The sequence below is a fragment of the Elaeis guineensis genome, chromosome 8, assembly GCF_000442705.2.
Source record: "Elaeis guineensis isolate ETL-2024a chromosome 8, EG11, whole genome shotgun sequence".
NCBI classification, from domain to species: Eukaryota; Viridiplantae; Streptophyta; class Magnoliopsida; order Arecales; family Arecaceae; genus Elaeis; species Elaeis guineensis.
The window spans coordinates 79522774-79594862 of NC_026000.2; the positions used below are offsets into that span (position 1 = coordinate 79522774).

At 42.8% G+C, this 72089-nt stretch overlaps 1 non-coding gene across 1 annotated transcript; it reads left to right on the plus strand.

Moving 5' to 3' along the window:
* The first annotated feature begins 30130 nt into the window (after positions 1–30130).
* On the plus strand, positions 30131–30236 carry LOC140851306 (small nucleolar RNA R71). Its single transcript, XR_012134058.1, has one exon. It is a non-coding gene; the product is annotated as a small nucleolar RNA R71 (small nucleolar RNA).
* The last annotated feature ends 41853 nt before the right edge of the window (positions 30237–72089 follow it).

Here is a 72089-nt window from a genome sequence, read left to right on the forward strand (position 1 = left end):
TGATTAGGTAGGCTTAATTAAGATTAAACCACCATTTGAATTTGAATCCCTATGCCACTTCATATCTCTACGCCCATTTGAATTCACGAGAAGGAACTTCTCGTGAATTTTCTCTCACGCAAATCCCTTCCCACACCCCACATTTGTGTGCCACATAGGTGGATAAGGATCGTTGGTTGGCCATTCAAATTCAAAATAAAGTTTGAATTTGAATGAGCAACCAATCCATGCACCATGTTCTTATCTTCTTTAGCATCACATTTCTTACACGAGAAAGAGTTTCTCGTGAAACCTTTCCACGCACAAAGCAGCCACGCACCTTCTCTTCTCACACCCAAGTGGATAGGGATGAGTTGGTTTGCATTTGAATTCAAATTTGATTTGAATTCAAATGTGCAACCACTTATCTTTATCCTCTCACGCGGATAAGACACGTTTTGAACTATTTTAAAAGAGATAGAGAGGTGGGGCATGTGTAGAAATTTTTTGAGAGAGAAAGTGGGATGTGAGGAACCCTTGTGCATGAGTAGGAAGTCTAAAACTTTTGAGAGAAAAAGAAAGAAAAAAAAGAAAATTGGGCGCAGGGTTTTCAGTGTGTTCCCTAGGGTTTCAGCCTGGGGTTCGGGAAGTGAGAAGGTGAGCTACGAGTGTTGTGAGCCCACCAAATTTTAGAGAGAGATTCATCAACCTCTCAAGCATACTTGCTAATGATCTGGAGGACCCGAAGAGTTAGCAGATATCGATCGAAGGAGTTCGATCAGCATCAGCCGTCGAAAGGGCTCTACAACGAGCTAGCACTCGTGAGGAGCTGATTAGATCGAGAGCTTCGTGTGGATAATCCACAGAGGCCAGACATATTGTGTGACTATGTTGTAATGATCAGATCTTCTCGACGATGATCAGATTACGGAGATCGACTATCCACATAAAGGTATTGTGTTCTGAACACAGAACAGTAAATTATTTACTGTTCGAATTTAGATTTCAAATTTAAATGCATGCATGCTATATGTCATATTTAGATCTTAGTGTAGGGTAAATATATGTTAATTAATTAGATTAATTAATTATTTCTACTGTAAAATAATGATTTTGAAAAAGTTTTAAAATTTCTATTTTACCCGTGCACTTAAATTTCACATTAAATGGTATTAAAGCAGGTTCTAAGATATGATATATGAATTTGCATGTGTAGATTAAGTTGTAATCTAAAAGTTTAAATTTAAAATTTAAAATTTAAAATTTGAATTTTGAATTTTGAAAGTTGTTCAAAATTCAAAATTCAAACATTTGAAATTCAAAATTTAAAATTTAAATTTTAAAATTTGAAATTTAAAATTCAAAATTCAAAAATTTGAAATTTAAAATTTGAAATTTAAAATTTGAAATTTAAAATTTGAAATTTGGTTGAAGTTTCAAATTTGAAATTCAAAATTTAAAATTTAAAATTCAAAATTCAAAAATTTAAAATTCAAAATTTGAAATATTTTTCAAATTTGAAATTTAAAATTTAAAATTTAAAATTTAAAATTTAAATTTTGAAATTGGTATATTTAGATATACTTGATCCAAGTAGCATGTAATCTAATTGGGTTGGTTGTCATGGCCGTCCGGTCATAGGTGAAAAGTAGGGTTTAAAGGCCCTCTCCTCCCATTCGATGGGGTCTCCTATGGCGGTAGGGGTGCCGCTGCAATTATATCCCATGTAGACAAAGTAACGAAAGGACTTAATTGTAAAGGTTCAATTATAAAATTTATCATGAATGTGTTAGATTAGATCTAAAGGAATATTTATGATTTATTTTGATTGAGTTATTTTCTGTTATGTAATTAGCAATAGGATTGCTATTTATGAAATGTGCTGATCTATTTGTGAAATGAGTCAACATATTTGGTGAACAGAAAATAAAACTTTTCAAATTTAAAAATTATTTTCGAAATATCAAATCCTGACCCATCAGCCCAAATACTTAATTAAAAGAATTAAGTGTTGTCAAGTTGGTCTAGAATTATGAATTAAGACCTAAGACAATTGCATAAACTTGTGGGTCAATGGGTTAGATGGATTAGGTCCATAATTGGGTTAGACCTAAGGTTAGCTTAAAAAAATAGACTAAATTAGAGTAATTGGTCAAATCTAATCAAAAGTTGAATTAGATTAGGTCAAAGACACTCTAGACTCAACTCTAATAGTTGTAGTTGAATGGGTCCATGTCTTTAACTAGACCAAGATGGACTTAATTCATGGCTACGCGGTGGAACCCTATTTACTAAGTTGATCAAATTAAAACTAATGAACCGGTTGGTGTCTAAGGTAAGTTCGGCAGTTTGACCAGTGGTTCTTAAGTGGGAGCTACTCGCATTGATTCGATCTCTGACGAGTTAATGGCATATCCCCACCACTGATCTCACTTATCTGGCCAACCTGGTGAGTTAGATTTTGATTAGATCACTTGGTGATTAGGGCTCACCCATGTCATTAGGTAAATCAGTGTGACTGATTTAGGTGCTCCTAATGCCGGCTTTAATTAAATCCTTTTTAATCTGACTTGACGAAGTCAGTGGAAGGATTGAAATTGGCTGGATAATTTCTTCTCTTCCTTCACTTAATAAAATTCTTAAAATTATTTGGTCCCTAAAATGATTAAGTTATAGTGATAACTAAGTCATAGCCTCCTATTAAGTGAGTGATAATGAGTCCATTAGTTTAATAATCATTGGAGGCCCAAAGGCCTAGTGCTTATTGACTAATGAAATTATCATTCATAGTATGATAATTTGGTTTGAGTCTTTCTGATGGTGGTCAGGTTGGCCGGCCAAAGTCGGGCCTGATCATTTATTGGTCTAATTCACCAAATCAAGTTATGTTAATGGTTGGACCTAACCAAATCTTTTCAGTGGAGGCCAAAGCCTACTGATTAAGTTCTGGGGCAAAATTGATTACTAGAAGTTGTTTAGAGAAGCAACTGGTTATGAACCTATCCATAGATGCACATGGGTTGACCAACCAAAGTTGGGCTCGTGTGTAGTCTATGTGGATTCTAGTACCCACTAAGGAATTAAAGTAATTCTTCGAATTGGAGGTTGAGGCTACTAGTTCATAAAAATATTGAGAGAAATTTTAGACTAAAGTCCAAGTCTTTAGTATTAATAATTTATGTACTAATAGAGGTCTGATTTTTCTTTATGCAGCTATGGCCACTACCCTGTCGCTCCGATCATTATTAGATAATGACAAGCTCATGGGATCTAATTTCAATAGCTGGTATCAAAAATTAAAAATCATCCTTGAGCATGAGCGGATCCTTTATGTTGTAACGGATCCGGCACCTGAGGAGCCAGCTCCAAACGCTAGAGGGATGGTCTGAGACACTTACCAGAAGTGGCTCAACGACCGGACCACCATTCGATGCATAATGCTGGCGGCAATGAATGATGAGTTCAGCCACAGGTTTGAGAACGCCCAACCGCAGGAGATGCTTCAAATGTTGAACGACTCCTTTGGCACGCCTGACGATGTTGAAAGGCACAAAACTAGTTGTGCCATTTTTAATGCTCGGATGAAGGATAGGGCCTCAGTCACCGATCATGTATTGTACATGATTGAAATGATTAAGTGCCTAAGTAAATTGGGCTTTCCCTTGCATGAGCAGCTCGGTAAGGATGCGATCCTTAATTCTTTGCCCAAGTCCTTCCTCCCCTTCCTTACTCATTTTCGGATGACAAAGCCTGCAGTGAACTACCATGACTTGTTGGGGTTACTGCAGAACTTTGAGAAGGATCACCAACTCCATAAGGAGTCGGTGAATATTGTGGGAGGGTCTTCTTTTGCTCGTCGACCCTTTAAGAAAGGGAAGAAGAACAAGAAGAAGAAGAATAAGAAGGTGCAGCTGCATGCTGGGACGTCTGCACAGAGTCAGACCAAGAAGCGCAAGCCCGACCAGAGCCAAACGGAGTGCTTCTTTTGTAAGAAGCAGGGGCACTAGAAGAGGAACTGTCCTCTATACATTGCCTCGCTGGACCTGAATAGGCCGAAGAAGAAGCAAGGTAATTATATGATAACACCTTGCAATTTTTCCATTTGTGATACTACTGCCTGGGTATTGGATACCGGAAGCCCTTATCATATTTGCAATTCGATGCAGGATCTGTAGGTCAGTAGGAGATTTGATGACGGCGAGAGTTTCCTGAATGTTGGAGATGGAAGCAAAGTTCCAGTTCTAGCTTTAGGAATCATGAACCCTGTAATCAATTCTCGTAATGTAATTCTAAATGAATGTCACTATTGTCCAAGCTTTTTATTAAATATTATTTCTGTATGCCTTTTGGCCATGTACGGTTATCAACTTTTAATAAAAAGAAATATTTGCAATATCATTTTGAATGATGTTACAATATTTGTTGGATAACTAAATAATAGAATTTACTTACTATCATAGCCTGTTAATGTGGTTCAAACCTCCGATAAATGCCCTAGAATAGATAATGTGTCAGATGTCTACCTTTGGCACTGTAGGCTAGGTCATATCAATAAGAACAGAATAAACAGGTTGGCTCAAGAAGAAATTCTTGAAGTTGGTGATTGTGAATCACTTCCAACCTGTGAGTTCTGTCTTCTTGGAAAGATGACTAAGTCACCTTTTATTGGAAAAGATGAGCGAGCTAGTGAATTCTTGGGTCTGGTATATTTTGATGTATGTGGACTCATGAGTTCAAGTGCAAGAGGTGGATATTTCTACTTCATAACCTTCACAGATGACCTATCGAGGTATGGATATGTCTATTTAATGAAGCATAAGTCGGAGTCATTTGAAATATTCAAACTATTTCAAAATGAGGTAGAAAAATAAACTGAAAAGTATATTAAAACTCTTCGATCTGATCAAGGAGGTGAATACCTTTCCAATAAGTTTTTGACATATTTAGGGGAGAATGAGATTCTCTCTCAGTGGACTCCTCCTGGAACACCACAGCATAATGATGTGTCTGAAAGGAAGAATCGGACCTTGTTAGACATGGTCCTATCCATGATGGGGTTTGCTGGTCTGCCGATCTCCCTCTGGAGATATGCACTTGAATCGGCTTGTTACCTTCTAAATAGGGTTCCGAGTAAGTCTGTAACCAAAATGCCATATGAGTTATGGATAGGATGTAAGCCAGTACTCTCGCACCTTAGGGTTTGGGGGTGTTTGACTTATGTTAAACGTTTAATTACGGACGAGCTTGGACCTAGGTCTGACAAGTGTAATTTCATAAGGTACCCAAAAGAGATCAAAGGGTATTATTTCTATCTAGCTGATGAGCAAAAGGTGTTTGTCAGCCTTAAGGCAATCTTTTTAGAAAAGGAGTTTCTTGGTGAAGGGACTGTTGCCTCTAAGGTCGAACTTGAGGAAGTTTGATAGGTGAAAAAATCGATACAAGTAGCTGAACCTGAATCGGATTTGATTAGATCAGATCCGGGGCCCATTATTCCTACACCCTTAAGGCGATCTGGTAGAGTACCACGTCAATCGGACAGATACTATGGTTTCTTGGTTCGAGATGGAGATCCTATCAAACTTGATGAAAATGATGAGGATCCGATCACCTATATGGATGCAATGCAGAGATCTGACTCTGAGAAATGGCTAGAGGTCATGAAATCCGAAATGGAGTCCATGAAGATCAACGATGTGTGGACATTGGTTGACCCACCCGAAGGAGTAAAACCCATAGGGTGTAAGTGGGTCTTCAAGAGGAAGAGGGGCACAGATGAAAAGGTGGAAACCTATAAAGCCCGTCTGGTTGCCAAGAGATATCATCAACGTTATGGTATAGACTATAACGAGACTTTTCTCCTGTGGCAATGCTCAAATCCATTCGGATTATGCTTGCGATAGCTGCCCATCTGGACTATAAAATTTGGCAGATGGATGTGAAAATAGCTTTCCTAAATGGAGAGCTAGATGAAGAGGTGTATATGATACAACCTGAAGGGTTCACATCCACAGATGTATCTAAGGTGTACAGACTACAGAGGTCCATTTATGGACTTAAGCAGGCATCTCGGAGTTGGAACATACGTTTTGATAGAACAATCAAGATGTATGGCTTCGTTAAGAACGGAGAAGAGCCCTGCATTTATAAGTGGTCTAATGGTCCAGTAGTGATATTTCTTGTATTGTATGTGGATGACATTCTCTTAATCGAGAATGTTGTCCTTGCATTACTGGGAATAAAGATTTGGCTGTCATCACAGTTTTCCATGAAGGATCTGGGAGAAGCTTCTAACATCCTAGGGATGAGGATCTATAGGGATAGATCTAAAAGGCTGCATGGCTTATCCCAGTCCACGTACATTGATATTATGCTGAAAAGGTTTAGCATGGAGAATTCCAAGAAAGGCTATCTACCGATAGGCCATGGAATTTTCTCTCGAAGAGAGATTGTCCGACAACACCTCAAGAGAGAGAGCGTATGGATAGAATTCCATTTGCTTCGGCAGTGGGATCTATTATGTACGCCATGACATGTACACGACCAGATGTGGCATACTCACTAGGGGTAGTGAGTAGATACCAATCTGATCCATGGGAGAATCACTGGAAGGTTGTTAAAACCATCCTGAAGTATTTAAGAAATACTAAGGACCAGTGGCTTGTTTATGATGAATCAGACTTGAGACTTATAGGGTTTACAAACTCTAGTTTCCAATCTGATTACGATGACAGCAAGAGTGTGTCGGGATTTATTTTTACCCTTAACGGTGGGGCTGTCTGCTGGAAGAGTTCCAAGCAGCACACAGTGGCTGATTCAGTTTGCGAGGTGGAGTATGTCGCTGCATCAAATGCTGCCAAAGAAACGGTGTGGCTGAGAAAATTATCATCGAGCTCGGAGTAGCACCCTCCCTTGTTGGTCCAGTTTTGCTCTACTGTGACAGCTCTAGAGCCATTGCTCAGGCGAAGGAACCAAAGGCACACTAGTGGATGAAGCATATTTTGCACCACTACCATCTCATCTGAGAAATTATGGATCGAGGTGATGTCGACCTTCAGAAGATTGACGGAAAGGAGAACCTGACCAACCCATTCACTAAAGCCATTGCAGTGAAGGAGTTCGACGACTTCAAGTCAAAGATGGGTATAGATACTGCACCGATTGGCTTTAGGCTAAGTGGGAGATTATTGGGAATAGTGTCTCAAAGCCAATCGTCAGCCTGTTGATGGTTGTGCTCTTTATTGTATTAGTACATAAATCATAAATAAATAAAAATTATTTTGATATTTTTCATCACAAATTGTCATCTTCTAATGAACTCCTGTGTTGTGGTAAAGTCCTTAGGACTATTTAGACTCGACAAAGGAGGATTTATCATTTAGTCCTTAAACCTGTTCGCGATCAAATGATACGTTGTTACCAAGGACAATAATGTTTATCGAGCATAGGTCGTTGTGTGCCATATAGCTTGGTTGTCCTCTTAACCAAGGAGTATGGAGACACTGATATGGCATACAGGTGAGATGTAAGGGTACATCTGCACTGAACGTGACCGACTCCGGAGCTATCTCTACTGTCAAGATTTGCTTCGATAGGATATGGGTATAAATATCCCTCCGACTTGAGACCGCCACGGTGACTTGCAAGCAACTCACTGCACTTAGGCACTGGACTACATAAATTTCTAATTCAGTGACGGAAGGCTGCTGGGTATAGTTAAGTACTTGACTTGTCGGTGCATGGGTCAAGATGTGATTGACCACTCCAGTTCAGGAGCTGTGTATAGTCATATTTCAATTTAACAAAATCTTGACCAGGGTAGTCCTAGTGAGGAGTCACATGACTGTTTGAGTTGGGCACGATTCGAATGATCTACTCAGGGTTGACAGTTTAACCCTGAGTCATCCTAAACACAGGGGTCAAAAGGGATGAATTATACAGTAACCATATTCATGTAGGTTCTGAGTGTTGCAATTGCGACTATTCGACCTATCCAGATGTCGGGTACCATTGCTAGATGATCACTTCGATTAGTACAGGAATTAGTTCCTGTGCTACCGGCTTAGGTTCGAACCTGCGGGGTCACACACATTAGAGTTCCTATCTGATCTGATGGCTGACTTCTAATATTTGTGGACTATGAGTCCTATGTATCTGGGACTCTATGATCGAGAATCAGGATTCTCTGATCATGAGTCCCACACATTTTGGGTATCGGGGTCAAGAGTCCCACTGGTTTGGGACTTTCCGATCAAAATTTGATATCGATGAATTCTGATGCCCGATTGCCCATCGAATTTGGACTCAATATTTATAAGAGATTTAATTAGTAATTTGTTCACTAATTAACTTAATTTGATTGAGTAATTATTTTTGGATCAAGTCCAATTGAATTGGATTCAGTTGGATTTGACCCAATTAGGTTAAGAGTTGACCTAATTGTCGAGATGGTTTGGTCCCTGATTTGATTAGGGGTTGGGCTTTGTCAATTTCTGATTTGATTAGTATTTTATTGAGTTTAATTAAGTCTAATTAGGTTGGGTCTAATTTAGTCTAATTGTGCTTAACCTATTTTGATTAGGTTGGCTTAATTAAGATTAAACCACCATTTGAATTTGAATCCCTGCACCACTTCATATCTCTGCACCCATTTGAATTCACGAGAAGGAACTTCTCATAAATTTTCTCTCACGTAAAGCCCTTCCCATGCCCCACATTTGTGCACTACATAGGTGGATAAGGATGGTTGGTTGGCCATTCAAATTCAAAACAAAGTTTGAATTTGAATGAGCAACCAATCCATGCGCCATGTTCTTATCTTCTTTAGTGCCACATTTCTTACATGAGAAAGAGTTTCTCATGAAACCTTTCCACGCACAAAGCATCCACACACCTTCTCTTCTCACACCCAAGTGGATAGGGATGAGTTGGTTTGCATTTGAATTCAAATTTGATTTGAATTCAAATGTGCAACCACTTATCTTTATCCTCTCATGCGGATAAGACACGTTTTGAACTATTTTAAAAGAGATAGGGAGATGCGACATGCGTAGAAATTTTTTGAGAGATAAAGTGGGGCGTGAGGAACCTTTGTGCGTGAGTAGGAAGTCTAAAACTTTCGAGAGAAAAAGAAAGAAAAGAAAGAAAATTGGGCGTAGGGTTTTCAGTGTGTTCTATAGGGTTTCAGCCTGGGGTTCGGGAAGTGAGAAGGTGAGCTACGAGTGTTGTGAGCCCACCAAATTTTAGAGAGAGATTCATCAACCTCTCAAGCATACTTGCTGATGATCTGGAGTATCCAAGGAGTCAACAGACATCGATCGAAGGAGTTCAATCAGCATCGACCGTCGAAAGGGCTCTACAATGAGCTAGTACTCGTGAGGAGCTGATCAGACAGGAGCTTCGTGTGGACGATCTGCAGAGGCCAGACATACTGTGTGACTATGTTGCAATGATCAGATCTTTCTGACGGTGATCAAATTATGGAGATCGACTACCCGCATAAAGGTATTATGTTCTGAACATAGAACAGTAAATTCTTTACTGTTCGAATTTGAATTTCAAATTTAAATGCATGCATGCTATATATCATATTTAGATCTTAATGTAGGGTAAATATATGTTAATTAATTAGATTAATTAATTATTTTCACTGTAAAATAGTAATTTTGAAAAAGTTTTACAATTATCATTTTACCCCTACACTCAAATTTCGCTTCAGTGAGTGTCACAAGCAGATATCAGTCGAATCCAGACGAAGAGCACTGGACTTTTGTGAAATATATCCTTAAGTACTTGAGAAGGATTAATGATATGTTTCTAGTCTTTGAGAATGGAGAACTCCAGATTCAGGGCTATACAGACTCAGACTTTATGTCTGATATAGATGATCGAAAGTCGACATCTGGAAGTCTGTTCATTTGCAATGGTGGTGCAGTTAGTTGGAAGAGTTTTAAGTAGACGGTAATTGCTGATTCCAATATGGAGGTAGAGTATATTGCTGCATCGGAAGCTGCGAAGGAGATATTTTGGTACAAGAACTTTGCCACGGAGCTTGGAGTGATGTCATCGGATGCCATCCCTCTTTACTGCAACAATAATGGCACCATAGCCCTAGCTAAGGAGCCAAGGTCTCACCAGAAGTCCAAGCACATCGAGTGGCGATTCTATTTGATCCGTGATTATCTTAAAAAGGGTTATGTCGAGGTCAAGAGAGTCGACTCCACAGATAATATGACAGACCCACTGACTTAGCCATTGGGCCAGCAAAAGATCGAAGTCCACCTTGAGAAGATGGGACTTAGATATGTAGCCAATTGGCATTAGGTCAAGTGGAAGTTTGTTAGGTGTGTACCCTAGATGCCAGATTGGCTGACAAATTCCTGTACAAATCTAAGGGCAAATTTATAATTTTGACTATAAATCAATAAAAGGGTTATTCTTCTATCACATTGTGTACATTATGTCTGTGATACATCCTTTGAGTTAGTAGGAATGTCAATTCATATTTTCAGGAGTTGAAAATTTAAGGCATAAATTTACATAACTAACTCATAAATAGCTCCTGACCATAGGATCATCACGAGGATGGTGATCGATCTAGAAGGTTGGTATACGATCGCTTCCTTAGGATAGATATGTCTTGAGTCTACGGTGTGGAGACACCGGAGCGAGAGTACAGATATTCATTGAGAAGGAGAGTACTGAGCATGACCATATTGAGCAGTCATAAGGAAGTCTACCTTCTCATCGATGACTAGCTCGATGCTGTAGTTGTGTGTCTAGTTCTTTGACTTGAGGTGCATCGACAGTTCACCTTGAGTGTGTTATAGTTTGACTATACTATAACTCGGTCTCCTAGCCATTCAGAACCCTGAGGTGTATATTGGTTGTAGCATATTCATTATAGGAACTAGGTCACACCAAGATGGGATCTATCAATCTCGGTAGATGAGAGGAGTAGTCCTATGATGATCGAATGATTGAGTCCTTAAGCCCATGGCCATGGTAGAGTGAAATAATGAAAAAAAGTTTTCCATTGGGGTTTTACATTGGACTCAGATCGATCGATTGATTCATATGACTGATGTTGGGTTTGACGAGTTCACCTTCACCCTAATTCAGTCGGGACTCATGATAGAGGAACTCAATCACACAGGTAGCTACATCGAGAGTTCATCTTCAGTTTTGATGGATTGCCACCACATACTGCTAGTTGTCACTGGTGGATTTTAAGAGCAATTAGAATGATATTGATGATCGATCATTCTAATTGTCTGAATCAGAAGAGTTCTGGTCCATTGAAAGGAGTTTCGATGATGTCGATGATGAGATCATGACATATCTCATTACCATACAAAATTGAACCTAACTAGATCACACAAACAAGGGTTAGGGTCTGGATGTCATCAATTGGGCTAACCCAATTGATTTGGATAAGATCCAATTAGGTTCAAGGAAATCATGCTAGCACACGATTGAGCCTAACTTTCTCCTTGTGTAATTTTTTCTGTCTCTACTGAGCCAAATATGATTTGACTCATCCAGAGAACCTTGAGAAGATTTTTCTCAATCTAAATAAAGCTTGCCCAGCTCAGAAAAAGCTTGTCTTAATTTATGAGATGAATTTTAGACAAGCACCTGCTAATTCCTGTCACCTGCCAATTTTATTTTAGGACATTTGTCAAAAGTTGACATATGGGTCTTAAATTGAAGGCCACTTGGCAAAAGCTTATTGAAAGATTTTTGTTGAGCCAAACCACATCAAATTGGATGCCATAATCAAATTATGGTGTGAGCCTAATTGGATTAAGTGGGTGCCCCAAGTTGATAAGGTTGGAGAGTCTTGATAAGATTGGACTCTTTGGCGCCAACCTCTCTTTGTCCTTATCCAGTGTTGGTGCCAACTTTGAGATAGAGGCTTGGGTTCTTATCTGATGTGATCAGATGATATCAAGCAACCAATCAAAATTTTTTCAAAATTTATTAGAATTTTTTGATTGGTTGAATGATGTGGCACTGCGCAGCATACAGGGTCTATATAAACCCTTCTGTGCCTAGGGTTTTAAAAAAAGTTATTTTATGCACCAAACCCAATAGCTACTGCCTCCTCCCTTCTTCTCCATGTCCTCCCTACTCTCCTATCTTCCCTCTTCACATCCAAGGAGTTGGACATTCATCTGGTGCAAGGAAAAGGCATGGTGATGCCTGGAACAGGAAGACTGCAGGACATCTTCGACAGGCTGTGCTGCTCCAACTTCAGAATGAGTTTTGAAATACTTTCAAATCAGATAGAGATCTAATTTTTAGAACATAAATTTGTAAGGAGAAGATGTTTCAGATCCTACCTGAGTGGGTACCGGTAGAGGCCAGGTGCTTGCGTGGCTACATCAGAACCTCGGGCTGTGCTGAGATCATCTACAGGATAATCAGATTACCCTTGAGGTATGTCTATACTTCTTATACTTTTAGATTTAATTTTAAATTTTAAATATCAGATAATAAAATTAGATCTCACAGACATTAGATTTGAAATAGCGTAGGATAAAATTTTTAAATTATTTTACCCCAGATTTGATGAAATCTGGAAGATCCTACAAAGAAAAAAGGCAGTTTTTTCTTCATATTAATGATAGAGTCTAAGTCTAGTGGGACTCTTCTCTAGAATCTCCATCCACTGGAACTTTTCAGATTAGTCATATGATCAGAGAGAATCTTTTAATGTGTGTGACCCCATAGGTTCGAACCTAAGTCAGTAGCACAGAAACTAATTACTGTACCAATCAAAGTAACCATCTAGCAATGATACCCGATATCCGGATAGATCGAATGTATGCAAAGCAATACTCAAGAACCTATTTGTTCATAGTTACCGTATAATTCATCCCTTTGACCCTTGATGCTAGGATGACTTAGAGTTTAAACTGTCAACTTTTAATAGTATATTCATTATTTATCTCAACCTAATAAATTCTATGACTCCTCACAAGAATTGCCTTGGCCAAGGTCTTACTAAATTAAAACACAAAGCATTCTCTTCAATCTCTTAGAGTGGTCAATTCCATCTTGACTCGTGCACCGACTTCACAAGTACTTGATTGTGCCCAAAAACCATCCGATCCTAAATTAAAAATTTAGATAGTCCAACACCAAAGCATAGTGAGTTGCTTGCAAGTCATAGTGATGATCTTAGGTTAGAGAGACACTTATACCCATATCCCTTCATTGTGACTCTTGATAGCAGGGTGCTCTAGCGTTGGTTATGTTCAGTAAAATATACTCCTACATTTCACCTGCATGTCATACCAGCATCTCCATGCTCCTTGGTTAAGAGAACAACCAACCTATATGGCACACAATGACCTATACTTGATATGCCTATTGTCCTAGTAATAGCATATCATTTGATCGCGAACTCATTTAAGGACTAAATGATAAATCCTCCTTTATTAATTTAAAATAGTCCTAAAGATTTTCATCATAATACAGAAGTTCGATATAGAAGATGTACAAGCTTATGATAAAAATTTTTAAATAAATATTTTATTAATTAATTTATATATAATTATATCAAATAGTGCAACTGTCAATAGACTGACAATTGGCTTTGGGACACATTTCCTAATAGCTAGATGGTTACTCTAATTGGTACAGAAATCAGTTCTTATGCTACTGGCTTAAGTTCAAACCTAAGAGATCATACATATTAGAAGTTTTTTTCTAATCGCATGGTTAATCTAAAGAGTCTCACTGGACGGAGACTCTACTAAAGAGTCCCACTGGATGGGGCTCTGCTGAAGAGTCCCACTAGATAGAGATTCTAGAGAAGAGTCCCACTAGACTTGAATTTTATCATTAATAAAGAATTAATTAGTGGTTATATTACTAATTAGCTCAATTTAATTAATCATTAAAGTCTAGATCAAGTCTGATTGAATTGGATTCAATCAGGTCAGGTCTGATTAGGTTATGAGATGACCTAATCGGTAATAGAGAATGATCCTAATTTGATCGGATCTATGGCTCAATTAATTTATTAATTTAATCAGATTTAATTGAAGTTAAAAGAGCTTAATTAGATTATATTCATCATATTTTATTTAGATCTAATTGGATTGGATTTGAAAAAAATCTAATTAATTAAACCGTAGAGTTCCAAATGAATGGGACTCTTTTCCTTGCAACACCCAAATTATCTCATGCCTTTTCTCACTGCACAAAATTAGTTTGTGCATAAGAAAATCAGAAGATAACCTTTCTTTTATCACCCATTAAGGATAAGAATTGATTGGTTTTAATTTAAATTCAAAATAGTTTGAATTTTAACCTAAAACATTATCCATATCCTTCCACACATTGGCTACTTTTAAAAGAGCCCATTGTCTGCAAGAAAAGGAAGTCTTTCTGATTGTTTTCTATACCTAATTTTTTTTGGTAAGTCTCTCTTTAAGTCAGATAAGGGTGAGAAAAAGTTGGAGTCAAATTGAAATTCAAAATGGTTTGACTTGCAACAAACTCCAGCTCTTATCCTGTCTTACCTGGTTTGTGTGGCAATCATAAAAGGGCCATAATTTTGTGTGCTAGCAAGAGAGAGCTTTTCACCATGAGATATTAGAGAGAAAAATGGGCCAAAATCCTTCATTGGGGTGTGAGGTTTGGGTGGTTTTCTTTCTTCCTTGGCATGAACAAAAAAAGAGACCTTTCTCCTCTCAGGTGGGAGATCTAGAACTATTCTAGATTTTTGGATAAGAGAAAAATCAAAGGAAAGAGAGTCTTCATCAGATTTTTTTTTACCATCTAGTATCTTCTTATGATCCATATTTGACATTGAAAAGGTTCAAGATGATCGAAGAAGGAGATCAAGTCAGATCTTCCATTAGAAGCCGACTACGCGAGCTAGCACTCCCATGGAGGGCTGATCGGTCTGAGGAACTTTATGTGGATCATCCGTAGAGGTCGGATGCTTGTGCGGTTGTGAACAATCATAAAAGACTTTCAGATCTATATTTTTGATCATGAAGCTCGACTATGCATGCTCAGGTGTTGGGTTCGGAACCCTAGAAGTGGTAGATTAGATCTATTAGTAAATGTTATTTTTGGTTCACATGCTTGTCATTTTAAATTCAGATTTTTATACATATAAATTAATACCATAGATCTATTTGTAGGAGTTTTAAGATCAAATATTATGCATATATTTATATATTAAATAGTTTAATCTAATATTCTTCAACTAAAAAATTTTTAAAATGCATGCATGAAACCCCTGCGTATCCCAACAGTGGTACCAGAGCTAGGTTCCGATCTTGGGACCTGTGGGTTATGACATGATATTATATGTATATAGATCTATAATTTAATTTAAATTAGATCTGATATATGATATTTATATCTAAAATTAGCTATAGATCTGATCGCACAAACTGACATAAGATTGTCCTGCTATAAGGTTTACCCCTTACAGTGCAAAGATTGTCCTAGTTTGTACTGATTTTATAAAATCTGATTTTAATTTAAAATATATAAAATTTATTTATAATAATTATTATCTAATTTTAATATGATCAAAATATAATAATCAGATCTGAAATAATTTAGATTAGATCTAAATTATATAGATTAGATGATCTGAGTAGCGAAGTAATCGGATCAGATTTGTCACCAGACCGTCCGGTAATAAGAGGTAACAGAGATTAGATCTCTCTTTTTTATTCAATTGGATCCTCTTATGATGTGTAGGGATGCCATTATGACTATATCCCATGAAGATGAATGCAAAAAGAAAACTTTACTTTTCTCAAAATCCTAAGATTGTGTATATGATACATTGTATGAAAAGTAGTTGCATCAAATCTTTACAAATAAAATCTAGAATCATGAACATGTTTAGAATAGTTCTAAAATAATTTATGATTAATTTTATTACTATTTATAGAGAATTATTTTGATCTAAAATTAATGTAATTGTAGTTCGCCTGTTGAGTCGATTCAATATTATTTGGGTCGACTCAGGATCCTAATTTCTCAGCTTAATTTCTATTGACTGACTCATTTTTATAGACTAAAAATTATGATTAATAATTCATTATCAATAAATCAACTAAGTTTCGAAACTTAGTTGATCCATTGTGATGAATAGGCTCAATCCAAGGGTGAGCCGATTCAAGTTTCAGATCTAAATGATTGTGCATAAAATTAATTATAAAAATATTTTTTAAGATTTAAAATTAGTTTCAAATATCAAACCCCTATCCATATTCTCAAACTTAATTAAAAATTAAGTTAAACTTGTTAAATCTAGAATTATGAATGAAAAATCTAATGTTATTTGCATAAAATATGGGTGATGGGTTTATGGGTTAGCTTGATCAGATCTTCCTAATTGGGTTAGATCTAGGGTTAGAATCAAAGATCAAATGGACTAAGAAGAGAAATTAGATTAAATTAAAATTTTTTTAGAGTTAATACAATAGTTATAGTTGGTCAAATCCATATCTTTGATTAGATCCAAATGGTCTTTGATCTTGAGCTCAACGGTCGAATCCAAATCTATAAGTAGATCCAATTGAAATTGATTAATTAGTTGGTATCTAAGGTAAGTTTGGCAGCTTTGATTGATAGTTTTTAATTGGAAGCTACTCGCACAGATTGAGTCTATGATGAGTTAATGGCATATCCCTCCTATCGATCTCACTTATCTGGCCAACATGTTGAATCAAGTTTTGATCAGATCGCTTAATGATTAGGGTTGACCCATGCTTATTAGGAAATCAGTTTAATTGATTTAGGTGCCTCAAGTTTGACTTGTCTTTATTCTTGATATGACTTGGTGAAGTTAGTAGGAGGATTGATGACTTGTCAGTTGGACCAGCTTGTTTTCTAGTCCATCCTGATCTGACTTGGTGAAGATAGTGGGAGGATTGAGATTAGTTGGTCTATGTATTTAATTCTGTTAAATTATGTTAATCAAATCTTTTAAATTATTAGGTCCATAAAATGAGCTAGTTATGATGATAACTAGATCACAGCCTCCCATTAAGGTGAATGGTCATGGGTCGATTATTTCTGATTGACATTGCAAGCACCATCCGTCTGGTATTTTTCTGAATGATGGAATTATTATTCATCATATGATGACTCTATTGTACTATCTAATTATTGAGTTCTGGCTACATAGTTGAAAGTAATTTTTAAAAATTTAAAATAAGTAAATCAATAACTTTATCAAATAAAACTATCGAGTCGAATCTAAAACCTTAGAATCACTTTGTCGATCATGATCAAAGCAAATTCAAGCATGCAAAGAGATAGAAAATTATACTTTAACCAATATACAAAAGTATCATGTTGGTGATTTCCACAAGACCCCAAGGTAGAAGTCCTCCAAAGGTGATCTACATGAAAGTTGGCCAAAGTCCTTCCTCGGTGCGTTGCCGCAGTCTTGTCTTCTCAAGAACACTGCCAGCTTTGAACTTGCATCATGATCACACAAAAGCTCAGTTACTTTCAACCTTACCATCAGAATGATACTAAGAAGACACTCTTCAGATGTCATATAGCTTAAGATTTAATTTTTGGCTGCAACATATAAAAAAATCAAATCCTAGGGCACTCAAGCAACACTTGCTGAAAATCTCACCACCCTTGTAGCAAATTTTTTCACTCAAAATTCCTTCTTTTTTTTTCTCAAAATTTTTTCAAAATTTTTATTATGTTTAACACATATCTTCTCTTAGTCTCAACCTAAAATAACTACCAGAAGCTATGTGGGGCATCCCCTATAAATAGGGGACTAGGGGACATCACATGGGATAAAGGGGCACCAACCTTTGGTGCTCCAAATTTTGATATGCCAAATAAATTCACCAAGTAAATTTTTTAGTGATCTAGTTACTTAGAGAAAGAGAAATCTTTGTCTTCTATGTGTCATAAAAAATTTAATAAATTTTGGCATCCAACCATAGGATATATGATCGAGAATTTAAGATAATGTGTAGAAAATTAAGAGTCCTCATTAAGAAGGACTCTTCCTTTCACATGCCTAAAATAAAGGAAGCGGCATTTATTTTTATTATGGGTTCTTGTGGGCATAGAAGACTCCTTCTCCACTTAAAACTCTTTCAAGTTAGATAAGGATCCAATTCAAATTGATCCAATCCCATTAGGTCAAAGCCAACTGGTCTAGGTTAGCTCAAATATTTTGATCTAAATCAATTTGGGAACTTGGGTTAATACAATATGCTAGCATATCAAATTAACCCATAAAATTTATACTAAACTCTAATTAGATCAGATCAAGGTGAAATCCTAAAGTGTGTGACCCATTGGGTTTCAAATCTAGCCAGTAGTGGTCCAAGACTTTCGACGTAATCCTAATCTAATAAGATTTGGTCACCCGAAGAGTCCCAATCAACTTGGACTCTTACAAATTGACTCTAGAATTAAACTATTTTAATTTTGATGAATCCATAAGTCAAGATTAACGTCTAGCAATATGTCATGACTATTTGAAAGATTTAAAATTTTGATAAAAAATTATCAAAAAAACCTTTAGTGGTAAGTTTCTGTGTAATTCAATCTTTTAGTCAAACAATATCCCAGATGAGCTATGGATATGAAAATATATCAAACTCAATCACTTATCTTTATGTATCTTGATCTGAAGGTGATGATTCAATTGATGATATACTAAAAATCTTTTTATAATTATCACCCTACTTTGGTCAAAGACTTCTAGAAATCATCATCCTATGAGATCACATTGGATGTTCGCTCCCCTTATTAGGAGTGACTGATCCCTTATTGATCACTCATAACCTCCATGCATACTTCACCATATCCAGAACACCTCACATAATGATCAAAAATCCAAGCTAGGTAGTGAACCAAAATATGAATCCATGTACACAAGGTACCATGGTAACCTTAGGTCTAAAGATCACTTACACAAGTTTCACTAGAGAATCATCAGTTGACATGTAAATAAGACTCTATCTGATATTCTTTCGTAGGTTAATTCAGTGAACTCATCTCTAATGAGCACCCATATCTTTGTATTAGTGTCACCACACAAGTGGTTGTGAGATCAACCACCCTCATTTTTGAGCATATATAGGACATACCAGTCTTACCGATATCATTGATCCCCAACTCAATGTATCAATGACTAAAAATATTTTAGGTTAGGACTATCAAGGATTTAGATTTCACTGGTGTTATCTCATCACCATCCTAAAATCATTATCCGGACCTATGGGGTTCATTATAATCTTAAGAACAATAAGATGCAGCATATAATGAATCAAAAATATCTATTTTATTAAAATAAATATTAATTATATAAATTTGGAAGATAAATTATAAAATACATCCTATCGTATCCCATATGCGATTGGCTTGTAAGATAATTCTTTCAATCTCCCACTTGCACTAAAGCCAATCGCCCCTATACTTGATGCCCATGCTATAAAGATGGTGATCAAACTACTGCATTGATAAGGCCTTAGTGAATGGATCTGCTATATTATTCCTGATGTCAACTCACTCCACGATCACATCACGTCTTTGATAATCTTTCGAATGAGGTAGAACCGTCTTAGGATGTGCTTGGATTTATGATGAAATCTTGATTCTTTGGCTTAAGCAATTGCCCCAGTATTATTACAATAAAGAAGCACTGATTGTTCAATCTCTGAAACCATACCCAACTCTGTGATGAATTTCTTCATCCAGACAGCCTCCTTAGCAGCCTCACTTGCAGCAATATGCTCAACCTCAGTGATCGAGTCAGCAACAGTTTGCTGTTTGAAATTTTTTCAACTTACTGCACCACCATCCAGAGTAAACACATACCCAGATATCGATTTGCTATCATCCGGATCAGATTGAAAACTAGAATCAGTATAACCTTTTAGTTCTAAATTAGATCTATCATATATCAGAAAAATATCTCTAATCCTTCTAAAGTACTTGAGAATGTTTTTCACAGCTTTTCAATGATCCTCTCTAGGATCAGTCTGAAATCTATTTATAATGCCCAAGGCATAAGCTACATCAGACTTGATACATAACATAGCATATATAATTGATCATACTGTCGAAGCATAAGGAATAGAACTCATTCTATTTCTCTCTTCAGGTGTCTTAGGAGACATCTTCTTAGAGAGTTGTATGCCATGACCTATGGGCAAGTAACCTCTTTTACTTTCTTCCATATTGAACCTCTTCAACACAAGATCAATGTACCTCGACTGGGACAAGCCTAACATCCTTTTCGATCTATCCCTATAGATCTTTATGCCAAATATATAGGACACTTCACCCAAGTCATTCATAGAAAACTTTTGTGATAGCCAAGTCTTGATCGATTGCAACATCGAGATATCATTCTCAATGAGTAGTATATCATCTACATACAAGACTAGGAAGACAATAGAACTTTCACTAGTCTTCTCGTATACACAAGATTCATCCATACTTTTGATGAAGCCAAACGATTTGACTGTCTTATCAAAATGGATGTTCCAGCTCCTCGATACTTGCTTTAATCCATAAATAGATCTATTAAACTTGCATACCTGATTTGCTCTCCCAATTGAGATAAATTTCTTTGGCTGAGTCATATAGACTTCTTCTTTAAGGTTTTCATTGAGGAAGACAGTCTTGATGTCCATCTACTAGATCTCATAATCATAGTATGCTGCTATAGCAAGCATTATCCGAATAGACTTGAGCATGGCTACCGATGAAAATTTTTTTTCATAATCAACACCTTATTTTTGTTTGAAATCTTTTGCCACCAGCCTGGCCTTATAGGTCTCTACCTGGCCATCTACGTCAATTTTCTTTTTGAAGACCCATTTGCAGCCTATTGGGGTCACACCCTCAGGTGCATCAACCAAAGTCTATATTTGGTTGACATACATGGAGTTCATTTTGGATTTCATAGTATTGAGCCACTTGTCAGAGTCACTACTCATGACAGCTTTCGAATAGATCATGGGATCATCATTCTCAATGATGTGAGTTGTATTGTCATTCTCAATGATAAACCCATACCTGAGTGGTACATTACTCACTCTACTCGACCTTCAGAGAGGAGGGGTATGTAGTGTTGAAGCAACTTCCTCAAGTTGTGGATATTAGAAAATAGCAAGGATCAGGTTGTGGAGATCCTTAAAGGCCAGCAACTAAGCAAAACAAAAACAGCCTTCTTGATTTCAGCAGCCTTGTAAATCCTGTCAGTAGGATTTCTTTCTATGATTTGAACTCCTTCTCCATCAGATCTAAAATCTACCTTTTGAGATCTGGAAGTACTCTTGATGAAGCCTCCAAAAAATAAAAGATGGGACCTGAAACTCTTCTTGGGGCAGCCAAGAGGGGGCGCTCAAAACAGGGGTGTGCACAAAGGGGGGGCGCTGGTTTCTAGCGCCTCCTTTTTTTCTTTTTTGGGGTGGCAGCCAAGAAACCCTAGGTTTCTTGGTTCTAGAACATGGAGAAGACTAGAGAGAGAGAGGAAGGAAAAGAGAGAAAGTTAGGGAGAAAATAATTTTGTATTCTTTTCGATCCATCGAGTCTAAGTACAATGTATGTTTATATACAAGATCAATGTGACCCAACTCAAAAACTCCCTTGGCTAACTCAATACAAGATTGTGCTCACCCAAGCCCATGTACACCCATGACTTGACCCAATATCATAATCTTACACTCAATCCTAGTCCAAACATAAGTTAGCCCCTCAAAGCCCAAAACTTTGGACCTCAAGACCCGAAAGGCTGACAGCCTTTCATCCTAGGGCCCAAACTAGCCCTCGAAAACCCATGACCAGTTCATGGGCTTTGGACCTTCGCCTTAGCCTTAGTCCCTTGAGCCTTCAGAGCACCACATAAGGCCCAAGAATCTCTACCTTGGTATCCCAAGGTCTCAACCAACTCCATCCTGTTCATCAAGTACATCAGCGTCACACATTTTTGAAAGCTGTCCCGTGGAAGTACCTTCGTCAATGCATCCACTAGATTTTCCTTGGTGTGGACCTTCACTAACTCTACCTCTCCTTCTTCCACAAGCTCTCTAATCCGATGATACATGATATCAATGTGCTTCATCCTAGCATGGTAGACAGAGTTCTGTGTAAGTAACAATGCACTTTGACTGTCGTAGTGCACCCCGATGGCCTCCTGTGTGAGGTCCATCTTCAATGCCAAACCCTTCAGCCATAGGGCTTCTTTTGCTGCCTCCATAACACCAATGTACTCCACCTCAGTTGTAGATAAGGCCATGATGGGCTGCAAGCATGATCTCCATGAAACGGGACCTCCAAACAGGCTAAATACAAAACCTATTGTCGATCGTCGAGTGTCCACATCTCTGCCGAAATCCACATCCACAAACCTTACTATCAGCCCCCGAGTTTCCTTGAATGTGTTGGAGAGTTTCTCAGCACCTTCTCACTATCTGTACTAGATGCTGACTCCAACAGTACCCACCAAGTATCTGAAGATCCCCTTCAGTGCTTGCCAATGCTCCCTGCCAAGCTGTGCCATGAACCTGCTGACCTGGCTCACTGCATGGGCAATATCCAACCTACAATGCATCATAGCATACACAAGGCTTCCAACACTAGAGGCATATGGCACTCTCTCCATCATCTGAGCCTCCACCTCAATCTATGGTGATATCATCTTCGAGAGTCTAAAGTGCTCGGTGAGTGGCAGCTCCATTGGTTTCGCTTCCTTCATCCCGAACCACTCCAAGACCTTCTTGATGTAACCTCCCTGAGATAAATGCAGCACCCTCTTGGATCGATCTTTGAATATTTTCATACCTAAGATCTTCCTCGCAGGCTCCAAATCATTCATCTCAAACTCTCGAGATAAAACTGCCTTCAGTTCCTACACAACCTTCCTACTCTTGCATGCTATAAGCATGTCATCCACATACAAAAATAGAAACACTCTAGACCCATTCTCCAAAGATTTAATATAAATACAAGAGTCATACTTGCACCTGAAAAGCTCAATGCTCCTCACATAAGAATCAAATAGCTTGTACCATTGCCTCGATGACTGCTTCAGCCCGTACAGCGATTTCTGCAATAAACAGACCTTCCCTTCTACTCCTAGCTCTCATAACCCATGTTGCTGCTCCATGTAGATGCTCTCCTCCAAGTGCCCATGGGAGAACACCATCTTGACATCCATCTGCTCCAACTCCAAGTCTTGAGCTGCAACAATGCTCAGCAGCATCTTGATGGAAGTATGCCTGACGATGGAAGAGAAAACCTCATTGAAGTCGATGCCTTTCTTCTGAGAGTATCTCTTAGCCACTAGTCTCACCTTGCACCTAATACCACCATGCTCTGAAGGCCCCTCCTTGCATTGGTAAACCCACTAGCAACCATTAGGTTTCTTCTCTCGTGGCAACTACACCAATCATCATGTCTCATTCTTGTAGAGAGACTACATCTCCTTGGACATTGCTTGGACCCACCTCTTTCTGTCCTAGCTCTCCATAGCCTCTTCATAGGTTTAGGGGTCCCCATTCACTATCACCAGGGCATATGACACTATCTCTTCGAAGCCATATTGTTTTGGTTGCTTGATGTTCCTTTTGGGCTTGTGCAGTGCAACCTCGGTATCCATCCTAGGTCCAGTTTGCTCCTGTCGGACCTCCTGGCTTCTTTCAACCATTTGAGCTCTCTCCACCTATTGAGACACCTTTGGAGAGTGCTCCACCAAAATACCAAGTCCTCCTGATGCACTTGCAAGTGGTAAAATAAAATAGGATGTTAGTTATCCAACGCTACCCTGCTGGACCTCCTGCTGCTCCTCCATGCCATCTCGCCTTTGAAAAATTGAATTTTCATCAAAGATGACATCCTTACTGATGACAACCTTCTTCTCTAAGGGATCCCATAGCCGGTATCACTTAACTCCTCGTGAATATCCCAAGAACACCATCTTCCGTGACCTGACGTCCAATTTGCTCCGCTCACTAGTACCAATGTACAGAAATGCCATGCACCCAAACACCCTTAGATGGATCAGCCCAATCCTCCTTTTAGACTATTTTTTCTCTAAAATATCACCATCTAACTCAGTGTGAGGTGATCGATTCACCAAATAACAGGCTACATCTACTGTATCAACCGAGAATACCTTAGGAAGCCTTGCCTGCAACCTCATGCACTGTGCCTTTTTCTTAAGGGTCTATTCATCCTCTCGGCCACCCTATTTTGCTAAGGAGTCTTTCTCATCGAGAAGTGCCTTTTGATGTCACACTCCTCATAAAATATCTGAAACTTCTTACTGGTGTACTCTCCACCATTGTCGGACCGCAGACACTTCAAGCTCCGCCATATCTTTTTCTCCACCTCAGCTTTCTATACCTTGAATTTGGTGAAGACTTCTAATTTCTCCTTCATGAAGTAGATTCATATCTTCCTTGAGAAATCATCTATAAAGGTCAAGAAGTATCTTTTCCTATTTTTGGTTGAAATCAGGGCCGGTCCCCACACATCAGTGTGAACTAGTTCTAGTGGGGCTGCACTGCGAGCTAAACTATTGGCAAACTACACTCTCCTCTACTTTTTCATTTGGCATGACTCACATACCTCTAAAATACCTTCATCTAGATCTAAAATCAGACCATTCTTGCTCAGCTTCTTCATCCCATGATCTCCCATGTGGCCTAGGCGGTAGTGCCACAACTGGTGAGTCTCCTGCTGATCCTGCGCTGCTACTGCTGCATCAGATTTTTCAGTCACCACAGATCCTTCTATCCTGTAGAGGTTGTTCTCCATCCTCCTACCTCTCATCACTATCATAGCTCCATTTGAGATGTTTAACACCCCACTCCTGGCATGACTGCTAAAGTGATGCGTAGTTGTTGATAGCACCAAAAATAACTCTACTCACTACGTAGGTAGGATGAGTCGAGATCGTATCCTCAGGGACCTTGGGCTAAATTGAGATTACAAAATAAAAAAAAAAATTGTTTTAATTTAGAAAATAAATTAGCTTAAAATTTATATAATTAGAAAATAAAGAGCTCGAAAGTTTTGAATTAATTTTGCACTAGCAGAGTTGTATCTCTTTTTGTTTAATTAACTAGATGCGATTAATCTTAGAAAAAATACCTATCTTTCCTCGACACATCCCGTACCCGTAGATCATGGTGCATCTCCGAAAAGTACTAGGTAGACAACTCTTCTTTCTCAGCACGCCCCGTACCCATAGATCACGGTGCATCTCCAGAAAGTAAAAGTTGTTCCTAATATTAATCTAACAGGAAAGCATAAATAAAAGCATATGAAAGAGAGCAAATAAAGAACTCATGATGATTTAAATAAAAAGCATAATCTTTATTGCATATAAAGAAATACAAGAAAGTTTAGAACAATAAACCATCTCTATGTCGTTAAAAAATTTCTTCTCTACTCCCTAGACTGCTAGCCTAGCTGCTCAAGAAGTAGTCCCTTTTTATTCCTCCATGCAACGCTCTAGAAGAATTTTTGGGCTCCCCCTCCAATGGAAGTATAAAAGCCTTTTTATAGGTGTTAGGAGGGAGGAGTTTTACATGGTTTTCCGATATGGGACTAAAGAAAATGCTAAGGACTAAAAGATAGATGGATGAGATGGAAAGATCACAAATAGATAAAGAAAATACAAATCTTTCCTCTTAAAATATTTTCAAATATTAATTTTTTTTCCTTTAATGAGCATCTGTTCGTCTGTTCGCGTCTGCCAGCAAAAACTCCCTGCAAACCCGCCTGCCGCGCGCCCGCCTGCCGCGCGCCTGCACCTGCATGCCCGCACCCACGTGTCTGCGCATGCCTGCTCGCGATGCCGCATCTGTGCCCGCGCCCACTCACGCGCCCACGCGCTCACGCGCTCACCCGCATGCCTAGGAAGCGTTCTCTTCTCTTTTTTTTTTATTCCAAAAAGAAACTTTTGTTCCTTTAAAATGACACCTATATCCTTTTTTTGGGTTCCTTGCATAGTATCTTCATTTTCTATAATACCGTATGCATCCTTCTTTTATTTAAATTTTATTTTAAGTCTAATTTTCTTCAAACTTGAGTCTTTTTTATCTACGAATCGGACTCTTTGTATCGGCTATCACCTTTCCTGTAAAACATAAAAAGAAGCATCAAATTCTTAACAAATAAATTAAATTAAATATAATTTTTTGCTTTAAATGACTTAAATTAAGTATTTATCACACCCTCCAATTTGAATTTTGCTCGTCCTCGAGTAAAATAGATATATCAGCATTGTGTACCGACTCGATCTTGAATAAAAAGTTAGGTTAGGCATCCCAAAAAGTAGATGATACCTGATCAGACCATTAAAGAAATACTTCATTGGATTATTAATTTGACCCAATTAGTGGCTGAGTATTAACTAAAAAAATTTCAAGAGCTTTTCTTTCACCAACTCCCCACTTTACTCTTTAAATCCTCTAACTTAATGTGAGAGAGGTTTATTATCTTCTTGTAATTTAGTCTCCTTATTATCCACTATTTTTTTTTTAACATTGCCCACCTTTTTATGCGAACCACAATGCTTACTTAGGCGAAAGGGCCCAATTACTCAGTAGAAAATCAAAATTTTATTTTAAAAAAAATAAATTTTAAGGAGAATTTTTGCATACTTCGACCTTTCCACCCAATCTCTCATGAAGCAGATTCTTTATTGAGATCAGTAAGAAGAGGGTTGTAGAATCACTCTTAAAATTTGGTCTAGTCTAAACCCTACCATTCATTGGGTTTTTTTAATAATTTATTCCTCAGTATCTCTAAAATTATCTTGATCGTTAATCATTCATTGATTAGGATGCCTAATTGACTCTTAATCAAAATAAAATTTAGATACACAAAACTAATTATTTCTAACCATACTCGAGGATTTGATTAATTTCCTCCCCCCCCAACTTAATCTACATTGTCTTCAATGGAGTAGGAAAGCAAATAAAAGGAGAGAGTGTACCTAAAATAATTTTGATTCAGAAGTTGAAGATAGCTTCATTGATTAATAGGCTCTTGTTCTAAATTTCTGCAGCTACAGTAAGTAAAAAAATATATATGAAATCATTGGGTTGCCTCCCAACAAGCGCTAAGTTTTATGTCTTCAGCCAGATGTCAAGTTTATTGACAGACTCTTCCATACAGAGCGGTCCTTTATTCTTTAAAAAAAATGAAGATCAGTTAAAATAAAATAAAAAAAAATTGGATTGCCTCCCAAAAAATGCTAAGTTTAACATCTTCAGCCAGACGCAAAAAGAGTGTCTATCCTATTCCTGCTTGAATCTTAACATGAGTGTCGATTCCTCTTTCAGAAATAATATGTCCTAATACAATTCCTTTCCACACCATAAAATGGCTCTTTTCCCAACTTAGGACAAGATTTGTCTCCATACACTGTTTAAGAACTTTGAAAAGATTATGGAGACAATCCTCAAAGGTGGTTTCAAACATAAAAAAATTATCCATAAAAATTTCAAGATATTTGTCCACCATATCCGAAAAAATGGCCAGTATGCACCGTTGAAATGTAGCGGGTGCATTGTAGAACCCGAATGGCATACACCGAAAAGCGAAGGTGCCATAAGGGCAGGTGAAGGTAGTCTTTTCTTGATCAGCAGAAAATACTGGGCTCTGATTATATCCCAAATATCCATCTAGAAAATAGAAGAAACTTTATCCTGCTAGCCGTTCTAAAATTTGATCAATAAAAGGCAAAGAAAAATGATTTTTCCTAGTAACGGCATTCAGCTTTCGGTAGTCCACACATACTCGCCAATCAGTTGTTGCATGAGTAAAAATTAACTCACTCTAATCATTCTCTATTATGGTAATACCTGACTTCTTAGGTACTATTTGGGTTGGACTAACCCACTGGCTATCTGAAATTGGGTAGATAATTCCAGCATCTAGCCATTTCACTACTTCCTTTTTCATAACTTCCCGCATATTCGGATTCAATCTTCATTGCATGTCCCTATGTGGTTTTGCCTCAACCTCGTAGTGAATATGATGCATGCAAACAGAAGGATCTATACCCTTCAAATCGGCAATTGACCACCCTATAGCCTCTTTATGCTTTTTGAGTACCCTGACAAGTTTGTCTTTCTGGTCGTTGGTTAGGTCAGACGCAATGATCACTGGAAGGGTATCATTGGATCCAAGAAATGAATATTTTAGCATGGCAGGAAGAGGCTTTAGCTCTAGAGTAGGTGGTGCTTCTAAGGATGGTACTAGAGGGCCTGATTGAATTGGTAATTGCTCATACTTTACAGTCCAAGGGGGATTGGTGCTAAAATTGGGAGGTTCTAGCAAAGCATGTATTTCTTCAGTGTATCCATCAATATCAAAATTATCCATTCCAAAATGTGTTAGGCATGCCTGTAAAGGATCTGAGTTGAGCAAGGCAGGAGCTTTATCTTCTATAACTTCCTCTAACAAGTTGATCTCATTATGGTCGTACACAGGTGGTCCCAAAGATGCATTGAAAATATTCAATCTTAGCTTCTTATTTTCGAAAGATACATCCATAACTCCGGTCCTACAATTTATACAAGCGTTAGCGGTTGCTAAGAAGGGTCTACCTAGGATGATTGGTATTTGGTTGGGGTTGCTGTCAGATTCCATATCCAGCACAAGAAAGTCAACAGGAAAGTAAAATTCATCTACTTTCACCAATACGTCTTCCAGCATTCCACGGGGTACCTTAATGGATCGGTCTACTAGTTGTAAGGTCACTGTCATGGGTTTTAACTCTCCAAATCCAAATAGGTCATATACAGAGCTCGGGAGAAGGTTGACACTTGCACCCAAATCTAATAATGCCTTCTTAATCGTGAGGTTCCCTATGACACAAGAAATAATTGGGGTACCTGATCTTTCAGTTTGGGTGGGGCAATTTGCTGGAAAACTGAGCTGGCCTGCTCAGTTAGGTAGATTTTTCTTAGTATTTGTGCCTTTGATTTTCGTTTCTGTGTACACAAGTCCTTTAGAAATTTGGCATAGGTCGGAACTTGCTTAATGGCATCGAGAAGAGGTAAGTTTATCTGGACCTATTTAAACAGTTCCAACATTTCATTCATTTTTATACCCTTCTTATCAAGAGGTAGAGAGGATTCTAAAGCACTGGGAAATGGAGCTTTAGGTGTAGGTGCTGGGTTAACAGATTCTTTCCTCTCTTCAAATTTCTTCTTTTCTGTTGTAGCTGAAATTGGTTGCTCTTGTTGTTGGATTGCTTCAGGTTGATTTAAGATTTTTCCGCTTCTAAGGGTCATGATCGATTTGGCATGTTAGAAAAAAGTTTCAAAATCAATGGAGCTTTCAGCCATGTACTGACCTTTTGGGTTATTAATAGGCTGACTGGGTAATTTGCCTTCTTCTCTCCTACTAAAAGCTGTTGCTAGCTGACCTATCTGGGTCTCTAGCTTTGCTATTGATTGCGTATGGGAGTGAAGGAGTTGGGTATTCATTTCTAGTCCTTTAAGTGCTTGCAGTACCTTTTCTTCGAAAGCCAAGCTATGAATACTCGGAGTGGGTTGAGGAGGGTTCTGGTATTGTGGCTAGGATGGATGCCTAAAAGTTACATCCGGGTAACCTGATCTTTGTTGCACCGGAGGAACCACTGGTTGTGATTTCCTTGAGAAATTCGGGTGGTTTCTCCATCCCGGATTGTACGTACTAGAATAGGGGTTGTTCCCTAGTCTATGAGTAGTTTGGGCTTGATGGACTTATTCTTGTACATGTTCAGGAAACTGTGGTGCAACTGGACAATCATTCACACAATGACTGGGGCTCGAACATAATGCACATATATCTTGTATCTGACAGGATGGAGAAGGTGACTGTCCCATACTTAATAATCGATCTAACTTTTGGGACAATTCATCTACCTTATGATGGATATCTATGGCATTTCCTACTTCATATATTCCACCTCTCTTTGGGTTTAACATGGGTTTATCTCTAATAGAGGCAGACATATGATGTAATGAATTTTCACTTAAAATTTCAAATAGTTGCCATGCCTCATCCTCACTTTTCAGCATGAATGTCCCACCGCATAATGCATCGACCATTTGTCGATGTCTTTCAGATAGCCCATCATAAAAATATTGGATTAACTGCCACTTGGGTACAGCATGGTGGGGATATTTTCTAATAAGGTCCTTTAATCTCTCCCATGTTTCATGAAACAGTTCTCCATCTAATTGAGAAAAACTAGTTATGGCTTTCCTTATTTGATTAGTTTTTCCTATGGAAAAATATTTCTTGAGAAACTCTCCTTGCAGCTAGTCCCAGGTTGATATAGTCATGGAACCAAAGTATGTAGCTAGTATTTGGCTTTGTCCTTAAGTGAGAAAGGGAATAATTTTAACCTAAGAGCATCATCAGAGAAGTTGTGAATTTTGACAGTTGAGCATATCTCAAGAAATTCTTCAAGATGTTTATAAGGGTCCTCATTACTTAGTCCATAAAATGAAGGTAACATTTGGATTGTACTGGACTTAATTTTATATTGAGTGGCCTCCACAGGGGGCACTTGAATACAAGAAGAGTAGGTATATGTGGAAGGAGTAAAGTACTCCTTCAATTGTTTGGGTGGATCATTCTCCTGATTTTGATCCATATTTTTACGTTTGTTGGCTCTAAAGGTTCTTTCTATTTCTAGATCAAAAGGTTAGATTTTTGGTCATAACGATCTACGGCCAAGCATACACCTTACAATTATACTTTAGAGCAAACACAGAAAATTTTAGTTTTTATAATAAAATGAGAAAAGAATGAAGAAAATCTAAAGAGAAGAACCTAAGAATTTTAAATCTATGAAAAGGGAGAAATTAGTTAATGTTAAGATGTTAATTACAATCAACTTAAATAAGTATAGACTCTCTATCCTAAGGTTAACTTAGATCTAGACAGCTTCTAACTTTCAAGACCGCCTTTGAGCACTCCAAGCTCAAGACTAACTAACTGACTCGGCCAGGTAAGCGTAAGATGTGGGAGGTTTCCTGCTCGTTGCTTTCTTTAGACACCAACTGAGTTGGCCAGGTCAGTCAACGGAACCAATTGAAAACCACTTTCTTGAACCACTTGCCTTAGACACCGAGCAATTAACCAATCCGCACTCGGTTCAACTCTAGAGCTTTCTTATCCTATTGAGCTCAAAATTCCTAGGGCTGACGTCTAGTTGATTTTAAAATTAAGGCTTGGTTTAATGCAGAATGAAGGTTATGATTTTTAGGCCAAGAAAGGGTGATCAAATCTCCACCTTATCTGATTAATAGGTATTGCCCTTAAGATTAATTATGGAGATGAGATGCAAAGAAACAAGGTGTCCAATCAAGTTAGAAATTTTTATATTTGAGGTTATGCTATTTTAGTTAAGTGTTATGAAATATCAGTGGCTTTTTTTTTTTTTAATTCAACCATGCCAAGGTCTCCAACAACGGCGCCAAAATTTGATGCGTAGTCATTGATAGCACCAAAAATAACTCTACTCACTATGTAGGTAGGATGAGTCGAGATTGTATCCTCAGGGACCTTGGGCTAAGTTGAGATTACAAAATAAAAGAAAAAAATATTATTTTGATTTAAAAATAAATTATCTTAAAATTGATGTAATTAGAAAATAAAGAGTTCAAAAGTTTTGAATTAATTTTGCACTAGCAGAGTTGTATCTCTTATTGTTTAATTAACTAGATGCGATTAATCTTAAGAAAAATACCTATCTTTCCTTGGCACACCCCATACCTGTAAATCATGGCGCATCTTCAAAAAGTACTAGGTAGACAACTCTTCTTTCCTCGGCACGCCCCGTACCCGTAGATCACAGCGTGTCTCCAGAAAGTAAAAGTTGTTCCTAATATTAATCTAACAAGAAAGCATAAATAAAAGCATATAAAAGAGAGCAAATAAAGAACTCATGATGATTTAAATAAAAAATATAATCTTTATTGCATATAAAGAAATACAAGAAAGTTTAGAACAATAAACCATCTCTGTGTCATTACAAAATTTCTTCTCCACTCCCGAGACTGCTAGCCTAGCTGCTCATGAAGTAGTCCCTTTCTATTCCTCTATGCAAGGCTCTAGAAGAATTTCTGGGCTCCCCCTCCAATGGAAGTACAAAAGCCTTTTTATAGGTGTTAGGAGGGAGAAGTTTTACATGATTTTCCAATGTGGAACTAAAGAAAATGCTAAGGACTAAAAGATAGATGAATGAGATGGAAAGATCACAAATAGATAAAGAAAATACAAACTTTCCTCTTAAAATATTTTCAAATATTAATTTTTTTTCCTTTAATGAGCATCTGTTCGTCTGTTCGCATCCACCAGCAAAAACTTCCCGCGAACCTGCCTGCCGCACGCCCGCCTGTCGTGCGCCCGCACCTGCATGCCCTGTTAGGAAATGTGTCCCAAAAAGCCAATCGTCAAGCTGTTGACGGTTAAGCAACCAAGTATTGTAATTGATTTGTTAATAAATAAAATATATTTGGCATCTTTATGATAAGCTTTCATCTTCTAATGAACTCTGTTGTTATAATGAAGTCCTTAGAACTATTTAGATTCGATAAAGAGAGGATTTATCGATTAGTCCTTAAAACAGTTCACGACCAAATGATAGGCTGTTAATAAGGACGACAGCTTCTATCGAGCATAGGTTGCTGTAGGCCATATGGGTTGGTTGTCCTCTTAACCAAGGAGTGTGGAGACACTGATATGGCATACAGGTGAGATGTAAGGATACATCATCATTGAACGTGACCAACTCCAGAGTATTCTGCTGTCGAGAATGTCTCTGATGGGATATAGGTATAAGTGTCCCTTAGACTTGAGATCGCCTCAGTGACTTGCAAGCAACTCACTGTGCTTTGGTACTAGACTAACTAAATTTCTAATTCAGGGATGGAAGGCTTTTGGGCACAGTCAAGTACTTGCAAATATGGCCACTTCCCTATCGCTTCGATCATTGTTGGACAATGATAAGTTGGTGGGACCCAACTTCGGTAGCTGGTATCGAAAGTTGAAGATAGTTTTGGAGCATGAACAGATCCTATATGTGATAATGGATCCTGCACATGAGGAGCCAGCTGTCAATGCACGTGGAACAGTCAGAGACACTTACCAGAAGTGGCTCAGTGATCGAATCACGGTGCGCTGTATCATGCTAACTGCCATGAGCGACGAGTTCAGTCGCAGATTCGAGATGGCTCAGCCAAAGGACATGCTTCAAGTATTGGAGGATGCCTTTGGCACATCCGATGATGTCGAGAGGCACAAGACTAGTTGTGCCATCTTCAACACCAAAATATGGGATGGTGCCTCTATCACTGATCATATATTGTACATGATCGAGCTGATGGAATGATTGAGCAAGCTCGGCTTTCCCTTGCATGAGCAGCTTGGGAAAGATGCAATACTGAATTCGCTGCCCAAGTCTTATCTCCCATTCCTCACTCATTATAGAATGACAAAGCTTGAAGAGAACTACCATGGGTTACTGGGGTTGCTTCAGAACTTTGAGAAGGATCACCAACTTCACAAGGAGTCGGTGAACTTAGTGGGAGGTTCGTCTTCTGGTTCTCGACCCTTTAAGAAAGGGAAGAAGAACAAGAAGAAGAAAGTGAAGAAGGTGCAAGTTCAGGCTGGGACATCAGTGCAGAGCCAGACCAAAAAGATCAAGCCTGATAAGAGTCTATTCTACTGGCAAGCTCCCTAGATTAGAAAGTGTGTCAGATATCTACTTATGGCATTGGAGGCTAGGTCATATAAACAAGAATAGAATAAATAGGTTGACTCAAGAGGAAATTTTCGAAGTCAGTGATTGTGAATCACTTCCAACCTGTGAGTCCTATCTTCTTGGTAAAATGACCAAGTCACCTTTTACTGGAAAAGGTAAGAGAGCTACTGAGCTCTTGAGCCTAGTACATACTGATGTATGCGAGCCCATGAGCACAAGTGCTAGAGGTGGATATTTCTACTTCATAACTTTCACGGATGACCTATCCAGATATGGATATGTCTATCTGATGAAATATAAGTCAGATTCATTTGAAATGTTCAAACGATTCTGAAGTGAAGTAGAAAAATAAACTGGGAAGAGTATTAAAACTCTTCGATCTGATCGAGGAGGAGAATACCTTTCTAGTAAATTTTTCACATATCTAGGAGAGAATGAGATTCTCTCCCAATGGACTCCTTTAGGAACACCACAGCATAATGGTGTGTCTGAAAGGAGGAATCGGACTCTGTTAGACATGGTCTGATCCATGATGGGTTTTGCTAGCTTGCCGATATCCTTCTGGAGATATGCACTCGAATCAGCCTATTATCTGTTAAATAGGGTTCCAAGTAAGTCTGTAATTAAGACTTCATATGAGATATGGACAGGACGTAAGTCAGTACTTTCACACCTTAGGGTCTGGGGGTGCCCGACCTATGTCAAACGATTAGTCACAGACAAACTTGGACCTAGGTCTGACAAATGCTCATTCATAGGGTACCCCAACGAGACAAAAGGATATTTTTTCTACCATGCTGATGAACAAAAGATGTTCGTCAGCCTTAAGGCAATCTTTTTAGAAAAGGAGTTTCTTGGTGAAGGAACCGTTGCCTCTAAGGTTGAACTTGATGAAGTTCAACAGGTAGAAAGACCGACACCAATAGCTGAACCTGAGTTGGATATGATTAGATCAGATCCGGAGCCCAATGTACCTGCACCATTAAGGCGATCCGGTAGAGTACCGCATCAGTCGGACAGATACTACGGTTTCTTGATCCGGGATGGTGATCCCATCGAACTTGATGAGAATAATGAGGATCCGATCACCTATATGGATGCAATGCAGAGACCTGATTCTGAAAAATGGCTTGAAGCCATGAAATCCAAAATGGAGTCCATGAAGGTCAATGATGTATGGACATTGGTTGACCCACCTGAAGGGGTTAAACCCATTGGGTGTAAATGGGTTTTCAAAAAGAAGAGGGGCGCAGACGGAAAGGTGGAGACCTATAAAGCCTGTCTGGTCGCCAAGGGGTATCGTCAACGTTATAGTATTGACTATGACGAGACGTTTTCCCCTATGGCAATGCTCAAATCCATTCGGATAATGCTTGCAATAGCTGCCCATCTGGATTATGAGATCTGGCAGATGGATGTAAAGACAGCATTCCTGAATGGAGAGCTGACCGAAGAGATGTATATGATACAACTTGAGGGGTTTACATCCACAGATGAGTCCAAGGTGTGCAAGCTTCAGAGATCCATTTATGGACTGAAGCAAGCTTCTCGGAGTTGGAACATACATTTTGATAAGGTGATCAAAATGTATGGCTTCATTAAGAATGGAGAAGAGCCCTGCATCTATAAATGGGCAAATGGTCCAGTTGTGGTATTCCTTGTCTTGTACGTAGATGACATTCTCTTAATCGGGAATGACATCCCCGCACTATGGGGAATAAAAGTTTAGTTGTCATCATAGTTCTCCATGAAGGACTTGGGTGAAGCATCCTACATCCTAGGGATGAAGATCTATAGGGATAGATCTAAAAGGATGCTTGGGTTATCCCAGTCCATGTACATAGATACTGTGCTGAAGAGGTTCAGCATGGAGAATCCAAGAAAGGCTATCTACCGATAGGCCAAGGAATTTCTCTCTCTAAGAAGGATTGTCCGACAACTCCTGAAGAGAGAAAGCGTATGAGTAGAGTCCCATATGCTTTAGCCATGAGATCTATCATGTACGCCATGACATGTACAAGACCAGATGTGGCATACTCACTAGGAGTAGTGAGTAGATACCAATCTGATCCTGGAGAAAATCACTGGAAAGTGGTTAAAGCCATCCTTAAGTATTTGAGAAATACTAAGGACCAATGGTTGGTTTATGGCGAGTCAGATCTGAAACTTGTGGGGTTCACAGACTCTAGCTTTCAATCTGACCATGATGACAGCAGGAACGTATCAGGTTATATCTTTACTCTGAATGGTGGAGCCATCTGCTGGAAGAGTTCCAAGCAACATACTGTGGCGGACTCTGTTTGTGAAGCGGAGCACATCGCAGCATCGGATGCTGCGAAGGAAGCTGTGTGGCTGAGGAAATTCATCAATGAGCTCAGAGTAGCACCCTCCCTCGATGGTCCAGTCCTGCTCTACTGCGACAGCACTGGTGCCATAGCTCAAGTGAAGGTACCCAAAGCACATCAGCGGACGAAGCACATCTTGCACCGCTTCCACCTGGTCCGAGAGATCGTGGATCGAGGTGACGTCGATCTTCAGAAGATGACGGAAAGGAGAACCTGGCCGACCCCTTCACTAAAGCCCTGGCGATAAAGGAGTTCGACAACCACAAGTCGAAGATGGGTATTAGATACTGTGCCGAGCGGCTTTAGGACAAATGGGAGTTGTTGGGAAATGTGTCCCAAAAAGCCAATCGTCAAGCTGTTGACGGTTGAGCAACCAAGTATTGTAATTGATTTGTTAATAAATAAAATATATTTGGCATCTCATCATAAGCTTTCATCTTCTAATAAACTCCGTTGTTATGATGAAGTCCTTAGGACTATTTAGATTCGATAAAGAGAGGATTTATCGATTAGTCCTTAAAACAGTTCACGACCAAATGATAGGCTGTTAATAAGGATGACAGCTTCTATCAAGCATAGGTCACTGTAGGCCATATGGGTTGGTTGTCCTTTTAACCAAGGAGTGTGGAGACACTGGTATGGCATACAGGTGAGATATAAAGGTACATCATCATTGAACGTGACCAACTCCAGAGTATTCTGCTGTCGAGAATGTCTCTGATGGGATATAGGTATAAGTGTCCCTTAGACTTGAGATCGCCTCAGTGACTTGCAAGCAACTCACTGTGCTTTGGTACTGGACTAACTGAATTTCTAATTCAGGGATGGAAGGCTTCTGGGCACAGTCAAGTATTTGCGAAGTCAGAGTGTGATCGAGATGGGATTGACCACTCCAAGAGTTGGAGAAGAATGAGTCGCTGTATTTCAATTTAGCAAAACCTTGGCCAGGGTAATCCATCAGATGGATTTGATATTTTGAAATACAATGTGGACAACCTGATTAGAGTTGACAGTTAAACTCTAGGGTGTCCTATGATCATTTTGGTCAAGGGGATGAATTTTATGAAAACTATATCCACATGGGTTCTAAGGATGTTGTTCTATACATTCGACCTATCCGGTCGTCGGGTACCATTGCTAGATGGTCACTTCGATTGGTACAAAAATTTATTTCTGTGCTACCGACTTAGGTTCAGACCTATGAGGTCACACATATTAGAGTTCATGATCCGATCGGATGGTTGATCAACGATTGAGAATCGTTCTAGGGTTAAATGATCAATACGATTGACATTTAACCCAGTGCAAGTGTTGCAGGAGGATCGATTAGCAATTCGATTGCTAATTGGTTTAATTTGATTAAGCCAATGGGCTGAGAGTCTAATTAAATATGATTTAATTAGATTTGGTTTGGGCTTGATTGGATCAAGTCCAATTGGTTTATTGGATAAGCCAAGTGCAAGGAAAAACTAGTCCTAGTTCAACTAGGACTTGGGTCAATCTAATTTCTAATTTGATTAGAAAATTAAATCAGATTTAAATCTAATTTAATCTGATTAAATTAAGTTATTAATTGGGTTAAGATCTATTTTAATTGGGTTGATCTAATTTTGATTTGATTTGATTTGGGAAACCAAATTAAAACAAGTCATGAGATAGAATCCTAGTAAGACTAGGATTCCACCTTGCGCCACATAAGCCTTCCCCACGTCCTCTCTCTTATTCAACACCAATCTCCACTTATTTTGTGCGACAAAAGCCCTCTCCTAGGTCTCTCCCACTTTCACAAAAGGTTTTCTTTCTTCTTTCTTACATGGAGGGTGGTTTGGATCAAATCAAAAAGGAATAAGTTTGGATTTTGAATTCTATGAGATAGAGTTTTAGAAATCTAAAACTCTTTCAATTTTGCACCGAATTTATTCAAATTTATTTTGGAATTTTCATGGATTTTAGGGTATACATTATGCACCCTTTTCTGGTGATCCATGTACAAAAATATGGAGGAGGTGCTCAAGAGTTGGGCGCCCCTTAACTTGCCATGTTTGGATAAGCCTTGAGTAGGTATTTGACCTAGACAAGGACTCTATCATATCTCTCTGTATAAAATGAGTTTTTTCATGAAATTTTTGGAAAAGATAGAGATTTGAGAGACCTTTGTTCCATCCAAAAATTAGAGAGAAAGACCTTTGGGTCGTGGAGATATAAAAGATGCAAGTTAGGGTGTCTAGAGAGAAAAACGTGAAGAAGAAGAGGGTCTTCTTCTAGGGTTTTTTGTTTTCATATCTTTCCTCCCTCCATCTTGAGTTTTCTGAGAGCGTCTCAGATTTAAACTTCTTCTTTTACTTTCCATCTTTGGAAGAGTCCAAATCAAGAAGAAGGAGGCACCTGATCAACCATCAAAGAAGGATCAGCACAGTACTAGCATACTGTGCTGATTTTCTGAAGCAGGACTTCTGATCAAGATTCGTGGGCTCGTGTGGACGACTCCTAGAGGCCGGACGCGTGTGCGGCTTGCAATATCATCCTTAAGCCCGGATCAGCGAGGTTAGAGCATCTAACTTGCAAGGTAATAGATCTGATCTATTGTTTAATACATACATTAGATGTGGTATAGAAACATGTTGATATGATCAACATGTAGTTCATGCTATATTTATATATTTTAATTTTTGATTTAATGCTATGTAATAATCATGTAATAGGATCTTAGATCTAGAGATTCTCTGATTTTAGAAAATAAATTTTGATTTATTTTAATCTTCTGCTGTATGATCTTGAAAAAGTTTCAAGATCTAATCCTGAAACCCTAGATCTGGTTCCTACACGCCCGCACCCGCACATCTGCGCACACCCGCTCGCGATGCCGCGTCTGTGCCCGTGCCCACCTGTGTGCCCACATGCTCACGCACTCGCCCACGCGCCCAGGAAGCGCTCTCTTCTCTTTTTTTTTATTTAAAAAAAAAAACTTTTGTTTCTTTAAAATGACACTTATATCCTTTTTTTGGATTCCTTGCATAGTATCTTCATTTTCTATAATACCGTATGCATCCTTCTTTTATTTAAATTTTATTTTAAGTTCAATTTTCTTCAAACTTGAGTCTTTTTGATCTACGAATCGAACTCTTTGTATCGGCGATCATTTTTCCTGTAAAACATAAAAAAAAGTATCAAATTCTTAATAAATAAACTAAATTATATATAATTTCTGCTTTAAATGATTTAAATTAAGTGTTTATCATAAAGCTGTAGTCGCTTTGCTCCAGATAACCAAGTGACATAAGATTTTTTTTCAGATCTGGGATGTGCTTTACATTAGTGAGAGTTCACACCATCCCATCAAACATCCTCACCCGAACACTCCTGTTGGGTATAAAATACCCGCGGCCAAAATTCCCATCAGAACGGCTCCGCCCGGACTCCTACGGGAGCCGGACTCCACCTCCGACATCAGAAAGGCTCAGCCCGGACTCCTACGGGAGCCGGGCTCCACCAACGGCATCAGCACAGCTCCGCCCGGACTCCTACGGGAGCCGGGCTCCACCGCCATCAGCAAGTGCAGCTCCGCCCGGACTCCTACGGGAGCCGGGCTCCACCGCCATCAGCAAGTGCAGCTCCGCCCGGACTCCTACGGGAGCCGAGCTCCACCACCATCAGCAAAAACAGCTCCGCCCGGACTCCTACGGGAGCCGGGCTCCACCGCCATCAGCAAGCGCTGCTCCACCCGGACTCCTACGGGAGCCGGGCTCCGCCGCCAACATCAAAACAGCTCCGCCCGGACTCCTACGGGAGCCGGGCTCCGCTCTCAATATCAATCGCTGGTAAGCTCGATCCGGACTCCTATCAGAGCCAGACTTCACCCTTGACTTTGTTTGCAGCAGCTCCTCCCGGACTCCTACGGGAGTCGGACTCCACCTCCGACACCAGAACGGCTCCGCCCGGACTCCTACGGGAGCCGGGCTCCACCTCTGACATCAGAACGGCTCCGCTCGGACCCTACGGGAGCCGGGCTCCACCTTCGACATCAGAGCAGCTCCGCCCGGACTCCTACGGGAGCCGGACTCCACCTCCGACACCAGAACGGCTCCGCCCGGACTCCTACGGGAGCTGGGCTCCACCTCCGACATCAGAACGGCTCCGCCCGGACTCCTACGGGAGCCGGGCTCCACCTTCGACATCAGAGCGGCTCCGCCCGGACTCTTACGGGAGCCGGGCTCCACCTTCGACATCAGAGCGGTTCCGCCCGAGCTCCTACGGAGGCCGGACTCCAACCGCGGCCGAACCTCAATCGACAGATCCGCACCCCCTCCGCAGATCGCGATAACAATCATGATCCTGTTCCAGGTCCTACAGCGGATTCTACGTGGCTCCAGCAACGGACCCATTACTCCCTGACAGGTTGTAGCAAATGGCCACGATTCTGTCCCACTCCCTGCGGCAGGTGCTGCACGATCCCACTACTCACTGACAGCTAGCGGCAACGGACGCCGCCCCACTATCCGCAACAGGCCATACGTGGCAGACTATGACAACAGCCACGAGTCTACCCCACCACTCTCCACAATTAATTTCTCTGACCGTGGGCGGCCCACTACCAGACGGTTACACATGTCGCCATCAGTCCGTTGCCTCCCCCGCCTATAAAAAGGGGGGACTCAGATACGTTATTTTTTTAAGCTCATTTCTCTTATCTCAAAACACTGCTAAATTCTCCGTTCGAGCACTCCATTCTTGTTGAGGCAGAGAACTGACTTGAGCGTCGGACGGTCTTGCCGGAGCAACCCCACCTCCGGTTTAGACTTTCCTTGCAGGTCCCGACGGCGACCGCGGCCTCCTCAACTCCAGCTTCTCTGGCGCAGGCGGATTTTTGCACCAACAGGATTGGCGCTAGAGGAAGGGGGCGAATCTTCGCAGCACCCTTGTTCTTAAAGGAGCGCTCAACGGATCCGCTTCCGGCCATCCTTTCCGGCACCCAAGCCTCCTTTCCCTGTCCGATGCCTTCTCGCGGGGTTTCTACACAACTACCTCTGGCTATGACCGCCGATAAAGGGTGGTCGGGCGACCAGTCTCCGCGGGATTCCGTTAATGTCGTCTCGGGGGAATCCCAGCAGGAGGCGATCGGCAAATCAGCTGCACCCCCCAAGTGGCAAAAAGTCGAGGAACCCATAGCCTTCACTGAAGAAGACGCCCAGGAAGTCCAATTCCCTCACAACGACGCGGTCGTAGTTTCCTTGAACATAGCAAATTATGATGTCCATCGCGTTCTCGTCGACAACGGAAGTTCGGCTGACATCTTGTTCTACAACGCCTTTTCAAGAATGACCACTCTTGGCGGTCATCTAAGGCCGATGTGCTCCCCCTTGATAGGGTTTACTGGTGACGCCGTTCCTACGGAAGGAACGATAGCTCTAACTGTGACCGCGGGTCAGCATCCAAAGCAGTCCAGGGCTCTGGTGAATTTCCTGGTGGTAAAGGCGCCATCTGCCTACAATGCAATTCTTGGCCATCCCGGCCTCAATGCCCTCAGAGCCATTGTTTCAACCTATCATTTGAAGTTGAAGTTCCCCACTGACAAGGGGATTGGAGAAGTTCGGGGAGACCAGGCGCTGGCCAGGCACTGCTACAATATTGCCCTGCAAAGAAGCGATCAAGCGGATCTTTGTCCAGTCGACGGGTTGGATGCGCGCGACGACCTCACTGAAGAGAGGGGCGGCCCAATCGAGGACCTGATACCAATTCCTTTGAATGATTGGAACGCGGAGCACGTGGTGTTGATTGGCTCCAACCTGGAGGAGGAGGTGCGGACGCATCTCGTGGACTTTCTCCGAAGAAATGCGGATGTTTTCGCATGGGTCCCGACGGATATGCCGGAGATCGAAACAGAGGTCATGGAACATCATCTGGCGGTCGACCCTAAACATCGGCCAACAAAAGAAAAAATCCGGAGTCATGCCCCAGAGAGGCAGAAGGCGATAGCCGAGGAAGTGGATAAACTTCTCAAGGCCGGATTCATCAAGGAGGTCAATTATCCAGAGTGGATCTCCAATGTTGTCTTGGTCAAGAAAGCAAACGGCAAGTGGAGGATGTGTATCGACTTCAAAAAGCTGAATAAAGCTTGCCCAAAGGACAGCTACCCCCTGCCCAGGATCGACCAACTGGTGGACGCTACCTCGGGCCACGAGCTTCTCACTTTTATGGATGCATTCTCCGGCTATAACCAGATTAGGATGGCATCGGAAGATGAAGAAAAGACTGCTTTTATCACTAGTCGCGGCCTTTACTGCTACAGGGTTATGCCGTTCGGCCTCAAGAACGCAGGCGCAACCTATCAGCGGTTGGTAAACAAAATCTTCAAAGAACAAATCGGCCGAAACATGGAGGTGTACGTGGACGATATGCTCGTGAAAAGTAGATCTTCCGAAAATCATGTTGCCGACCTCGAGGAAGCTTTTGGCGCTCTTCGAAAATACAGAATGAAGCTGAACCCGACCAAATGTGCTTTTGGGGTAACCTCAGGAAAGTTCTTGGGCTTCATGGTGTCGGGGCGTGGGATTGAGGCCAATCCGGAGAAAATTTGCGCCATCCAGGAGATGGCCGCCCCACGGTCGATCAAGGAGGTTCAGTGCCTCACTGGGAGGATCGCAGCTCTTAATCGCTTTGTCGCGAGGTCGGCTGAGCGATGTTTGCCCTTCTTCCAAACCCTCAAACAGCCGAAGAACTTCTGTTGGACCCCTGAATGTCAACAGGCATTCGAGGAATTAAAGAGTTACCTTAGCTCACCTCCACTACTGGCAAAGCCCGAACCTGGGGAGGAGTTATTTTTGTACCTGACAGTCTCTCCCACATCCCTCGCGGCAGTCCTTGTCAAGGAAGAAATAAAAATCCAGCGGCCGGTCTACAACATTAGCCGCGTGCTAAGGGACGCCGAGACCAGGTATACTAAATTAGAGAAACTGACCTACGCTTTGTTGATTGCAGCTCGGAGACTCCGACCTTACTTTCAAGGGCACACGGTGACGTTGCTCACCGACCAACCGATCAAAGCGGTTTTGCACCGAGCTGATATTTCTGGGAGAATGGCGAAATGGGCAATCGAGCTCACAGAATTCGACATCAACTACCAGCCTAGGCCGGCAATATAGGCCCAGGTATTGGCGGATTTCATAGTAGAATGCACCGTCCCTGAGGAGGCCGAACCTGAGCAAAGCAAAATTGACGACCTGAAGACTCAACCGGACTCCTCCGACGAAGAAGCCAGTTCCTTCGATGGCTTTTGGACCCTCCACGTGGACGGATCTTCCAACATGGCCGGCACTGGTGCAGGCCTGATCTTGACCAGCCCGGAGGGAGTCGTCGCGGAGTACGCTCTGCATTTCGGATTCCCCACAACAAACAATGGAGCAGAATATGAAGCTCTAATCGCAGGATTGAGGGTCGCTAAGGAGCTTGGAATAAACCAACTCCGGGTGCACAGTGATTCCCAACTTATAGTGGGACAAGTCAGCGGGAGCTTTGAAGCGCGGGAGGACAGTATGGCCAAATATCTTGAGAAGGTGAAGGAATTCACCCCCGCCTTCAACAATTTCGACATCAAGCAAATTCCAAGATCGGAGAATGCCAGAGCCGATTTTCTCTCCAAGCTAGCAACATCGGCTCCGGCCGAATTACCCAAAGGCGTCCTCTTTGAAGTTTTAAAGCACCCAAGTACGGAAGAACCGCAGCTCGTAATGGATATTGACCACGAGCCCAGCTGGGTCGACCCGCTGATAACCTATCTTAGAGATGGGATTCTCCCCCAAGACGCGAAAGAGGCCCGGAAACTCCGAAATCAGGCATCCCGGTACATCCTCTATGAGGGCAAATTGTACAAGAGATCGTACTCCTTGCCTCTCTTGAGATGTCCCCGACCCTCAGAAGCCGACTACGCTTTATGGGAAGTGCACGAGGGAGTTTGCGGAAGCCATTTGGGTGCCAGATCTCTATCCCACAAACTACTCCGCCAAGGGTACTACTGGCCCACAATGCATCATGATTCAATCGAATATGTCAAAAAATGCGATCGATGCCAAAGGTACGCCAACGTCCAGAGACAACCTGCTACCGAGCTCACACCCCTGAGTGCCCCATGGCCTTTTGCGCAATGGGGGATGGATATTCTTGGCCCCTTTCCCATGGCGTCCGGTCAAAGGAAATTCCTCCTTGTGGCAATCGACTACTTCACCAAATGGGTCGAGGCCGAACCACTAGCCAAAATCACAGAAGCGAAAGTGCAGGATTTCGTCTGGAAATCAATAGTGTGCAGGTTCGGTTTTCCTCGAACACTGATCACTGATAATGGACGGCAATTCGCGAGAGCCAGATTTGCTGAATTCTGTGAAGACCTAAACATCTCCCATAAGTTCACATCAGTGGCCCATCCCCAGGCAAACGGTGAAGCCGAGGTAACGAACAGAACCCTTTTGCAGGGAATCAAGACAAGGCTTGAAAAAGCGAAAGGAACTTGGGCGGACGAGCTTTACCATGTGCTATGGGCGTACCGAACTACCCGGAGGTTGCCTACGGGAGAGACTCCCTTTGCTCTAGCCTTTGGTACAGAAGCCGTCATCCCGATCGAACTTAAACTCCCATCGGCACGAGTCGTGGCGTTCGACGAACCCCAGAATGCACAAGATCTCAGGGCCAACCTCGACCTACTGGAAGAAAGGTGGGAGATCGATCAGGTCCGAGTGGCGGCCTACAGACAGAAGGTTGCCCGATATTATAACGCCCGAGTCAAGAATGGGACATTTAGAGCGGGGGATCTTGTACTCCGACGAGCTGCTGTTTCACAGCCGCAGGCCCAGGGGAAGCTAGCCCCAAATTGGGAAGGACCTTATGAGATCAAAGAAGTAGTCCGACCTGGGACTTATTATCTTAAGGAGCTCGGAGGGGCCGACCTCCCGTGACCATGGAACTCAGAAAACTTACGGATATACTACCAGTGATTTCATCCTAATCGAAAAATATGTGCCCACTTGTCTAGGGACAATTCAAGCAGACGGTATCAAAAACGAGAACGCAATCTTACAAAAGTCGAAGGCCCGGTTCCTTTAGACCGGATGGGGGGAGAGGCCTCACAACGCCCATATGTGCCCCCACAGCCCTGTTAGGGACAGGAGGAGAACCTCGCCCTAACTTGAGCAAAGTCGAAGGCCCGGTTCCTTAGACCGGATGGGGGGAGAGGCCTCACAACGCCCATATGTGCCCCCACAGCCCTGTTAGGGACAGGAGGAGAACCTCGCCCTAACTTGAGCAAAGTTGAAGGCCCGGTTCCTTTAGACCGGATGGGGGGAGAGGCCTCACAACGCCCATATGTGCCCCCACAGCCCTGTTAGGGACAGGAGGAGAACCTCGCCCTAACTTGAGCAAAGTCGAAGGCCCGGTTCCTTTAGACCGGATGGGGGGAGAGGCCTCACAACGCCCATATGTGCCCCCACAGCCCTGTTAGGGACAGGAGGAGAACCTCGCCCTAACTTGAGCAAAGTCGAAGGCCCGGTTCCTTTAGACCGGATGGGGGGAGAGGCCTCACAACGCCCATATGTGCCCCCACAGCCCTGTTAGGGACAGGAGGAGAATCTCGCCCTAACTTGAGCAAAGTCGAAGGCCCGGTTCCTTTAGACCGGATGGGGGGAGAGGCCTCACAACGCCCATATGTGCCCCCACAGCCCTGTTAGGGACAGGAGGAGAACCTCGCCCTAACTTGAGCAAAGTCGAAGGCCCGGTTCCTTTAGACCGGATGGGGGGAGAGGCCTCACAACGCCCATATGTGCCCCCACAGCCCTGTTAGGGACAGGAGGAGAACCTCGCCCTAACTTGAGCAAAGTCGAAGGCCCGGTTCCTTTAGACCAGACGGGGGGAGAGGCCTCGCAGCGCCCATACGTGCCCCCGCAGCCCTGTCAGGAATAGGAGGAGAACCTCGTCCTGACATGAGCGGAGAGTAAGGCCCGGACTCCTACGGAAGCCGGGTTCCGCCACCAAAAGGTTTTGCCCGGACTCCTACGGGAGCCGGGTTCCGCCACCAAAAGGTTTCGCCCGACTCCTACGGGAGCCGGGTTCTGCCACCAAAAGGTTTCGCCCGGACTCCTACGGGAGCAGGGTTCCGTCACCAAAAGGTTTCGCCCGGACTCCTACGGGAGCCGGGCTCCGCCACGAAAAGGCTTCGCCCGGACTCCTACGGGAGCCGGGCTCCACCTTCGACATTAGAGCGGCTCCGCTCGGACTTCTACAAAGCTAGACTTTACTTATGACTTTGATTACAGAAAAACTTTGCCCTACTTCTTATGAAAACTATGCTGCTTCAACTTCCAGGAGCTTCTTCGAACCTAGCCCCAACTCCAGCGGAGAAAGATCCCAGCAAACCCGACAAGTGGACATCTCCCAACAGCAGGAAAAACCGAAAAGAAGCCCGGCGAAAGACGACCCCACATAAACTGAAAAGGTCGCCGACGGTCTTGGAACGGCATGACACAGGCAAAGAGAAGGAAAGAAGTTCGGCAGACAATTATTTGACACGAGAGGTAAACAAGGTACTGAAATCACTATTTTATTTGATAGAAGCACACGTTACAGGACCCGACGGGTCAGGAAAAAGAGAAAAAGAAAATACATGTCTCGCAAAGCACGGTTCAGGCAGGATGAACCGGAGGCCAATCTAAGCTGCAAATTCCTCTTCCCGTCTCTGTTCTTCTCAGTCGCATTCTCCAGTGCGTGTAACATCTCTCGCCCCATCTCTCTTCATTCTGTCCCCAAAGTTTCGACCTTAGCGAGAAAGGGGTGGGATTGATCTCCGAAGGCGACGGGGGTAACAACGGCAGTAACGAAGACCTGTTTCAAGAAGAGCCGTAGCCATGACGGCCGCCACCTGAGACGCTCCGGCAAGGTCGGCATGCGCTACTTCCACCGTCTCCGCAACAAGTTCTACCGCCCCGCCGTCGACCGTCTCTGGTCCCTTGGCCCCGACAGCGTCAAGGATCCCGTCATGACTTGTGACGTCTATTCTGCCCTCTTGACCGGTATTGCCCCGCCTTACTGCTCCAAAATTTGCGGGCAGAATAGCTTCTACAACAGCCCCCGATATTAAACCCCTGTTGTTGAAGGAATTCTTCCTTGGGCCCCCTCTGAGATGACAGAGATTCTCACCGACCGTCGTCCTCCTCCTCACCTTCCTCCAAGCCCTAACAATCCCCTCAAGAACAGCCTCCAGAGTTGAGGACATGGTGTGGAAACCCTACGAGAAGGATTGATGGGCAAAAGGCGGCGAGAATTGGCACGAGGGGAGCAAGACTCTCAGGGGAAAAGAAGAACGCCGGGATGAGACCGTGAATGGATCGAAGGGTTTAAATAGCCGGCGGATCCTGGCGTAGTTATGACGGCGAGAATCCCTGGGCCAGATGGTGTGTGCCGCGTGTCGCGCTTATCCGCTTCGTTGCTATCGAGGGTTGACCGCTCACAGATTCCCACAGGGCGACGCCTGGGATCGCATTTCAACGGGGGTTTCGAAAAGACTTTTCAAGTCGCCTTTGCCAAAAAATGGATTCTGACACGCGCACATTAAGTGGGGGCAGCCGCGCACAGGGATCGAGGAGGCAATTTCGGCTGCGCATCTCTCTCTGTGTACTTCCTTCGCTTGAAATTCAAACTTGGAAGTAGGGGGACTGGTGTTGGGTATAAAATACCCACGGCCGAAATTCCCATCAGAACGGCTCCGCCCGGACTCCTACGGGAGCCGGGCTCCACCTCCGACATCAGAAAGGCTCAGCCCGGACTCCTACGGGAGCCGGGCTCCACCGACGGCATCAGCACAGCTCCGCCCGGACTCCTATGGGAGCCGGGCTCCACCGCCATCAGCAAGTGCAGCTCCGCCCGGACTCCTACGGGAGCCGGGCTCCACCGCCATCAGCAAAAATAGCTCCGCCCGGACTCCTACGGGAGCCGGGCTCCACCGCCATCAGCAAGCGCTGCTCCGCCCGGACTCCTACGGGAGCCGGGCTCCGCCGCCAACATCAAAACAGCTCCGCCCGGACTCCTACGGGAGCCGGGCTCCGCTCTCAATATCAATCGCTGGTAAGCTCGATCCGGACTCCTATCAGAGCCGGACTTCACCCTTGACTTTGTTTGCAGCAGCTCCTCCCGGACTCCTACGGGAGCCGGACTCCACCTCCGACACCAGAACGGCTCCGCCCGGACTCCTACGGGAGCCGGGCTCCACCTCCGACATCAGAACGGCTCCGCCCGGACTCCTATGGGAGCCGGGCTCCACCTTCGATATCAGAGCGGCTCCGCCCGACTCCTACGGGAGCCGGACTCCACCTCCGACACCAGAACGGCTCCGCCCGGACTCCTACGGGAGCCGGGCTCCACCTCCGACATCAGAACGGCTCCGCCCGGACTCCTACGAGAGCCGGGCTCCACCTTCGACATCAGAGCGGCTCCGCCCGGACTCCTACGGGAGCCGGGCTCCACCTTCGACATCAGAGCGGTTCCGCTCGGGCTCCTACGGAGGCCGGACTCCAACCGCGGCCGAACCTCAATCGACAGATCCGCACCCCCTCGACAGATCGCGACAACAATCATGATCCTGTTCCAGGTCCTACAGCGGATTCTACGCGGCTCCAGCAACGGACCCATTACTCCCTGACAGGTTGTAGCAAACGGCCACGATTCTGTCCCACTCCCTGCGGCAGGTGCTGCACGATCCCACTACTCACTGACAGCTAGCGGCAATGGACACCGCCCCACTATCCGCAACAGGCCATACGTGGCAGACTATGACAACAGCCACGAGTCTACCCCACCACTCTCCATAATTAATTTCTCTGACCGTGGGCGGCCCACTACCAGATGGTTACACACGTCGCCATCAGTCCGTTGCCTCCCCCGCCTATAAAAAGGGGGGACTCAGATACATTATTTTTTTAAGCTCATTTCTCTTATCCCAAAACTCTGCTAAATTCTCCGTTCGAGCACTCCATTCTTGTTGAGGCAGAGAACTGACTTGAGCGTCGGAGGGTCTTGCCGGAGCAACCCCACCTCCGGTTTAGACTTCCCTTGCAGGTCCCGACGGCGACCGCGGCCTCCTCAACTCCAGCTTCTCCGGCGCAGGCGGATTTTTGCACCAACAACTCCCAATACTAGTAACTCAACATAGATGATCATCTCCAAGTGTCATGCTCCCTTCATCCGTCTTGGTGTATGTAGCGAACCAAGACCGATTTGGGGTGGAGCGATGCGAACAGGCTGAATCCAGCGTCCATACATTTATATTTTGCTTGTGATCATCTGATACTACCAAGAGGTTATCCTCCACCTTACTATCAGCCACCATACTCAGTGCATCAGATCCTCCCTTATCTCCCTTCTTGTTCTTCTACTACGGGCAATCTCGTTTGAAGTGTCTGATCTCATTGCACTTGTAGCACCTGGCTTCTTTCTTGCTCCTACTCTTCTGAGACTTGATCATCCCCTTGACTTGCCTCTTTTCCTTCCTCTTTCAGATCTCTGCCCTACGGCCAAGCCCTCTTGGGGAGCACCTTCCTTGGTCAATTTCTCTCACTGCTCATTGGACCACAGCACCAAGACCATGTCTTCATACTCCAAGGTCTCCTTGCCATAAAGCAGTGTCGTCACTAATGGATCATAGGAAGGGGGCAGCGAGCATAGCAGTAGCAATGACTTATCTTCCTCCTCCATCTTCACTCTGATATTTAGCAACTCATTGCACATCTGGTCGAATTTCTGGATATGACCCAAGATATCTCCACCTTCCTGCATCCGAAGGCTGTATAGTCTCTTCTTCAACATCAGCTTATTACACATATTTTTTCCCATATATATGGTGTGTAACTTTGACCACAAGTCTTTTGGAATTCTCTTCTCCAACATCGAATAGAGTGCCGCATCCACTAAACATCATCTAATCATAGAACAAGCCTTCTTCTCCAAGGACCTCTATTAATGATCCATCATCCCTTGAGACTTCTCCGCTAATGCCTGATCCAAATCTATTGGAACCAAAAGATCTTCTACCCAAACTTTCCCATGAAAAAGTTTTTTTTTCCATCAAACTTATTAAAATCAACCTTCATGTTGTTTTCCATGGCTGGATCCAAACCAAAAACACAACAAAACTGAAAGAGATTTGAGAAATACCTTGACAGGGTCCTTGCTGAAATTTTAGTCTTTGAAGATCTTCAACTTCTGGAGTCTCCTTCTTTCTCCACACAACTTGTGCTCTGATACCAATTATTGGAGCAGCTTCCCCAGGTTGTGGATGTTAGAAAATAGCAAGGATCAGGTCATGGAGGTTCTTGAAGGCCAGCAACCAAGCAAAACAAAAACAGCCTTTCTGATTTTAGCAGCCTTGTAAATCCGATCAGCAGGATTTCTTTCTATGATTTGAACTCCTTCTCCATCAGATCTGAAATCCACCTTTTGAGACCAGAAAGTACTCTTGATGAAGCCTCAAAAAACAAAAGATGGGACCTGGAACTCTTCTTGGGGTGGCCAAGAGGAAGCGCTCAAAATAGGGGCATGCACAAAGGTTGGGGGGGTGTTGGTTTCTAGCTCCTCCTTTCTTTCCTTTTTGGGGTGGCAGCCAAGACACCCTAGGTTTCTTGATTCTATAATGTGGAGAAGATCAAAGAGAGAGAGAGAGAAAGTTAGGAAAAAAATAATTTTGTATTCTTTTCGATCCATCGAGTCCAAATACAATGTATGTTTATATACAGGGTCAATGTGATCCAACCCAAAAACTCTCTTGGCTAACTTAATACAAGATTATGCTCAGCCAAGCCTATGTACACCCATGACTTGACCCAATCTCATAATCTTAGACTCAATCCTAGCCTAAATAGTTAGCCCTTCAAGGCACAAAATCTCTGGACCTTAAGATTCGAAAGGCTAATAGCCTTTTGTCCTAGGGCCTAAACTAGCCCTAGAAACTCCATGACCACTTCATGGGCTTTGGACCTTGGCCTTAGCCTTAGTCCCTTGAGCCTTGAGAGCACCACATAAGGCCCATCGTGTAGTGGCTGTGCCTCAACAATGGACATATCTGGTTGTGAACCATTTGGTGAGTCCTGGATGGATTGTAGGTTTTGAACTTCTTCAAGTTCAACAGACCTCCCATTGTCTCCTTCTTAGATAAACTCTTTCTCCAAGAAAATAACATGCCTACCAACAAACACCTTTTGTTGAGTAGGATTATAGAAGTAGTATCCTATACTCTCTTGAGATAATCTACAAATCTATATTTTTCTGATCTAGCTTCCAGCTTATGTCCATCAATATTTTTCATATAAGTCGGGCAACCTCAAATCTTAAGATGCTTAAGATTGGGTCTTTTACCTTTTCATATTTCATATGGAGTACTAGAAATATATTTTGAAGGTACTTAATTTAAAATATATGCTGCAGCCTCGAGGGTGTTTTCCTAAAAGAATAACGGATGATCTGTGAAATACATCATGGACCGCACCATATCTAATAAGGTACGGTTTCTCCTTTCCATCATTTAATTATGGAGTATAAGGAGGTGTCCATTCAGAGAGTATTTTATTTTATTTTAAATAATCAAAGAACTCACTGGATAAGTATTCTTCTCCTCGATCTGATCGAAGAGTTTTAATACATTTACCAGTTTGTTTCTCGATCATTCTTTGATACTCTTTAAATTTATCAAAGACTTCAGATTTATATTTCATTAAATACACATATCCAAACCTTGACCTATCATCGTAAATGTGATGAAGTAGGAGTATCCACCTCTGGCTTGAGTTGATATTGGAGCACATTCATCAGTATGTACAAGGTCCAAAATGTCACTCGTCCTTTCTCCATTTTCAGTAAATAGAGTCTTGGTCATTTTTTTCATGAGACAAGATTCACAAGTTCCATATGATTCATAATCATAAGGATCAAAAAAATTATCTTTGTATAACTTGTTAATCCTTAACTGATTTAGATGGTCAAGTTGGCAATGCCAGAGGTATATGACATTCACATCCTCTCTCTTTTTTTTCTTCATATTTTCAATATGAAGCACAATATCATTAAGTAAAAGAAACATAAGATCATTATCAATAAAAGCACTTCCATAATATTCATTAGAAAAGTATATAGAACAACCAATATTCTTTGCAATTATTTTAAAATCTTGTTACAATAATAATGGTACAGAAATAATATTTCTAATAATATTTAAAATATAATAACAGGTCTTCAATTCTAAAATTTTGTTCGAAGGCAACTTCAAAACCCTGATTCCTATGGCTTCGACGTGAATGGACTCTCCACTTACGTCGAACAGCTCGAAGTCAACTTTATTCAAATTTCTTACTTCTTATAAACCCTGCAATAATTTGCAACAGTGTAAACCACAGGCAGTATCTAATACCCAAGAACTAACATTGAAGTACTTAATGATAAATTAGTTTGTATCATATACAAACCTTTAGCAATATTTGTCTATTTCACGGCTGCAAGATACTCCTTGCAATTTCTCTTTCAGTGGCCCTCCTTGCCACAGTGATAATAAGTATCTTTGGCGCAGACCTTCTTCGTCTTCTTCTTGGAGATGCTAGCCTTAGGGTTCAACTTTTTCTTAGAACCCTTCTTTGCCTTCTTCTTGCTGATCTTATCAACATGAAGAACCTGAGCATTTTCATCCATGAAATGGCTTTCTATTTTTTTCAAATATTCAACAGTTCAGGTAGGCTAGTGTTTAGTTTATTCACATGATAATTAATAACAAACTGAGAAAAAGAGTCAGAGAGAGACTGTTGGATCAAATCTTGGCTTTATTCACCATCCATAGCAAAACCTAGCTATCCCAGATGAGTGATCAAATCAATCATCTTTAAGATATGCATTTGCATGGAAGAACCTTCAGTCATACGGGCATGGAACAACTGTTTCAATATCTCATATTGAGTGATTTGACTTTGCTCCCCATATAACTCCTTAAGATTAAAAAAAATAAAGAGAACATCCATGCCCTCATGCTGCCTTTGGAGCTCATTACTCATGAAGGCAAGCATGATACATTTGACAGTCACATTGTCATCTTTCCACATCTTGTACGTGACCCTTTCTTCCTTAAAAGCATCTTCCCCTAGAGAATCTAGAGTAGATGTATCCAGAATGTAGGAGATTTTCTCTTGAGTGAGAATAATTTTCAAATTTCTTAACCAGTCGACATAGTTAGGTCCAGTCAACTTATTTACATCTAGAATACCTAAGTGATAGTGAGGATGCAATGAGTGTAGTTAACTACAATGACAAGAACACAATATAAGTGGACAACTCATGAAGACATTCACAACTAGACTAGGACTTTTATCTAATTGTGTCTCCCACTATTTTATCAAACTTCATACCCCTTAAATATGAAAATTGAGAAGCATACTAATGTCTCTTAGTGGGGTTGAGATCTCTATTCTTCACAAACATTTTGTGGATAGTATAATAAGCATTCATGAGTTTAAGAGTAGGTAACTCTTTACCAATTATACCATTACAATTCTCAACATCTTTTATTCTGACTTCAAGATCATATATAGTCTTGTGGATAGCACAACAAACTATAGTATTCTAGTTAAGTTGATCCTTGAATCCCATATGGTCATACTTAAACAATGCTGCCCTTGTGGATAGCACAACAAAGCAACACCATTCAAGCATGCCATAAGCATCAACATATACTTGATCAACATCATGTCAATTTTTAAGCCTTGTGGATAGCACAACAAGCTCACTAAGATCTTGACATACGCTATCGACCAAGTTTGAAGGAAGATCCTTGTAATGTCTACATCACTAATCAATCTAAGTCTGAAAATCAACAAGATCAAATTGCCCAGATAAGTAGGTGAAAGGATCCCTATAGCTTTTCTAGACACCAACAGAGTTGGCCAGGCCAGCATACGAACCTAATTGGAAAACTACCTTTCACATTTTTTTTGACACCAATTGATCTTAAGAATTTGATTCTTGATTTAAAAGCAAATCCCAACATTACAACTTAATATAATTTTTATGAGAGACTTTAAACTGATCTCAGAACATCCTAATTATAAGCACATAAAATGTATATTACAAATTATACAATTTGACATGCTTCAATTATTCAAAATAGCAATTAAATAATCATGTCAAAAATCATATAAGGGTGTAATTGAGATCAAAACATATGACAAGCATATTGAAAAATACAGCAAACCCTAATCATATTAGGTATGCATTACACCCTTAACAATGCATCAATTTAAGCATCATACAACCATGATAATATAAATTTCAAAATTATCATAAATTCATAATTTAATAACTAAAATTTAACATCATGGCATATATAAAGTCAAAAATAATTTTTGAGTTTAAAAATTGATGCTAAAAGGAATGCAAAATTTTTGGCAAGATATGCACAAGAACGATTCTATGCAATAGCTTTGCACTTCTTTGATCGAATCAAACAAGGGTAGCTCTGATATCACTATTAGATTCTGATCATATAGTGAAAAATAATTTTAAAAAAATTAAAATAAGTAAATCAATAGCTTTATCAAACAAAACTATTAAGCCGAACCCAAAACCCTAGAATCACTTTGTCTATCACAATCAAAACAAATTCAAGCATACAAAGAGATAAAAAATTATATTTTAACCAATATAAAAAAGTGGCATGTTGATGATTTTCACAAGATCCCAAAGTAGAAGTTCTCCAATGGTGATCCACATGAAAGTTGGCCAAAGTCCTTTCCAACCGGTGCGCTGCCGCAGCCTTATCTTCTTAAAAATACTACCGACTTTGAACTTGCATCATGATCACACCAAAGCCTCGTTACTTTTGATCTTACCACCAGAATGATACTAAGAAGACACTCTTCAGATGTCATATAGCCTAGGATTTAACTTTTGGCTCCAACATATAGAAAAATCAAATCCTAGGGTACTCAAGCAACACATGCTGAAAATCTCACCACCCTTGTAGCAACTTTTGCCACTCAAAATTCTTTCTTTTTTTTCTCAATTTTTTTTCAAAATTTTTTATATATTTATGACATCTCTCTCTCTTAGTCTTACCCAAAAATCATCACCAGAAGCCATGTGGGGCATCCCCTATAAATAGGGGACTGGTGGATGTCACATGGGATGAAGGGGCGCCAACCTTTGGCGCTCCAACTTCCCATGCATCAAATAAATTTACTAAGTAAATTTTTTTGGTGATCTAATTATTTGGAGAAGAAGGACTCTTAGTCTTATATGTTTCATAAAAAATTTAATAAATTTTGGCATTAAAACATAAGATTTCTGATCGAGAATTTAAGGTAACATGTAGAAAATTAAGAGTCCTCATTAAGAAGGACTCTTCCTTTCACATGCCTAAAATAAAGGGGGCGGCATTTATTTTTGCTATGGGTTCTTGTGGGCATATAAGACTCCTTCTCCACTTAAAACTCTTTCAGGTTGGATAAGGTTCCAATCCAAATTGACCCAATCCCATTAGGTCAAAGCCAACTAGTCTAGGTTAGATCAAACATTTTGATCTAAACCAATTTGGGAACTGGGTTAATACAATATGCTAGCATATCAAAATTAACCAATAAAATTTATATTGAACTCTAATTAGATAAGACTAAGGCTAAATCCTAAAGTGTGTGATCCATTGGGTTCCAAATCTAGCCAGCAGTGGATACTTTCTACATAATCCTAATCCGACGAGATTTGGTCATCCGAAGAGTCCCAATCAACTTGGACTCTTCCAAATTAACTCCAGAATTAAACTCTTTTAATTCTGATGAATCTACAAGTCGAGATTGATGTCTAGCAATATATCACGACTATCCAAAAGATTTAAAATTTTGAGAAAAAATTACCAAAATACCTTTCAGTGGCAAGTTTTCGTGTAATTCAATCGTTCAGTCAAATAACATTCCAGATGAGCTGTGGGCATGAAAATATATCAAACTCAATCACATATCTTTATGTATCTTGATCTGAAAGTGATGATTCAGTTGATGATATATTAAAAATCTTTTTCTAATTATCACTCTACTTTGGCCAAAAACTGCTAGAATCATCGTCCTACGAGATCACATAGGATGTTCGCTCTCCTTAGTAGGAGTGACTGATTTTTATTGATCACTCACAACCTTCATACATACTTCACCATATCTAGAACACACCACATAAAGATCAAAGAATCAAACTAGGTAGTGAACCAAAATATGGATCCATATGCACAAGGTACCATGGTGACCTCAGGTCTAAGGATCACTTACCTAACTCCAACTAGAGAATGATCAGTTGACATGTAAATAAGACTCCATCTGATATTCTTTTGTAGGTCAATTCAGTGAACTCATCTCTAATGTGCACCCATATTCTTGTATTAGTATCACCACATAAGTGGTCGTGAGATCAACTATCCTCATTTCTGAGTATATATAGGACATACTAGTCTTACCAATAACATTGATCTCTGACTCAATGTACCAATGGTTAGAAATATTTTAGGTTAGGGCTATCAAAGATTTAAGTCTAACTGGTATGATCTCATCACCATCCTAAAATAGTTATCCAGACCTATGGGGTTCATTATAATCTTAAGAACAATAAGATGCAGCATATAATGAATCAAAAATATTTATTTTATTAAAATAAATATCAATTACATGAGTTTCAAAGATAAATTATAAAATACACCCTATCGTATCCTATATGCGATTGGCTTGTAGGGCATAATTCTTTCACTGATGAATAGTTGGGTTGGCCAAGCCATACTCGGGCCTGATTATTCATTAGTTAGAATCACTGAGTAGAATCATATTAATGGTTGGACCTAATCAGAACTTTCAGTGGAGGCCCATTGTCTACTGAAATAAAATTTGGGATAAAATTAATTACTAAAAATTATTTAAAAAAATAATTGATTGAAAATCTATCCATTGATGCATATGGGTTGGTCGAGCTATACTCGAACCTGTATGCAGTCTGTGTGGATTCTAGTACCCGCTAAAGAATTAAGATAATTTCTCGAATTAGAGGTAGAGACTACCAATTCATATAAAATAGTGGGAGAACCTTTAGACTAAAATTTATATCTTTAGGCTTGATTAATTCATATACTAATTAGGTTTGTATTTTTCTTCTTTTCAAAAGTGGCTAGTAATTTATCGCTCCACTCACTGTTTGACAGTAATGAGCTTATTGGACCCAATTTTGATGGCCAGTATCAGAAGTTAAATATTGGTCTTGAGCCCAATCTAGCTCAAAAGTTTAGGACTGAATCGAGTCAAGCAGACTATGACCCAAATTGGCTAAAGAGAAATGAGTAATTAGTTGCTAATCAAGGTGCTTATATGATAACATCTTATAATTTCTCTATATGTGATACAACTACCTGGGTATTGAAAATCGAAAGTCCAGTTCACATATTTAATTCATTGCAAGGACTTCAAATTAGTAAAAATTTTGAGAACGATGAGAGATTCTTAAATATGGGAGATGGAAGTCAAGTTCCAATCCAGGCTTTAGGAGTTGTCGAGCATATTTTCAAGTCTAATAGTATCATTTTAAGTGCTTGTCAATATTGTCCATCTTTCTTGATGAATATAATGTCTATTGATCTTTTGGCCAAAAATTATTATAGTTTATCAATAAAAAATGATTATTATAATATCATTATAAATGATGTTACAATAATACGAGAATAATTAAGAAATGATATCTATGTATTGTCACAGCCTATAAGTGTAATGTACACTCCAAATAAAAGTTCAATGTTAGATAATGTCACAGATGCCTACCTTTGGCATTGCAGACTCGATCATATTAACAAAAGTAGGATAAACAGGTTAGCACAAGAGGGTATCTCAATATCATTGATTGTGAATCATTGTCGACCTATGAGTCTTGTCTTTTTAGAAAGATGACTAAGTCACCTTTTACTGAAAAAAGTGAACGAGCTAGTAAAGTTCTAGATCTAATACATAGTGATGTTTATGGACCTATGAATATTAGTGCTAGAGGAGGGTATAACTATTTTATTATGTTTATAGATGACCTATCTAGGTATGGATATATCTTCTTGATGAAACACAAGTCTAAATCATTTAAAATGTTCAAACGATTTCGTAATAAAGTAGAGAAACAAACTGAAAAAGCTATTAAGACTCTTCGATCTGATCGAGGGGGTGAATACCTTTTCAGTGAATTTCTGACATATCTTGGAGAGAATAAGATTCTCTCATAATGGACTCCTCTAGGGACACCACAGCATAATGGTGTCTCAGAAAGAAGAAATCAAACTTTATTGGATATGGTTCGATCTATGATGGGGTTTGCAAGTCTGTCGATCTCTTTTTGAGGATATGCACTTGAGACAGCTTATTTTGTACTCAATAATATTTCGAGCAAGTCAGTTAGTAAAATACCATATGAGATATGGTCAGGGCGTAGGCCGAACCTCACTTACCTTAAGGTCTAGGGGTGTCTGACTTATGTTAAACAATTACAAATTGATAAGCTCAGATCTAGGTCCGATAAGTATAATTTTGTAGGGTATCCTAAGAAAACAAGGGGATATTACTTTTACCTCCCTATTGAACAAAAGGTATTTGTTAGCAGTAAGGCATACATTTTAGAAAAAAAAATTTTAGTGAAGGAATAAGTGCCTCTAAAGTCAAGCTTGATGAAGTTCGACAGGTAGAAGAACCAACACCAGTAACTGAATCTGAACCATATTTGATAAGATCAAATTCGGAGCCCAATATACTGTTGGGATGCGTAGGTGATTTCATACATGTATTTCGAAATTTTTTTGAATAAATTACTATGAAAGATAATTAGATTAATTAAATTTATCTAACATGTATATGATCTAATCATCAAATCAACCTAGGATCTATAACATGTTAAGTTGCATATAAAATTTAAAAAATACTGAAGATAAAATCAGCATGCATGCATGTGAGCAGTAGATCACATCTACTTCTAATCTGAGTTTAGAACTCGATATCTGAGCGTGGGTCGATGATCACTACTACTGAGAGATATGGTAGAGAGGATCCTTGCTGATTGCTCACATCCACACATGCATTCAGCCTTTACGAAAAATCCACTCGAAGCTCCGATCTGATCGATCTTCTCGAAAGTGCTAGCTCGCATGAAGACCTTCTTCTTGGCCAATTTAAATCTTTTTTTCAAATCTATGAAACTTTTTTAGAGGTCGAAGATGGACTTCTAGAGGAGATGAATAAGTGGAAGCAAGATGAAGAGGAAAATAATTTTTTTCTAATTTATTCTCTCTTCCAAAATCTTTAGAACAAAAAATCTAAAATTCAGATTTTTGCGCATACCCCAAGAGAGGAGATCCTTCTCTCTATTTCTCAAGTCATGAACCATGCCCAAACTTCTCTCATATGAAGATCTCTCTTCTGCTATCTTACACACATAAAAGAAACCACAAAAGTCTCTTTTATAGACATGTAAGGAGGTGGGATGTAGAGTCCTAGTGATCCTGGACTCTTACAGGATTCCACCTCCCTTCACAATTCCACATCTCAAAACATATCAAAAAAATATGGGATGCCTCTTTCCATAATTTTTTATAGTAAACCAATTTTTCTACTAATCTCTCATAAAAAATCTCCTCAAAATGTCATACATATAAAGAAAAAAAAATTATTGGCTTGGAGAGGTTGATCTGGATGAAAATAGATTCTCCTGATAAGGAATATTTTGAAATCTAATTTCAAAATCTTTTTTTCATCAAAACCAATTCAAATTTGGATATAAGATAAATAAGGGAAAGAAATCTTTGGTGTGGAAAAATATTATATAAAATAATTTTAAAGATATATGACATGCAAACTGGATTAGCATAGGGAGAAGAGTCCTATTCCAATAAGGACACTTAATTTTCTTATTTGAATCCAAATCAAATCACATCTGGTTTAGCCTAAATAAAATATATAAAATCTAATCTAATTAGATTCATAAATTTTTAATCAAATTTCAACCAAATTCAAAATTGATTGAATCAGAGTCCTAATCAAATCAAGGACAATGATCCCTTAGCGATTAAGTTATCTCATAACCTAATTGGGTCAAATCTTATTGAATCCAATTCAATTAGATTTTATTTAATCCTCTTGCTCAATCAAATTGAGCTAATCAGTAATCTAATTACTAATTAATTTTTTATTAATTTACTAACACTTGATGAATTAATTTATTGTAACTTTTATATAAGGTTAACCATCAATCGAATTGATGATTAAGTCCTTGAACGATTCTCAATCGTTGATCAGCTACATGATCAGTCAGAAATTTCTTTTGAATATGAACCCACACATTCGAACCTAAGCTGGTAGTATAGGAATACCTTTCTAAACCAATTAATGTAACTATTGGGTATAAAATACCCTCGGCCGAAGTTCGTGGTGGGATTGACCCTCGCAAGTTTCTTCCGACTTTCGACTGCTGTTGGTGAACTCCCATCGCTCCACCCGGACTCCTACGGGAGCCGGGCCTCGTCCTCAACACCAACGGCTGCGGACAGACTTCATCCGGACTCCTACGGGAGTCAGACTCCGCCCGCGACTTCAACCGCAAGTAGACTTCGCCCGGACTCCTACGGGAGCCGGGCTCCATCCTCAACTTCAACTGCTAGTAAGCCTTGTCCGGACTCCTACGAGAGCCGGACTTCACCTTTGACTTTAATTGCAGGAAGACCCCACCCGGACTCTTAAGGGAGCCGGGCCTCATCCTCGACTCCAACGGCTACGGACAGACTTCATCCGGACTCCTACGGGAGCCGGGCTCCGCCCGCGACTTCAACCACAAGTAGACTTCGCCCGGACTCCTACGGGAGCCGGGCTCCGTCTCCAACTTCAACTGCTGGTAAGCCTTGTCTGGACTCCTACGGGAGCCAGACTTCGCCTTTGACTTTAATTATAGGAAGACCCCACCCGGACTCTTAAGGGAGCCAGGCCTCGTCCTCAACTCCAACGGCTGCGGACAGACTTCGTCCGGACTCCTACGGGAGCCGGACTCTGCCCGCGACTTCAACCGCAAGTAGACTTCGCCCGGACTCCTACGGGAGCCAGGCTCCATCTCCAACTTCAACTACTGGTAAGCCTTGTCCGGACTCCTACGGGAGCCGGACTTCACCTTTGACTTTAATTGCAGGAAGACCCCATCCGGACTCTTAAGGGAGCCGGGCCTCATCCTCGACTCCAACGGCTGTGGACAGACTTCATCCGAACTCCTATGGGAGCTGGACTCCGCCCGCGACTTCAACTGCAAGTAGACTTCGCACGGACTCCTACGGGAGCCGGGCTTCATCCTCAACTTCAACTACTGGTAAGCCTTGTCCGGACTCCTACGGGAGCCGGACTTCGCCTTTGACTTCAATTGCAGGGAGACTCCACCCGGACTCCTAAGGGAGCCGGACCTCATCCTCGACTCCAACGGCTGCAGACAGACTTCGTCCGGACTCCTGCGGGAGCCGGACTCTGCCCGCGACTTCAACCGCAAGTAGACTTCGCCCGAACTCCTACGGGAGTCGGGCTCCGTCCCCAACTTCAACTACTGGTAAGCCTTGTCCGGACTCCTACGAGAGCCGGACTTCGCCTTTGACATTAATTGCAGCAAGACCCCACCCGGACTCTTAAGGGAGCCGGGCCTCATCCTCGACTCCAACGGCTGCAGACAGACTTCGTCCGGACTCCTACGGGAGCCGGACTCCGCCCACGACTTCAACCGCAAGTAGACTTCGTCCGGACTCCTACGGGAGTCGGGCTCCATCCTCAACTTCAACTGCTGGTAAGCCTTGTCCGGACTCCTACGGGAACGGACTTTGCCTTTGACTTTAATTGCAGGGAGACTCCACCCGGACTCCTAAGGGAGCCGGGCCTCATCCTCGACTCCAACGGTTGCGGACAGACTTCGTCCGGACTCCTACAGGAGCCAGACTCCACCCTTGACTTCAACCGTAGGTACACTTCGCCCGAACTCCTACGGGAGCCGGGCTCCGTCCTCAACTTCAACTGCTGGTAAGCCTTGTCCGGACTCCTACGGGAGCCGGACTTCACCTTTGACTTTAATTGCAGGAAGACTCCACCCGGACTCCTACGGGAGCCGGGCTCCACCTCGACTCCAATGACAGCCAGACTCCGTCTTCTACTCCGACTGCGGGAAGACCTTGCCCAAACTCCTACGAGGTCCAATGGCAGCCGGACTCCATCTTCTACTCCGACTGCGGGAAGACCTCGCCCAAACTCCTATGGGTACCGGACCTCGCTACCGACTCCTACCGAACTTTGGCCGACAAGTCTGGACCCCCTGGCAGGCCACAGTAACGGACAACACTGCTCCACTCCCTGCGGCGGACCCTACGCAGCCCCATTACCCCCTGACAGGCTGTAGTAACGGCTACGATTCTGCTCCACTCCCTACGACGGATCTTGTGCGATTCCACCGCTCTCTGACGAGTCACGACGGCGGACGCCGCTCCACTCCCCGTAACTGATTCCACATGGCGAGCCATGGTGATAGCCACGATCCCACTCTACTACCCTCCGCAATAAATTCCTCCTGACTCTGGGCGGCCCACTACCAGATGGTTACTGGCGTCGCTATCAATTTGTTGCCCCCTCTATCTATAAAAGGAGAACCCCAGATACGTTATTCCATAAGCTCTCATTTTTACCTAGAAACTCTGCTAAAATTTTCATTCGAGCACTCCATTCTTGTTGAGGCAGAGAACTGACTTGAGCATCAGAGGGTCTTGCCGGAGCAACCCCACCTCCAGTTTAGACTTCTTTTGCAGGTCCTAGTGGCGACCGCGACTCCAGCTTCTCCGCGTAAGTGGATTTTTGCACCAACAGGATTGGCGCTAGAGGAAGGGCCTGAACCTTCGTGCGGTACCCTTGTTCTTAAAGGAGCGCTCAACGGAGCTGCCTCCGGTCATCTTCTCCGACACCCACTCCTCCTTTCCCCCACTGGATCCTCGCCCGATGCCTTCTCACGAAGCCATATCTTGAGCCCTGGTCTCGCCTCTAGTTCCCCGAGAGCCCTGCATCCTCCGGCTATGGTCGCCAGCATGGAGTGGTCGGACAATCGACCTCCGACGGATTTCGCCAACACCATCTCGGGAGGATCCCGACAGGAAGCAACCAACATACCAGCTGTACCCCCCAAGCGGCAAAAGATTGAAGAGCCCATAACCTTTACTGAAGAAGATGCTCAAGGGGTCCAATTTCCTCATAACGACGCGGTCGTAGTTTCCATGAATATAGCAAATTACGACGTCCGTCGCATCCTTGTCGACAATGGAAGCTTAGCCGACATCTTGTTCTACGATGCCTTTTCAAGAATGTCCATCCTCGACGGCCATTTGAGATCGATTAGCTCCCCTCTGGTAGGGTTTACCGGCAACGCTGTTTCGACGGAAGGAATGATAACTTTGACTGTGGCCGCAGGTCGATTTCCAAGGCAATCCAGGGCCCTGGTGAATTTCTTGGTGGTGAAGGCGCCGTCAGCCTACAATGCAATCCTCGGCCGACCTGGCCTCAATGCTCTCCGAGCCATCGTATCAACCTACCATTTGAAGTTGAAATTCCCCACCAACCAGGGGATCAGAGAGGTTCGGGGAGACCAAGCCCTGGCCAGACACTGCTACAACATAGCCTTGCAAAGAAGCGACCAATCTGACCCCTGTCCCGTCGATGGACTGGATGCTCGTGATGACCTCACCGAAGAGAGGGGCGCCCCAATTGAAGATCTGGTACCAATCTCTTTGAATGACGGGAACGCGGAGCATGTAGCGATGATTGGCTCCAACCTGGGGGAGGAGGTGCAGACGCGTCTCATTGATTTTCTATGAAGGAATGCGGACATTTTCGCTTGGGTTCCAGCAGACATGCCAGGGATTGACATGGAAGTCATGGAGCATCGCCTGGCCGTCGATCCAAAGCATCGACCGATGAAAGAAAAAATCCGAGGTCATGCACCGGAGAGGCAGAAGGCGATAGCCGAAGAAGTGGACAAGCTCCTTAAAGTCGGATTCATTAAGGAAGTCAATTATCTTGATTGGATTTCCAACTTGTCCTAGTCAAAAAAGTAAACGGCAAGTGGAGGATGTGCATAGACTTCAAAAAGCTGAATAAGGCCTGTCCAAAGGACAGCTACCCCCTTCCCAGAATCGATCAACTGGTGGATGCGACCTCGGGCCATGAGCTCCTCACCTTCATGGATGCGTTCTCCGGCTATAATCAAATCAGAATGGCACCAGAAGATGAAGAAAAGACAGCTTTCATCACTAATCGTGGCCTTTACTGTTACAGGGTCATGCCTTTCGGCCTCAAGAATGCGGGTGCAACCTACCAACGATTGGTGAACAAAATCTTCAAGGAGCAGATCGATCGTAACATGGAGGTCTACGTGGATGATATGCTCGTAAAAAGCAAATCTTTCAGAGATCATGTCGCCGACCTCGAGGAGACCTTTGATGCTCTCCGAAAATATTGAATGAAGCTGAACCCAACTAAATGCGCTTTCGGAGTAACCTCGGGAAAGTTCCTGGGCTTCATGGTGTCGGGGCGTGGGATCGAAGCCAATCCAGAGAAAATTTGCACCATCCAGGAGATGGTCACCCCAAAGTCGATAAAAGAGGTTCAGCGCCTCACGGGGAGGATAGCGGCCCTGAATCGCTTCGTCGCAAGGTCGGCCGAACGGTGCTTATCCTTCTTTCAAACCCTCAAGCAGCCGAAGAACTTCTGTTGGACCTCTGAGTGCCAACAGGCATTCGAAGAACTAAGAAACTACCTCGGCTCACCCCAGTTGTTGGCAAAGCCGGAGCCCGGAGAGGAGCTATTTTTATACCTGGTGGTCTCTCCCATGGCTCTCGCAGCCGTCCTTGTCAAAGAAGAAGCGAAAGTCCAACGACCAATCTACTACGTCAGCCACGCATTGATGGACGTCGAGATCAGGTACACCAAATTAGAAAAACTGACTTACGCCTTGTTGATTGCAGCCCGAAGGCTCCGATCCTACTTTCAAGGGCACACCGTGACGCTGCTCACCGACCAATCGATCAAAGCGATTTTGCACCGGGCGGATGCCTCTGGGAGGATGGCAAAGTGGGCGATCGAGCTCACAGAATTCGACATCAACTATCGATCCAGGCCAGCAGTGAGGCCCAAATACTGGCAGATTTCATAGTGGAGTGTACTATCCCAGAGGAGGCTGAACCTGAACAAAGCAAAATTATCGACCTGAAGTCCCGACCGAACTCCCCCAAAGAAGAAGCGGACCCCTCTGATCGCTTTTGGGCCCTCTATGTGGATGGGTCTTCCAACATGTCAGGTGCAGGTGCAGGCCTGATCTTGGTCAGTCCGGAGGGAATCGTCATGGAGTACGCTCTGCATTTTGAGTTCCCCGCAACAAACAATGAAGCGGAGTATGAAGCTCTGATCACGGGGCTAAGGATCGCCAAAGAGCTGGGAATAGATCAGCTCCGGGTCCACAGTGACTGTCAACTAGTAGTGGGATAAGTCAGCGGAAGTTACGAAGCGTGGGAGGACAGTATGGCCAAATACCTCAAAAGGGTAAAGGAGCTCGTCCCTGCCTTTAGCAGCTTCAACATCAGACAGATCCCAAGGTTGGAAAATACCAGGGCTGACCTTCTCTCCAAGCTGGCAACGCTGGCTCTGGCCGAACTGTCCAAAGGCATTCTCTTTGAAGTTCTAAAGCGCCCGAGTACAGAAGAGTCACGGCCCGTGATGGAAATTGACCACGAGCCCAGCTGGGTCGACCCACTGATAATCTATCTCAGAGATGGAGTTCTCCCTCAGGATGCGAAAGAAGCTCGGAAGCTCCGAAACCAAGCCTCCCGATACATCCTTTATGAGGGCAAATTGTACAAGAGATCATACTCCTTGCCCCTTTTAAAATGTCTCCGGCCTTCGAAAGCTGACTACGCCCTATGGGAAGTGCATGAAGGAATCTGCGAAAACCATTTGGGGGCTAGATCTTTATCCCACAAGTTGCTCCGCCAAGGATATTACTGGCCGACAATGCATCATGATTCGATTGAATATGTCAGAAAGTGTGATCAATGCCAGAGATATGCTAACATCCAGAGACAGCCAGCCACCGAGCTCACACCTTTGAGTGCCCCATGGCCTTTTGCGCAATGGGGGATGGACATCCTTGGCCCCTTTCCCATGGCGTCTGGGCAGAGGAAGTTCCTCCTGGTAGCGATCGACTATTTCACCAAATGGGTTGAAGCCGAACCACTAGCAAAAATCACAGAAGCAAAAGTGCAAGATTTCGTCTGGAAGTCGATCGTGTGTAGGTTCAATCTGCCTAGAACCCTAATCACTGATAATGGACGGCAATTTATGGGAGCGAAATTCACCAAATTCTATGAAGATCTAAACATCTCCCACAACTTCACATCGGTAGTCCATCCTCAGGCGAACGGCGAGGCTGAGGTGACTAACAGAACCCTTTTGCAGGGGATTAAGATGAGGCTCGAAAAAGCGAAGGGAACTTGGGCGGATGAAATTTATCATGTATTGTGGGCGTATCGAACTACCCAGAGGCTGCCCACAGGGGAGACCCCCTTTGCTTTGGCCTTCGGTATGGAGGCCATCATCCCAATTGATCTTAAACTCCCGTCAGTGCAAGTCGTGGCAATCGACGAACATCAAAATTTGCAAAGTCTTAAAGCCAACCTCGACCTGCTGGAAGAAAGACGGGAGATAGCTCAAGTTCGAATGGCAGCCTACAGACAGAAGGTCGCTCAGTATTACAACGCCCGGGTCAAGAATAAAGTCTTTAGAGTAGGAGATCTAGTGCTTCGACGAGCCGCTGTCTCGCAACCTCAGGATCGAGGGAAACTCGCCCCAAACTGGGAAGGCCCGTATGAGGTCAAAGAAGTAGTCCAGTCCGAAACTTATTATCTTAAGAAGCTCGGAGGGGCCGACCTCCCACGACCATGGAGCTCGAATAACTTACGGATGTACTACCAATAACTTCATTTTACTTAAAAGTTGTGTATCTGCATGTCTTTGACAATATCCTACATCTACAGGACCATCCAAACAAGTTGTATCAGAAGTGAGAGGGGAACCTCATCTCGACAAAATCAAAGGCCCGGTTCCCTTTAGACCGGATGGGGGGAGAGGCCCTGCAACGCCCATATGCACCCCCACAGCCCTGTTAGGGACAGGAGGAGAACCTCGCCCTAACTTGAGCAAAGTCGAAGGCCCGGTTCCCTTTAGACCAGATGGGGGGAGAGGCCCTGCAATGTCCATATGCGCCCCCACAGCCCTGCTAGGGACAGGAGGAGAACCTCGCCCTAACTTAAGCAAAGTCGAAGGCCCGGTTCCCTTTAGACCGGATGGGGGGAGAGGCCCTGCAATGCCCATATGCGCCCCCACAGTCCTGTTAGGGACAGGAGAAGAACCTCGCCCTAACTTGAGCAAAGTCGAAGGCCCGGTTCTCTTTAGACCGGATGGGGGGAGAGGCCCTGCAATGCCCAAATGCGCCCCCACAGTCCTGTTAGGGACAGGAGGAGAACCTTGCCCTAACTTGAGCAAAGTCAAAGGCTCAGTTTCCTTTAGACCGGATAGGGGGATAGGCCCTGCAACGCCCATATGCACCCCCACAGCCCTGTTAGGGACAGAAGGAGAACCTCGCCCTAACTCGAGCAAAGTCGAAGGCCCGGCTCTTTTTAGGCCGGGAGGTGGGAAGGGCCCAGCAACGCCCAAATGTACGCCCACGGCCGTGTTAGAAACAAGAGGAGGACCTCATCCTAACCAGAGCTGAAACCTGTTACGACAGGAATGGGGGAAGAACCTCGTCCCAGCATCAATTAAAAGTCTGGTCGTTCAAAGACCAGAAGAGAAAAAGGGGGGGACTTTCCCCAACAGCCCCCTCGCAATAAAATTTCATCCGGACTCCTACGGGAGTCAGACTTCATCCCTAACCTTGACTGCAGGTGGACTCTGTCCGGACTCCTACGGGAGCCGAGCCCCGCCCGCGACTTCACTTACAGGCTTCGTCCGGACTCCCATGGGAGCCGGACTTCACCCCGACTTTGCTTACAGGAGTCAAACTCCCGTAACCTCACCAAGAGCGAAGTAAAAATTCCAAGCGAAAAAGAAAAAGGAAGCCAATGGATCACGTCAGCGACGAATGGAAAATAAACAGCATCCAAGATGCAGAGAACCCTGTCTCGACAAGGATTGGGGTTCTCATCAAGAACCTCAGCTTTCAAGGAAGCTTTCAACACAAGCTCAAGGTAAGACAACTTCCTCAGGGTGACAGAAGCTCAGACCTCCGAGCTCGAGCCCTGATGGGGGCACCAAACCCGAATGGCCCCAAACAACTATTCGGCCATGGACGAAAAAGATGGGTCGATACGATAGCAACCGGGTACCTCCGAATGACACAAAGGCCGAAAAAAAGCTCGGCAAATGACAATTCAACACATGAGTAAAAGAGGTAGTGGAAAATTACCTTCTCGTATGCATTATAGAGCCATTGAGGTTGAAGGAAAGGGATAACTAAAAGGCGAGCCGGCGTGGCAACCACCGGTAACCTAAGGACGATGTCAAAAAAAAAAAAAAAAAAAAAAAAAAAGAAGAGAGAAGAAAAAGAAAAGAAGAGAAAAGGAGAAAGGGAATACAACAACGACAATGGCAAAGGAAAGAAGTTCGGCAGACAACAATTCAACGCAAAGTGCGGACGAGATAATAAAATCTCCTTCTCATTTTTCAATCAACAAGATGTACGTTACAAGACCCAGAGGGCCAGAAAAGAATACACTATTACAAGGCTCGGATACATGACTTGGAAGAGATACACCGGAGGCCACTTCAGGCTGCAAACTTCTCTTCCCGGTTCCGTCCAACCGTATTTTCTAGTGCGTGTGATAAACATGCTCGGCTTTCTCCTGCTCCATCTCAGGAATCCCAACCCTAGGGGGAAAAGAATGGGATAGAGTTCAGGAGGCAGCAAAGGCAACGGCAGCGGCGATGACGACCTGTTTCAAGAAGAACCGGGGTTACCCCAGGAACAGCGATGGTGTCAGAGATATGCGCCATCACCGAATGCCCCATGACAACCGCCGTCCTAGGCATTCCGGCAAAGTCAGCATGCGCTACTTCCACCATCCCCGCAACAAGTTTTACTGCCCCACCGTCGGCGCCGACCGCTTTTGGTCCCTCGGCTCTGACGACATCAAGGATCCCGCCACGGCTTGCGACGACGACTCTGCCCTCTTGACCGACGTCGCCCCAATCAGCTACTCTGAAATTCTCAGGCAGAATGTCTTCACCGGTTGTTCCTATTATTAAACCCCTGTTGTTGAAGGGATTCTCCCTTGAGCCCCCTTCAAAGCGATGGGAACCCACGGCGACACGATCGGAGAACTCGCAGACTGCTATTCTCCTCCTTGCACCCTCCCAAGATCGTGGCATCTTCTTGAGATTGGCCTCCAGGGCAGAGATCCTGGCGGGGGAACCCCTTAAAGAGAATCGAGGGATTGGAAATGGCGAAGAGCCGGCGGAGATGGCAAAAACCAGTGCAAAGGATGCTCGGAGTCGGAAGGGGCACCGATGGAGTGGCAGAGTGGCTAAGCTCTCTAGCGAAAGGAAGATGTCATCCCTCAGGCAAAGTGAAGCCTCCCGAGGAAGGGTGGGGGGTTTAAATAGGCAGCGGAGCCTAACGCAATTATGGTGGCGAGTGTCCCTAGGCCAACCGGTGCTCACCATGTGTCCCGCGTGTCCCATTCACTACTACTGAGGGTTGACTGCTCGCAAACTTTCATGGCACGACGCTTGGGATCACGTCCCGGTGGAAGTTCCAAAAAGACTCTTCGGGTCGTCTTAATCGGAGAAAGGGCTCCGACATGCACGCATTAAATGCCAACATATCCGAGGATGGTAGCGCACGGGCGTCAGGGGGAGAACTTCAGCTGCGACGACCTCTCTGCTCTTCCTTCATTTGAAATTCAAACTCGGAAGTAGGGGGACTGGTGTTGGGTATAAAATACCCTCGACCGAAGTTCATGGTGGGATTGACCGTCGCAAGTCTCTTCCGACTTTCGATCGCTCTTGGTGAACTCCCATCGCTCCACCCGGACTCCTACGGGAGTCGGGCCTCGTCCTCGACACCAACGGCTGCGGACAGACTTCGTCCAGACTCCTATGGGAGCCAGACTCCGCCTGCGACTTCAACCGCAAGTAGACTTCTCCCGAACTCCTATGGGAGCTGGGCTCCATCCTCAACTTCAACTGCTGGTAAGCCTTGTCCGGACTCCAACGGGAGCCAGACTTCGCCTTTGACTTTAATTGCAGGAAGACCCCACCCGGACTCTTAAGGGAGCCGGGCCTCATCCTCGACTCCAACGGCTGCGGACAGACTTCGTCCGGACTCCTACGGGAGCCAGACTCCACCCACGACTTCAACCGCAAGTAGACTTCGCCCGGACTCCTATGGGAGTCGGGCTCCATCCCCAACTTCAACTGCTGGTAAGCCTTGTCCGGACTCCTATGGGAGCCAGACTTCACCTTTGACTTTAATTATAGGAAGACCCCACCCGGACTCTTAAGGGAGGCGGGCCTCGTCCTCAACACCAACGGCTGTGGACAGACTTCGTCCGGACTCCTACGGGAGCCGGACTTCACCTGCGACTTCAACCGCAAGTAGACATCGCCCGGACTCCTACGGGAGCCAGGCTCCATCCTCAACTTCAACTGCTGGTAAGCCTTGTCTGAACTCCTATGGGAGCCAGACTTCGCCTTTGACTTCAATTGCAGGGAGACTCCACCCGGACTCCTAAGGGAGCCGGGCCTCATCCTCGACTCCAACGGCTGCGGACAGACTTCGTCCGGACTCCTACGGGAGCCGGACTCCGCCCGCGACTTCAACCACAAGTAGACTTCGCCCGGACTCCTACGAGAGCCCGGCTCCGTCCTAACTTCAACTGCTGGTAAGCCTTGTCCGGACTTCGCCTTTGACTTTAATTACAGGAAGACCCCACCCGGACTCTTAAGGAGCCAGGCCTCATCCTCGACTACAACGGCTGCGGACAGACTTCGTCCGTACTCCTATGAGAGCCGGACTCCGCCCGCGATTTCAACCGCAAGTAGACTTCCCCCAGACTCCTATGGGAGCCGGGCTCCGTCCTCAACTTCAACTACTGGTAAGCCTTGTCCGGACTCCTATGGGAGCCAGACTTCGTCTTTGATTTTAATTGCAGGGAGACTCCACCCGGACTCCTAAGGGAGCCGGGCCTCGTCCTCGACTCCAACGGCTGTGAACAAACATCGTCCGTGTTGGGTGGATGTCTGGCCAGGACACCACCTCCCAAGACCCTTTCAGTACCATGCGATGCAGCAGGAAGAAAGAAGAAACAAAACAAAAGGAAAAACAATCAAAATACGTGGATCAGCCACAAAAGGGCTCGCCTCCACGGGGCATGCAAACTTCACTATGAAAAGAAAATTTTACAAGAGGAGACCTCACCCTCAACCCTTGTATACCCAATTCTCTCTCACATGAAGTTCCCCTCACAAAAGCTCTCTCTCTCTTGGAGACCCCCCTGAACCCCTGAAGATCCTGGCGACCGCTGTCTAGGAGCCTCCTGCTCCTTCTCTCACAGCACACCCGTGCCTCTCTCTCTCTTCACGCTGGTTCGTACGGCTCCGTACGATGAAAACCCGAGCCCCTTTCCTTTTCTGTTCGTTCTCAGGCTTTTTAAAGCCTTAAACATAGGTTAGAGAGTGATTAAAAATCCTAAACATAGCCAAAAAACCCTCCTGACCGTCGGATCAAGACCGGGAGCGTCCTCGACCCTTAGATCGCGCTCCAGTCCACGAAATAGGGCCGTGGACCGCGAGAAACGCGTGGGAAACGCCCACGCGGTCCACAGACCGGCCCGTGGACCACCCAGT